Genomic DNA, 72,089 nt, shown 5'->3' on the forward strand with positions numbered 1-72,089 from the left:
ATATCATACATAGTGTCTGGTCAGTTGGGAGTATCATTGTTTTTGTGTTTTGTTTTGTTTTATTTTACTGATTAAAAAGAAGCCTTTGTATTGGGCTCATTACAAACATTCATTTTTCATTTGAACTTACAATAATAAATTAAGTATGCAAACATTACCTATTCATTTCTCATCGTCTACTATTGAAGAAGAGAATAATTTACTTGATTTTTAACAGCACATATTACACATATAGTCACATTAGATTTCCTTATATTTTCTTTGTATTATTCAACAATTTCAAAACAATAGTATTTTGTAATAAATGTAATTTTGCAGTTAAGGTTAATTACATAGTGATATTGAACAACATGAAATACTCTCATGATCTGACAATCCAGTCCTTCTGATATTGATGAATGTTTTATAGCAAATAGGCACCAGGACTGTGACAATATTGATCAATGGGTCTGGTGTTTCTATTTTCTTGTATCTGAAAAAATGTTCTACTATGTACATTTCTTTTTTTTTTATTAACTTGAGTATTTCTTATATACATTTCAAGTGTTATTCCCTTTCCCGGTTTCCGGGCAAACATCCCCCTACCCCCTCCCCTTCCTTATGGGTGTTCCCTTCCCAACCCTCCCCCCATTGCCGCTCTCCCCCCATAGTCTAGTTCACTGGGGGTTCAGTCTTAGCAGGACCCAGGGCTTCCCCTTCCACTGGTGCTCTTACTAGGATATACATTGCTACCTATGAGGTCAGAGTCCAGGGTCAGTCCATGTATAGTCTTTGGGTAGTGGCTTAGTCCCTGGAAGCTCTGGTTGCTTGGCATTGTTGTACTTTTGGGGTCTCGAGCCCCTTCAAGCTCTTCCAGTTCTTTCTCTGATTCCTTCAACGGGGGTCCTATTCTCAGTTCAGTGGTTTGGTGCTGGCATTTGCCTCTGTATTTGCTGTATTCTGGCTGTGTCTCTCAGGAGCGATCTACATCCGGCTCCTGTCGGTCTGCACTTCTTTGCTTCATCCATCTTGTCTAATTGGGTGGCTGTATATGTATGGGCCACATGTGGGGCAGGCTCTGGATGGGTGTTCCTTCAGTCTCTGTTTTAATCTTTGCCTCTCCCTTCCCTGCCAAGGGTATTCTTTTTCCTCATTTAAAGAAGGAGTGAAGCATTCACATTTTGATCATCCGTCTTGAGTTTCGTTTGTTCTAGGGATCTAGGGTAATTCAAGCATTTGGGCTAAAAGCCACTTATCAATGAGTGCATACCATGTATGTCTTTCTGTGATTGGGTTAGCTCACTCAGGATGATATTTTCCAGTTCCAACCATTTGCATACGAATTTCATAAACTCGTTGTTTTTGATAGCTGAGTAATATTCCATTGTGTAGATGTACCACATTTTCTGTATCCATTCCTCTGTTGAAGGGCATCTGGGTTCTTTCCATTTTCTGGCTATTATAAATAAGGCTGCGATGAACATAGTGGAGCACGTGTCTCTTTTATATGTTGAGGCATTTTTTGGGTATATGCCCAAGAGAGGTATAGCTGGATCCTCAGGCAGTTCAATGTCCAATTTTCTGAGGAACCTCCAGACTGATTTCCAGAATGGTTTTACCAGTCTGCAATCCCACCAACAATGGAGGAGTGTTCCTCTTTCTCCACATCCTCGCCAGCATCTGCTGTCACCTGAGTTTTTGATCTTAGCCATTCTCACTGGTGTGAGGTGAAATCTCAGGGATGTTTTGATTTGCATTTCCCTTATGACTAAAGATGTTGAACATTTCTTTAGGTGTTTCTCAGCCATTCAGCATTCCTCAGCTGCGAATTCTTTGTTTAGCTCTGAACCCCATTTTTTAATAGGGTTATTTGTTTCCCTGCGGTCTAACTTCTTGAGTTCTTTGTATATTTTGGATATAAGGCCTCTATCTGTTGTAGGATTGGTAAAGATCTTTTCCCAATCTGTTGGTTGCCGTTTTGTCCTAACCACCGTGTCCTTTGCCTTACAGAAGCTTTGCAGTTTTATGAGATCCCATTTGTCGATTCTTGATCTTAGAGCATAAGCCATTGGTGTTTTGTTCAGGAAATTTTTTCCAGTGCCCATGTGTTCCAGATGCTTCCCTAGTTTTTCTTCTATTAGTTTGAGTGTGTCTGGTTTGATGTGGAGGTCCTTGATCCACTTGGACTTAAGCTTTGTACAGGGTGATAAGGATGGATTGATCTGCATTCTTCTACATGTTGCCCTCCAGTTGAACCAGCACCATTTGCTAAAATGCTATCTTTTTTTCCATTGGATGGTTTTGGCTCCTTTGTCAAAAATCAAGTGACCATAGGTGTGTGGGTTCATTTCTGGGTCTTCAATTCTATTCCATTGGTCTATCTGTCTGTCTCTGTACCAATACCATGCAGTTTTTATCACTATTGCTCTGTAATACTGCTTGAGTTCAGGGATAGTGATTCCCCCTGAAGTCCTTTTATTGTTGAGGATAGCTTTAGCTATCCTGGGTTTTTTGTTATTCCAGATGAATTTGCAAATTGTTCTGTCTAACTCTTTGAAGAATTGGATTGGTATTTTGATGGGGATTGCATTGAATCTGTAGATTGCTTTTGGTAAAATGGCCATTTTTACTATATTAATCCTGCCAATCCATGAGCATGGGAGATCTTTCCATCTTCTGAGGTCTTCTTCAATTTCTTTCCTCAGTGTCTTGAAGTTCTTATTGTACAGATCTTTTACTTGCTTGGTTAAAGTCACACCGAGGTACTTTATATTATTTGGGTCTATTATGAAGGGTGTCCTTTCTCTAATTTCTTTCTCGGCTTGTTTCTCTTTTGTATAGAGGAAGGCAACTGATTTATTTGAGTTAATTTTATACCCAGCCACTTTGCTGAAGTTGTTTATCAGCTTTAGTAGTTCTCTGGTGGAACTTTTGGGATCACTTAAATATACTATCATGTCATCTGCAAATAGTGATATTTTGACTTCTTCATTTCCGATCTGTATCCCCTTGATCTCCTTTTGTTGTCTGATTGCTCTGGCTAGAACTTCAAGAACTATATTGAATAAGTAGGGAGAGAGTGGGCAGCCTTTTCTAGTCCCTGATTTTAGTGGGATTGCTTCAAGTTTCTCTCCATTTAGTTTAATGTTAGCAACTGGTTTGCTGTATATGGCTTTTACTATGTTTAGGTATGGGCCTTGAATTCCTATTCTTTCCAGGACTTTTATCATGAAGGGGTGTTGAATTTTGTCAAATGCTTTCTCAGCATCTAATGAAATGATCATGTGGTTCTGTTCTTTCAGTTTGTTTATATAATGGATCACGTTGATGGTTTTCCTTATATTAAACCATCCCTGCATGCCTGGGATGAAGCCTACTTGATCATGGTGGATGATTGTTTTGATGTGCTCTTGAATTCGGTTTGCCAGAATTTTATTGAGTATTTTTGCGTCCCATATTCATAAGGGAAATTGGTCTGAAGTTCTCTTTCTTTGTTGTGTCTTTGTGTGGTTTAGGTATAAGAGTAATTGTGGCTTCGTAGAAGGAATTCGGTAGTGCTCCATCTGTTTCAATTTTGTGGAATAGTTTGGATAATATTGGTATGAGGTCTTCTATGAAGGTTTGATAGAATTCTGCACTAAACCCGTCTTGACCTGGGCTCTTTTTGGTTGGGAGACCTTTAATGACTGCTTCTATTTCCTTAGGAGTTATGGGGTTGTTTAACTGGTTTATCTGTTCCTGATTTAACTTCGATACCTGGTATCTGTCTAGGAAATTGTCCATTTCCTGAAGATTTTCAAGTTTTGTTGAATATAGGTTTTTATAATAAGATCTGATGATTTTTTGAATTTCCTCTGAATCTGTTGTTATGTCTCCCTTTTCATTTCTGATTTTGTTAATTTGGACGCACTCTCTGTGTCCTCTCATTAGTCTAGCTAAGAGTTTATCTATCTTGTTGATTTTCTCAAAGAACCAACTTTTGGTTCTGTTGATTCTTTCTATGGTCCTTTTTGTTTCTACTTGGTTGATTTCAGCTCTGAGTTTGATTATTTCCAGCCTTCTACTCCTCCTGGGTGTATTTGCTTCTTTTTGGTCTAGAGCTTTTAGGTGTGCTGTCAAGCTGCTGACATATGCTCTTTCCTGATTCTTTCTGCAGGCACTCAGCGCTATGAGTTTTCCTCTTAGCACAGCTTTCATTGTGTCCCATAAGTTTGGGTATGTTGTATCTTCATTTTCATTAAATTCTAAAAAGTTTTTAATTTCTTTCTTTATTTCTTCCTTGACCAGGTTATCATTGAGTAGAGCATTGTTCAATTTCCACGTATATGTGGGCATTCTTCCCTTATTGTTATTGAAGACCAGTTTTAGGCCGTGGTGGTCCTATAGCACGCATGGCATTATTTCTAACTTTCTGTACCTGTTGAGGCCCGTTTTTTGACCAATTATATGGTCAATTTTGGAGAAAGTACCATGAGGAGCTGAGAAGAAGGTATATCCTTTTGCTTTAGGATAGAATGTTCTATAAATATCCGTTAAGTCCATTTGGCTCATGACTTCTCTTAGTCTGTCGACATCACTGTTTAATTTCTGTTTCCATGATCTGTCCATTGATGAGAGTGGGGTGTTGAAATCTCCCACTATTATTGTGTGAGGTGCAATGTGTGTTTTGAGCTTTAGTATGGTTTCTTTTACGTATGTAGGTGCCCTTGTATTTGGGGCATAGATATTTAGCATTGAGAGTTTATCTTGGTGGATTTTTCCTTTGATGAATATGAAGTGTCCTTCCTTATCTTTTTTGATGACTTTTAGTTGGAAATTGATTTTATTTGCTATTAGAATGGCTACTCCAGCTTGCTTCTTCTGACCATTTGCTTGGAAAGTTGTTTTCCAGCCTTTCACTCTGAGGTAGTGTCTGTCTTTGTCTCTGAGGTGTGTTTCCTGTAGGCAGCAGAATGCAGGGTCCTCGTTGTGTATCCAGTTTGTTAATCTATGTCTTTTTATTGGGGAGTTGAGGCCATTGATATTGAGAGATATTAAGGAATAGTGATTATTGCTTCCCGTTATATTCATATTTGGATGTGAGGTTATGTTTGTGTGCTTTCATTCTCTTTGTTTTGTTGCCAAGACGATTAGTTTCTTGCTTCTTCTAGGGTATAGCTTGCCTCCTTATGTTGGGCTTTACCATTTATTATCCTTTGTAGTGCTGGATTTGTAGAAAGATATTGTGTAAATTTGGTTTTGTCATGGAATATCTTGGTTTCTCCATCAATGTTAATTGAGAGTTTTGCTGGATACAGTAACCTGGGCTGGCATTTGTGTTCTCTTAGGTCTGTATGACATCAGTCCAGGATCTTCTGGCCTTCATAGTTTCTGGCGAGAAGTCTGGTGTGATTCTGATAGGTCTCCCTTTATATGTTACTTGACCTTTTTCCCTTACTGCTTTTAATATTCTTTCTTTATTTTGTGCGTTTGGTGTTTTGACAATTATGTGACGGGAGGTGTTTCTTTTCTGGTCCAATCTATTTGGAGTTCTGTAGGCTTCTTGTATGCCTATGGGTATCTCTTTTTTTAGGTTAGGGAAGTTTTCTTCTATGATTTTGTTGAAGATATTTACTGGTCCTTTGAGCTGGGAGTCTTCACTCTCTTCTATACCTATTATCCTTAGGTTTGATCTTCTCATTGAGTCCTGGATTTCCTGTATATTTTGGACCAGTAGCTTTTTCTGCTTTACATTATCTTTGACAGTTGAGTCAATGATTTCTATGGAATCTTCTGCTCCTGAGATTCTCTCTTCCATCTCTTGTATTCTGTTGGTGAAGCTTGTATCTACAGCTCCTTGTCTCTTCTTTTGGTTTTCTATATCCAGGGTTGTTTCCATGTGTTCTTTCTTGATTGCTTCTATTTCCATTTTTAATTCCTTCAACTGTTTGATTGTGTTTTCCTGGAATTCTTTCAGGGATTTTTGTGTCTCCTCTCTATGGGCTTCTACTTGTTTATTTATGTTTTCCTGGAATTCTTTCAGGGATTTTTGTGTCTCCTCTCTATGGGCTTCTACTTGTTTTTTTATGTTTTCCTGGAATTCTTTCAGGGATTTTTGCGATTCTTTCAGGCATTTTTGCGATTCCTCTCTGTAGGCTTCTACTTGTTCTCTAAGGGAGTTCTTCACGTCTTTCTTGAAGTCCTCCAGCGTCATGATCAAAAATGATTTTGGAACTAGATCTTGCTTTTCTGGTGTGCTTGGATATTCCATGTTTGTTTTGATGGGAGAATTGGGCTCCGATGGTGCCATGTAGTCTTGGTTTCTCTTGCTTGGGTTCCTGTGCTTGCCTCTCGCCATCAGATTATCTCTAGTGTTACTTTGTTCTGCTATTTCTGACAGTGGCTAGACTGTCCTATAAGCCTGTGTGTCAGGAGTGCTGTAGACCTGTTTTCCTCTCTTTCAGTCAGTTATGGGGACAGAGTGTTCTGCTTTCGGGCGTGTAGTTTTTCCTCTCTACAGGTCTTCAGCTGTTCCTGTGGGCCTGTGTCTTGAGTTCACCAGGCAGCTTTCTTGCAGCAGAAAAGTTGGTCTTACCTGTGGTCCCGAGGCTCAAGTTCGCTCGTAGGGTGCTGCTCACGGGCTCTCTGCAGTGGCAGCAACCAGGAAGACTTCTGCCGCCGTTTCCGGGAGCTTCAGTGCACCAGGGTTCCAGATGGTCTTTGGCTTTTTCCTCTGGCGTCCGAGATGTGTGTGCAGAGAGCAGTCTCTTCTGGTTTCCCAGGCTTGTCTGCCTCTCTGAAGGTTCAGCTCTCCCTCCCACGGGATTTGGGTGCAGAGAACTGTTTATCCGGTCTGTTTCCTTCAGGTTCTGGTGGTGTCTCAGGTAGGGGTCCTGCCGCTCCTGGGCCCTCCCCCACGGGAGCCCAGAGGCCTTATACAGTTTCCTCTTGGGCCAGGGATGTGGGCAGGGGTGAGCAGTGTTGGTGGTCTCTTCCGCTCTGCAGCCTCAGGAGTGCCCACCTGACCAGGCGGTTGGGTCTCTCTCTCACAGGGTCTGGGGGCAGAGAGCTGCTGCGGGCCGGGATCCGAGGGTGTGGGACTTCCGGTAAACACAGAACGTGCCCGGTCCTAGAGGAATTCTGCTTCCCTGTGTCCCAAGCTCACCAGGCAGCTTTCTTGCAGCAGAAAAGTTGGTCTTACCTGTGGTCCCGGGGCTCAAGTTCGCTCGTGGGGTGCTGCCCACGGGCTCTCTGCAGTGGCAGCAACCAGGAAGACCTGTGCTGCCCCTTCCGGGAGCTTCAGTGCACCAGGGTTCCAGATGGTCTTTGGCTTTTTCCTCTGGCGTCCGAGATGTGTGTGCAGAGAGCAGTCTCTTCTGGTTTCCCAGGCTTGTCTGCCTCTCTGAAGGTTCAGCTCTCCCTCCCACGGGATTTGGGTGCAGAGAACTGTTTATCCGGTCTGTTTCCTTCAGGTTCTGGTGGTGTCTCAGGCTACTATGTACATTTCTATTAGTTGACTTTTTGTCTCCAGAAAAATAATTGTAATAAGTAAAATATAAGAAAAGTATAAATAATTCAATTGTAGTAAATCAGTTGAAAACATAACAGTTTAATTTGGTATTCCGTATGTGGCAATTCTTTGTTTGATTACTCCTCCTCAGGCAGTTAGTTCATGAGGACAATGAGTGTTCTAGTTTTATAATGTTTGGACAGAAATGGATATATTCGTCTGTGTTGTGTTGGAAGCACTGGCTTATGTTTGACTCTCCCAGCAGTCTGCCAAAACAGCTCCATTCTTCACTGCTAGACTGTCAATCTCCTTGATACTACATTCCAGATACACTTAACTAGGGAAGATTCCTTGATCCCTAAGAATCAGGGAAAAAAGATGGAGTGTTTCTTTTCTGATTTTTCTGATATATATATATATGTGTGTGTGTGTGTGTGTGTGTGTGTGTGTGTGTGTGTGTGTGTGTGTGGACATTCCTCACTACTCAAGGGCCATGGAAAGCCAACCTAAGTTGGAATGATAACTTTTCCCTGAGTGTTGAATCACTGAACATGTACACATTTCATGTTTATAGTGTCATTTGGTATTTAGAGAATAGGATGCAAAGTGTTATATTTTTATCAACAAGGGCTTTAGAGATATCAGGCAGATTATAAGGTGAATGTGTATTCTATTATAATATGACACAGGAGTGGGACCAGTACCTCAAATCCTGTACCCATTTGACCTTCAGTTTCTCTGTGTGCCACTACCACATCCTGGATTAAACTTTAGCTAGTCCTTCCCTAACTGATAACATCTTTCTACATCATCACCCTCAATCACTTTCATCACTAAGTGACTGCTTTCATTAAGTAATTGCAACCCCTCACTCCTTACTTCCTAAGTGGCCTCTTTCTACATTTCAGAAACTGTGTCCAGATGGAATTTGGCTACTGGGGATTTTAAAATTATGGAGACTACAATATTTTTAAATCACAAAATTTCATTTTGTAAAAGACGATTTGTTTTATATGCTTCCTAGATTTTTTCTCATTTCAATGTGCACAGTGGCCCAGCATAAAAGAACAGCATGGTGCTAATTAGTCTTAAGGTCATGTGGAGTTCTGTCTTTCCTGTCACACCAATTGCAAACATTTTTATTATTCATGGACTTCACAACAAATGAGGGGGTCTGATGTACTGAGCTTAATTTTTTTTTTTTACAGTCTAAACTTAGAACCCGATGGCTTTTCTCTTTATAAGCTCAGGAGTTTACAGAATTTCTATTTTACTGTTATTATTTTTTGTTCTTGAAAATCTTCTACACCCTTAAATGAACTTGTTCTCTGATAATTTCATACATTTACTAAAATTATGATCCCTTGATCTCTTTAATTTCCCTCCCAGTCCTATTATTTTACAAGTTTCTTCACTATATCCACTTGTATTTACTCATTACATACTTATTATGTTTTTTAAAATATATTTAGATAAACATTTTTGAGATTATAATTACTTATTCAAAAACCTCCCTTACTGTCTTCTAAATTCTTGGCCTCTTTTTTCCCTTAATTGTTATTACATTTGTGTGTGTGTGTTTGTGTGTGTGTGTGTGTGTGTGTGTGTGTGTGCATGCAAACACCTAAATACATAAATACAAACTTCTCAATCTGTATATTTCTTGTATGTTCTATAACATTAACTACATGCTTTCATGGTTGACCATGTAAGAAACTACACTCAAAGTCTTACCAACATAGCTGACTAAACATGGCCTGAACAAGAATAATAATAACTAACGTGGCAGTAAGAAAGCTCATAAGGCCTTAGATCTACACAAATGCTGAGAACAGCAGAAAGTATTTTTTCTGGAGAAGAGGTCTAGAAGAAGGCCTCCAAATTGAGGCCAACCAAGTTTAACCCTGGCCCTATACACGTGACCATAGTTTTCAGTGCATTGATTGAAAGTATTGATTGGCAACTAGTAGATTCTTCAATGGGTACACAAATGAAGACAAATATAAAGAGTCAGAACATAGAGAAAAGGGCTGTGAAATAGTTTTCTACCCAATACAGTTCTGACCTTACAGAAACAGTGCCTACCTACAAGGGACCTATACAAAACTGGGCCTGATAACCTTAGAGTTCCTAACCCTCTCCACAGAACTTTTAGAATCGTAAATTTTAAAATTAATTAATTAATTTATACATTCTAGATATCCTTATTCCCCTCCTGGTCCACCCCTTGAGAGTTCCACATTCCATACCTCATCCTCTCGGCACCGATGCACTCTCCCCAGTCTTCACAAGGCTGTCCCCACCCCACCCACCCCACCAGACCTAATTTTTTTAAGGCAGAGTTTCATTATGTAGATCAGGCATACTAATATCTTATATAATCCACATTCAGTTTTATTTATTTTTTACTCTTTATAAAATTTTATTTTTTTACTTATTCAATTTACATCCTACTTACTCACTACTCCACATTACCCCTCCCAGAATCCTTTCCCTCATCCACCCTCTACTTCTCTTCTGAATGGGTGGGGACCCCCACCCCCATCCCTCGTGTATTCCCCACCATGGCACATAAAGTCTCTGCAAGGATAGAGCCTTCTCTCCCATTAAGGCCAGACAAGGCAGCATAGCTAGAAGAACATACACCACATACAGGCAACAGCCTATGGGATAGCTTCCCCCCAGCCACCCGTTCCAGTTGTTCAGGACCCACATGATGACATAGCTTCAGATCTGCTACATATGTGCAAGGAGGACCCAAGTCCATCCCACGTAGGTTCTTTGGTTGGTGGTTCAGATTCTCAGAGCGTCAAGGATCCAGGTTAGTTGACTGTATTGGTCTTCCTATGGAATTCCTATTCCATTCAGGGTCCCACAATCTCTTCTATTCTTCCCTACAATTCTCCAGGCTCGAGTCACTGTTTGGCAGTGGGTATCTGTTATTTATCTTTGAATCAACTGAACTGGGTCGAACTTCTCAGAGGGCAAGTTGCTCCTGTCTGCAAACATAACAGAGTATCATTAATAGTGTTAGGAATAGGTACTTGCTCATGGGATGGGTCTCAATTTGAGCCGGTTATGTGTTGACTATCCCCTCAGTCTCTTCTCCATGTCCTCTTCCCTATATTTCTTGTAGACAGTATAAATTGGATTGAAAGTTTTGTAGGTTTGTTGGTGTCCCTATAGCTCCACTGGGGTTCCTGCCTAGCTCCAGGAGGTGGCCTCTGTATCAGGTTCCATATCCCCAGTGCTGTGAGTAACAAGTAAGAATACTCCCATTGATTCTTGGGCACCTCCCTTATCCCAGGTCTTGGTCTTGTTTCAGAGATGCCCCAATCCTACCAGTATCAGTTGCAGATTTCCATTCAGTCTCATGATTATCTGACCATCCTTCCTGCCCCTCCCCACACTTGATCCTGAACACCCACCCCCCAATCGCCCTCCCCATCTCCTGTCCCATCCATCCCTCTGGCCCTTGAGACTATTTTATTCCCCTTTCTAAGTTAGCTTCAAGCATCCTTGCTGATGTCTTCCTTCTTACTTAGCTTCCTGGGTCTGTGGTGTGTAGCATGGATGTCCTATATTTTGTGGTTAATACCCACTAATAAGCAAGTAAATACTATGTATGTCCTTTTAGAACTGAGTTACCTCACTCCAGATGATATTCCCAAGATTTATCCATTTGCCTGAAAAATTGATGTTTTTGTTTTTAATAGCCGAATAGTATTCCATTGCATAGATGTGGCTCCTTGTATTATGTTAATTTGGGTCCCCAAAATTGTTTGCATGAGAATCCACACATGTGCAAATAAGACACTAAGGGATCCTACCCTCAGTTGGTTCTGATTGGCAAATAAAATTTCTGGCAGCCAATGGTTAGGTAGGGCAGAGAGAGGTAGGAATTTTAGGATTTTGGGGCCAGAGATTGAGGGATAAGGAGAGGGAGATCTGCCATGCTGGGCCTGAGAAGGTGTGGGATAGAAAGCATAGCCACTATGTAGGGGATTATGGCCCAAGAGGGCTGGAGGTCTGGGTTCAGTGTAACGAAGATGGAATATAGGATTTACTAAGTAATAACTCGAGAATGTCAGAGGGTGGTAGATTAGCCCTGTGGAGGCTAATGTGTGCTGGTGAAGCATCTTTTGGGTCTATGCCCAGGAATGGTATAGATGGGTCTTGAGGTAGAACTATTCCCAGTTTTTTTATGAAAGCATCAAATTAATTTCAAATGTGGTTGTACAAATTTGTAATCCCACCCTTAGTAGAGGAGTGTTCCCCTTGTTCCACATCCTCCCCAGCATGGACTATCACTTGAGTTGAGTATTTAATCTTAGACAATTGGCCCACGTTCAGTTTTGAATGTTACAAATCCACCTGTATCAGAATCGCCAATGCTGTGATAACAGCTATGTGTTCGTTGAAATTCTCCTTGTTAAACAATTTTCTTGGTGGCTGAAGCCAATATAAAATTATTTAAGTCCAGACACTACGGAGAATACTATGTTTCCTTTCTTTCTCTTTCTCTCTCTCTCTCTCTTTCTTTCTTTCTTTCTTTCTTTCTTTCTTTCTTTCTTTCTTTCTTTCTTTCTTTCTCCTTTCCTTCCTTTCTTCCTTTCATTTACTTATTTATTTTTTGGTGGAAGAATCTTTATCTCTTATTTTCTCCCTGTGGAATTCCATTCTACAAATCCTTAGCTACCACATTTATGAAAATTATCTTTTCAATCTTCTTTTAACAGAACTGGCTGAACATGAAAGGATAGAAATCAAGAAACTCTACTTACCATTCCACCCCTCTCCCTCTTCCTTTTCCTGCCTTATTTTCTCCTGTTCTCATTCATGCTTATGTTCTTGTTCTTTTTGTTCTTGTTTTTTTCCTCCTCTTTCTTTCCACCTTCTAGGTCCCCATCTACCGCCCCCTGCTTTTCCCTTCTTCTCCCCCTCTTCGTTCTCCTCCTCTTCCTCCTCTTTTTTCCTTCTCATTCCCCTTATCCTCATTCTTCTTTTTCATCCTCCTTCTCTGCCTTCCTCCTCTCCCCTTCTTCTCCTCCTTCCTCCACCTCAGCTTTCTTCCTGCTTCATTCTTCCCCTCTCCTTCCCTTTCTCCTCCTCCTTATTTTCCTTGGTACATTTCTTTTTTATTTTTTCTAACTACTTGATGTTAAATTCTGCTAAAGCTTTCTATTGTCCGTTTGACTTATGCTACTCAAGAATATTAACTGGAAGTCCTTGAAAGTTTGACTACCTTAAATATAATTTTAACTGTATCAATAATATATACTATTTGACTATATGGGATAATATAGTTTCTTTTTTTGCATTTTTGTGGTAACATGACTCTTTTAACTTTCTTTTTGTACCTACACAATTTTAAAAAAAATTATTATTTTTTATATATTTAAACGTGCTCAGATTTGTTTATATGCACTAATGTGTCAAATTCCTATGGAAGACAGGGAACTGGATCTAATATTACAAACAGTTGTATTCTCCTGTTATAATTTCTAGGAAACTGAACTAAGATCCTATGCCTGAGTAGTAAGAGTTCTTAACTGTTGCACTATGTCTCTAGTTCCTAAAATTATTTATTAATGAAGTCAAATAAAGAAGCAATACTTAGACAATTTTAAAAGAAACCACAGCTGGTGTGTGAACTAAGACGTGTAACCATGGTACTTGGAAGGTGGAAGGAGAATTGCTACATATTCTATACCAATGTGTATACATAATGAGTTCTATGGGGAGCTGAGTTAGTGTGAGGTGCTGTCTCAATAATAAGAAAAATAATTTAAATTATAAAATATCAATTTGTGCCAGCCAATGTAACTACCTCTATTTTTTTTTTTTTTTTGGAGCTGGGGACCGAACCCAGGGCCTTGCGCTTCCTAGGTAAGCGCTCTACCACTGAGCTAAATCCCCAGCCCCGTAACTACCTCTATTATTATTTATGCTAGTACTATTTATGTCTGCAAAAAGTATTGAATTAATTTGTTGTGTTACTTCGTAGCTTGAAGGATTAATATAATGTAGTAATTCTAAAAAATCTAGTTCTCAAAAATGTTAGTCCACATGAAAAAAATAACTTCTTTTGGAAAATGTGGAAAATGACATTAAAAAATTATGTGTAAAACAAAAGACAAATTCGTATTCATCAGACTCACTGTAACTCTGAGGAGCTAACACCATCAAAAGATAATTGTATAGATCAAGTAGAAATAAATGAAATATATACAATCACTTGATTTGCTATTTATAAGCTGAGAAATACACTGATATGATCAATCAATTAGAATCAGCGAAATCATATTTATATATTTCTTAATGGTGAGACATATAAGCATATTGAAAGGATACAAAAATTATTTTAATATGGTCTTCTTACAGAACAATCTTAAAACATATACTCTAATAAGTGGTTATTATATCACTGTAGATAATTTTAAAAAGTTTTAATTCTGGGCATATAGTTAATAAATAAGACCAGCAAAGAAATACAAGTGAGCACCTCAGCTCATTTATGAACAGTTTAGAGTACTGATTTTAAGTGAAAGGTTCCCAAATGTGAAGAAAAATGGGTAGAGTGAGACAAGATCATGGGACAATAAGGATCTTTGTATTACTGAGCTAAAACTAACATTATACATTGAAATGAAAATATTGACAAAGAGCTAATGTCATAAAAGTATTTGAGAAAGTCAATTTTGGCAAAGTAATAAGAATTCCATTTTACACAAACAAATATTATGGAGTACAAATAAAAATTACTACATTGAAAAATTAACATTAAGTTTGAGTGAAAAAACTATTACATAGACAAATGAATACAACAGAATTATATATATATATTTATATATATAATTATATATATATAATTATTTCCCATGACACCTCATTGTGTCACTATCCTTAGCACTAGTGTGTGTGTGTTTGTGTGTGTGTGTGTGTGTGTGTGTTTGTGTGTTGTATTTAAGTGGTGGTATGTGACTGTATACTCTCTTTTGTATAAAAATCAACTAATTTTGGATAAGATTCTTTTACTTCTTTTGAATTTTTTCACTATTAATCTATGGATAACAGTAAAAGTAATATAAATATAGTATACTGTTTAAATTCACATTGAAATTTTTTATGTTTTCTGAATGTACATGGAACAAGCATTCAACTTGGAAAATTTATATTTTATGAAAAGCCAAAGAAAATAATTTACACAAATTATTCAATGTCCTTTTCAGAGCAAATTTTACATCTTTGTTTCTTAAACTGTAGATCAAAGGATTCAACATGGGGATCACCAGGGTATAGAATACGGAAGCCACTTTTTCACTTTCAAAGGAGTGACTAGAATTAGGCTGGACATACATGAATATCAAAGTCCCATAGAAGACAATGACTACTGTCAGGTGGGACCCACAGGTGGAGAAAGCCTTCCGCCTACCCTCAGCAGAGTTCATCCTCAGAATAGCTATAAGGATGAGCAAGTAAGACACAAGGACAACAAGAAGAGAAGAAATCAAATCAAAGGCTGCCAAGATTAGAATTATCAGTTCAACTTCATGTGTATCTGAACACAACAGAGGTAACAAGGGGAGACTGTCACAGTAGAAATGACTGATGACATTGTAGCCACAGAAAGACAAAGTGAAAATCTTAATTGTGACTAGAAGAGAAACAAATGTACAATAGAGATAAGGAATTGCCACTAGTACCCAACATAACCTTTGTGACATGATGACAGTGTAGAGCAAAGGCTTACAGATGGCCACGTATCGGTCATAGGACATTGCAGACAGAATAAAAAGCTCACTAACAATGAACACAAGAAAGAAAGAAAGCTGTGTGGCACAAAGTTTAAATGATATTGTATTTTGGTTCACAACAAAATTTACTAACATTTTGGGTCCCACAGATGTAGAATAACCAAGATCTGTAATAGCCAGATGTTTGAGGAAAAAGTACATAGGAGTTTGCAGCCTGGAGTCCACAGTGGTGAGGATGATCATGCCCAAGTTTCCCATCAGTGAGATCAGATAGATGATGAGGAACAGTCCAAACAATGGGGCTTGAAGCTCAGGTTGGTCAGTGATGCCCATCAGGACAAATTCAGTCACCACTGTAACGTTGTGTTTCCCCATCCTGGTCTATTAAAAAACCTGTTCAAAGTATGGACACCAATATTATCAATAGCTATCTTATATGTTCACCTGGCAGACTTTAGTATACAACATTAGTGTAAGCAATGCATATTCAATCTTAAAAAATTGTTTGCTTATAAATTTATTGTTTTTAAATGACAATGTTTTATAGAGTTAGAGATGCATGAGTATTTTAATAGTGCATGATTTCATTTACCAAACCTTTTGACACCCCATATTCATTTTTATTTGTAATATGAATATTTTACTTTTAATATATAAGCTTCTATTACAACCAATAGATTGAGAACAAGTAAACTTCAATGTATCTCACTGTGGACAATATTTTTTCTCAATAATAGCAGATGATAATATTTTTCATTTTATGAAATACATAGACATTGTGAATAAATGCCAGAAACATATACAAATAGATTACAGTTAGACAGATAGATAAGATAGATAGAGTAATGATAGATGTATGGCAAACATAAGAGCTATGAAAATATAAGGTAAATGTTTGTAAAATTCCTAACAATACTCAGTATTCAACTGGAGGAAGCACATCTGACTATAACTTCAGGACATGGGAAGGTGATTGAAAGTCACTGTAAATCTGAGATCAGTTTGGGGCATATAGTCTAATCCTATCTGAACTAACCCAAAATAAAATGAAACAAGTACAAATGTTTCATATATTACCTCTCTTTTAGTCATGTAAAATTTATTGCTGTATATTTTAAAAATAAACAAAACCAACAATTTCAGCATAATTAAGTGAAAATTCCTATACCTATTGTTTGTTCATGTCAATCAACCCACTGACTGATACTGAATACATGTATAAATAAGCAATAAACAATATCTCACAGCTGATCATTTTTATAAGAATGGGACAGTTTCAGAGGATTTTCTTATGGACATATTATCTGAATTGTTCTCCCTCTTCTCCTTTTATAAGACAGGATATCATTTTGCACCCCAATTGTACTCACACTTTTAACAAACCTCTTACCTCACCCTCCTGAATTCTGTGTTTTCAGTTATATCTTGGCAACATTTGACCTTATGTTGTATTTCAAATGTAATTTTAGGAAAGTGCTTCAAGAACTAATTAAAATATATTATTAGCAATATTTACAATATTCCTGGATAAGATTTAAATTATTTTGTTACTATAGGCAATGAGAATTTCTTCACATTACGATAAGATGTGAGATAGGTTAGAAAAGCCTATAATTGATAAGATAGGGCTTAGATGAATGCATAATGATCAGAAGCTGAACAGATTAGGAAGTAGGAAGCATGTTTATAGATGAGAGTTATTATTAAATTAGTGAAATGATTATTTCTAATGCTCTGAAATGATGAAGGAAAATATGTTTGTGGTGAGAATTATAATAAAATCCAGGCCTGGTGAAACATGAACAAAAATTAAAACATAGAAATTAATATACATTATTTAAAATTTTACTTTCCAGTTTATAAAACCGCTTTCTGTTTTCCTACTTTGTCTTCAGTATCACAAGTCTATTGTGGAAACATATGTGCCAGGAAGCAGTATGAAATGAATATGCTCAAGGATTGTAATAAGAAACAATGTAAGCCTAACTATTTGTAATTATTCAAAGCAAAATATTACATTTGGTATGAAAGTGACTACTTGCACATTTATCTTCATTAACTTTTTAAGTTAGTATATAAGTTAATGCATTACACTATGACATATTTATACATATAAGTCATTATTTTCTGATCTTTTTTGCCATTCTTATTAGCTATCCTTCCGTCATCTCCATATAAAGCTCAGGAGGATCCCATTTTATTCTCCAATGTGTTCCCATTATTATGTGAGAACAGAAGCAGGTGTTGGTTTTCTTGTTAAGTTTGAAAACAGCAATGACCTTTCTTTCACCAGCTTTGGGTGACTATGAGGAGAATTAGATAGCTTTTGAAATTTATAGTATGAATTGGGTTACTGCCATGTTTTAGCTCTGTACTAACACTTTATCCTATGAAGAAATTCTAAGTTTGTTAGATCTCATTTGAAAATCAAGAATTTTTGAATATTCTATGTATCATAGTATTAATCCAATACTAAAATATCTACTTCCCCTTAAATAATCATTGACCATTGATCCTTGGTGTTTTTTTTTTAAACAGCAACATTTTTGGTATTATCAGAGACCACATGCTGCATAATTCGTAGGGAATTAAGAAAATTTTCATCATATCACTTTAGCATTCATGTTTTTATAGTTTACTGCTCTTTTACTCTCAGTTTTTGTCACCTTGAGATAAACATATACATACATAACATATTTATATAAGTAACAAAACAATGACATTTTAAGAATATATTTTAGTTTCTCCTTTAAAATATGTAAATATCAAAAGCCTCTTTAGAATTTATAGGAGAGAAGTTATATTGTAGGTACATTTGATGACATGAAGCACTGAATACTTAACAATAATTGGTGATAATTTTCTATGTCTTTGCTATTAAATTTAAACAATAGATATTTCACTGAAATATTGTGGGTGTGTGTGATACATGATACTCATTTTTTACCTGTAAAGAATCCTCTGTCTTGCGTGTCATGTCTTTCTTACATGGAAAAATTAACACAATTTATATATTCTCTCACCTTTTCATATTCTCCCTTGGGAGATGCCAAGCAATATTTTCAATAATCCCAGAACATTTCAGAGTATAAATAAATGCCTAGAGGATGTTCATTAAATGAGAGGAACTTATATTCATTAGTGTATGAAGATTTATTACAAAAAGTACACACACACACATGCACGCATACACACACACACACACACACACACACACACACACATATATATATATATATATGTCAATTTGAATCTTCTTCACCAGATAGCTGCATGTGAGAGAAGTCAGCCCAGACTAGAAGCCTGACATCATACATGAATTTATATTTTTATAAAATGAACAAAAATTATTAAGCACCTTAAAGTTTATTTTAACAAAACTTAAGAAAGTTACCACACCTTAGCAACAATCTTGAGTGCTTACTAAATAAACGAAAACAAAACCAAACAAAACAAACAAACAAAACAAAAAGAAAATCACCAAAAAACTTGCATAATATTTCAAGAATAGTAAGATTTATGATGATGTTATTTAATCTACTCACATTTAATACTTCTAAGATGCAAGTGTCTAAAATACAAAGGCAATAGCAGTGACAACCTTGTAAACTTTCAGCAGCTAACTGAGACAGAAGGCCAGCAATGACCAGCTTAAAGAAGCCATTTTTTAAAACTTTTTCATCTTTATTTCTTTACTTACATTTCAAAGGTTATTCCCCTTCCCGGTTTCCTGTCCATAAGCCCCCATTCCTTCCCTTTCCCCTTCCCCATATGGGTATTCCCCCAATACATCCTCCTTACTGCCCTCCCCCATATTTCCCTATACTGGGGGTCCAACCTAGGCAAGACCAAGGGCTTCCCTTTCCACTGGTGCCTTAACATGGCTATTCTCTGCTACATATGCAGTTGGAGCCCTGGGTTAGTCCATGTATAGTCCTTTGGTAGTGATTTAGTCCCTGGAAGCTTTGGTTGGTTGGCATTGTTGTTTTTATGGGATTGCAAACTCCTTCAACTCTTTCAATACTTTAATTCTCCTCAAGGGGACCCTATTATCAGTTCGGTCGTTTGCTGCTAACATTGACCTCTATATTGGACATGCTTTTTTATGGTTATTGTATTCACCTGACTTTACTCATTTAATGAAAATAATTTTGTCACTGAGATAAAGAAAAATAAGATAATAAAAATTTTCATTAGGTTGTGTAAACAGATATACACACAGTTATACACACATAAAATGTATGTATAACAATAATATTTAAAAAGAGTCAATGAATTTGAGAGGGTATCAGGTGATGGGAGGACTTGAGAAAGAGAGATAAATAAATAATACAAATTCAATGCACTCATAAAATTCTCAAAACATAAAAATGTATAAAAATGAAAAACATTAACTTTTTAAATTAATAAACTCCCTTTAATGCAAACATCTGGGGAAATAGCTAAGAAGGAAACTTAAGAAAATGTTCAAAGGGGTCTTTAGGAATTTTGTCATATTGATCAAAGATGGTAACTATAGGTATTAAGGAAAGGTTTAGAATATAGTAAGAAATCAAGATGGTCCAGCAAAGTAAAAATAGAAGATTCTCTTTTAAGGTCTATGACCTCACTAGCACAGAGAAGCAGACTATGATTCCAGTATCAGAGATTGCTCCCCTATTGTTGAGTGGACCTTAATTCTATTTAGTCAGCAGTTGGTTGTCATCAATATGTGATTGTCAGGCATGGTTCAATTTTAAAAGAAAGCACATAGCTTGGCCTGCCCTTAGAGGACGTGTTCTACTGTTATAGTGAGCCTGGCTGGAATACCCACAGAGGCATAAAATTAAGGTTTAAACAGAAATGTCAGCACTTAATTTTTCTCAGCTATAAAGAAATACCATCCATAGGTCAACTTATAAGGAATAGAAATAATGTTTCCCATATTTAGGAATTTTTAACCTTGTGACCAAGATGTCTGCTGGTATGATGTCTACTCGACATCCACCTCTCACAGATAAATGGCTAATTGTTTCTCTATTGCCTAAGACCAGAAGAAGAAAGCTATTTCCTCATGCACTATGTTTATCTCTACTGTGTAAGTGCTCTTTCTATCCAACTCAACTGGATCATTAAGTATCCACTTCTATTTTGTCACATTGGCTGTTGTTATCACTTTGGCTGTTGTCTTCATTACTTTACTGCTGAGAAAAAATACCACAACCAAGACTACTTATAAAAAATGTTTATTGGAGATTTACATTTTGTGACATGAAGGTAGGAAGCATGACAGCAGACACACAGACTAGAGCAGTAACACAGAACTCACGTTTTCATCCACGAAAGGCAGAGAGCATAAAGTGGGAGTCATATGAATATTTGAAACCACAAAGCCAGCTCCTAGTCACACACCTCCTTTGGTAAGGCCACACCTACTAATCCATCCAAAATAGTCCTACCAATGAGGACCAGGATTTTGTGAAACATTCTCATTAAAACCACCACAGATATTAATTGGAATACATGAGTTTGGGAATATATCACATATCAATAATGTTGATGCTATGATTTACAAACAGATACAAAAGACTGATTTCATGTTTGAAGAAATTTAGAAAATGTTCTTACCATTGGTTGACTTATGTTCAAACCAATGTACAAATATTCTATAGAGCACACACAAAATATAGAATTTCTGTCACCAAATTCACTAAGCAAATGAACAAAAGTCAATAGAAACAAAAATATAGCACTAACCCTAGTGGTGGTGGTGGTCTCTATGTAGAGAAATTCAACTCTGTGTATGTCAGGGGGAATATATTTGTATTATTTATAAACTGTTACAGTTATTATTCACTTATAAATTCTTCTGATGATCTTGTAAATATTCAGCAAAGACAAACAAAATTCTGAATGTACCATCAGACTTGAGGCGATCTTTTAAAAAATAAGTGGAATTTCATGACATCCAGAAAATAAATAGAAAAATACAGTATGTTTCATTCATCCTCTATAATTACTTTAGAAATAAACCATATTCTAATCAAATATAAAAGGCCTAAAGGACAAAAAAATGAGACAATAAAGCATATACAGCATTCATGACAGTGATTATGCTTGCAGTAGTTTAAGTCCAAAATATAAAGTAGCAATCAAAAAATTCCTGCGAACCAAACAACCACGTTCATGCCACAGACATATAAGTAAACATTTGCTCCCATTTGTATAATATTTATTCAGTGGAACTGCTGGAAATATATTGAATCAATAACAAGAAATGCCTAGTGGGAGGAAGTGACATTTAATGAAGTTCTGTAATTTAAGAACTATAAGGGATGCATTTGAAAGTTCTATATATTATTAAGAGGTTTTCTTTATGTCCATAAAAGAATTATACTAATATAGAAAATTAGTATTGACTTACATTCCTTACATGTTATTAAAAACATTTCACATTAAATATTAAGTACAAAGTTTACATCGCTTAAAAACTCTTAGCATGGCATTTTTCACCTCTTTGTTTCTAAAGCTGTAGATCAAGGGATTAAGCATGGGAATCACTAAAGTATAAAACACAGATGTTAGTTTATCAGTTTCAAAGGAGTGGGTAGATTTGGGCTGTAAATACATGAAAAGTAGAGTCCCATAAAATACTACCACCACTGTCAGATGAGAACCGCAAGTTGACAAAGCCTTTTTCCTTCCTTCTGCAGAATGAATTTTATATATCGCGAGTAGAATAAGAAGGTAAGATACTAAGACTACAAAGAGTGAGGAGATCAAATTAACTGCAGAAAATAATATAATCAACAATTCTATATCCCTTGCATTTGAACACAGTAAAAGTAACATGGGGACATTGTCACAGTAGAAATGGCTAATGATATTAGAGCCACAGAAAGTCAATGTAAATATCTTACTAGTTATCATCACAGCTTGGAAGACACTGTAGAGATAGGGAATGCCCACCAGAACATGACAGCGGCTCTGAGACATGATTGCACTGTAGAGCAGAGGGTTACAGATGGCCACATAGCGATCATAGGCCATTGCAGACAATATAAACAGTTCACTGATGATGAAAACAATGTAGAATGCCATCTGCATGGCACAAGCATAGTAAGAGATGACATTTTGTTCTACCACAAAATTCACCATCATCTTGGGTTAAATGACAGTGCAATTGCCAAGATCAATGAAAGCCAGGTGTCTGATAAAATAATACATAGGTGTGTGAAGGTGAGAGTCCAACTTTGTCAAAATGATCATGCTCATGTTGCCTATCACGGAGACACTGTAGATGAGTAAGAAGACCCCCAAAAGCAGAAGCTGCAGCTCAGGCCTTTGTGTGATTCCAGTCAGAATGAATTCAGCGGGCACTGTTGAGTTTCTGTGGCTCATTTCAACCTTCTGAAAAGACAAAAAATTCTCAACAACTTATGCATAGATTCAATCAAGCAAATTCAAAGACAAGATAAAATGTTACATTTATGGCTCATAGAAAAATTATTTATCAAATAACTGTAACTCAGAGAGCTCCTAGCGACTAAATCTGGCTCCTGCTACATATGTCGCAGAGGACTGCCATACGTGGCATCAATGGGAGAGGAAGAACTCGGTTCTGTTGCCTTGGAGAAGTGGGATGCTAGAGGGGTGAGGATCGAATGATTGGATTGGAGAAAACAATTGTAGAGGCAAAGGAGAGGGGGATAGGATGGTTATTTGCAGAGGAGAGACCAGGAAGGGGGTCAATATTTGAAAAGTAAATAAATAAAATCATTAACAAAAATAGGAACAATGATTTTTAAAGCCTGATTCTAACTGTTAAAAAAGATTGGAAGCTCTACTTTCTAAATACACTCAGTTATTTAAATTTTTACTAGAAATAAAGACTAGATAAATTTGGCATTCTAATGGCTGAGAGAGAAGTGCTTTTAATATTTATTCAGTTTCTGGCAACACAATTGATAGATTCTTGTACAGAAATATTGGATATATATATCTTCACTAGAATGGTAATATTATTTTTATTAAATTTATTAAATTTTGATTTATGTGTTGAAAACAAAAACTAATTTACTTTTGTGTTTGGACATTTAAGGTCCTGTGTAGGGCTTGTAATGATGGACTTAAAAAGTGCAAATACATCAAACTTTCAAAGCAAGCTATATGTTTGTTTAGTGCTGAATGGTTGGCTCTGAAAACATACATACAATAATATTATATGGAATTAACAGTATATATTTAGGAATTATATATATATATGTGATTGTGTAGTTATCATATATATATATATATATATGCAATAACAATTACTAAAAAAGAGGACACGAATTTGAGAGAGAGTAGAGAAGATTATAAGGTAGTTTTCTACACGATAAACAAAAAAAATAAGGTAGTATTCTGTAGTAGGCAACAAACTGATAAATGTTGTAATTTAAAAACAACAAATTACTAAGAAATATCACGAAGCAAAGTTGTATACTTATGCATATATGACTTTAAAATATTTACCTTGCAATAAGTTAATGTGACTTTGAAGTTTTGTTAACCAAATTGCTAGATTGCCTAAGGGTTTATATATCTTGTTGATATTCTCACAGACCAGCTCTTCGTTATGATGATTTTATTAATATTGTTCTCCTTGCTTCTAATTGGTTGATTTCAGATCTGAATTTGCTTGTTTCCTGACATCTAGTCCTCTTGGGTATATTTGCTTCTTTGTGTTCTATAACTTTCAGGTGTGCTGTTAAGTTGTTAGTATAGGATCTCTTCAATTATTTTATGAAGACAGTGCTATGAATTTTCTTCTTAACACAGCTTGCATTGTGTCCCATAAATTTGTGCCTTTATTTTCTTTGAATTCTAGAAAGTCTTTAATTTCTTTATTTCTTCCATGACCAAGTTACCATTGAGTAGAGAGTTGTTCAGTTTCCATGAGATGTTGATTTTCTCTTTTGTTGTTATTGTAGTCCAGTCATAGTCTACGGTGATCTGAGAGAATTCAAGGGATTATTTTAATCTCCATATCTGTTGAGGCTTGTTTTGTGTGCAATTATATGGCCAGTTTTAGAGAAGGTTCTGTGAGGTGCTGAGAAGAAGCTATAAATTCTTTTATTTTGAGGTAGAATGTTCTATAGATTATAACTTGGGATGCAGTATAATGCAGTGGCCATGAAGGGTAATCTGTGGTTGCTGACAACAATCCCAGAAATCAGCTCTCCATTAGTGTTGGGTTTTATTTTCTCACAAGAGCATGAGGCTTAGGGAAGAGGGTGGCTGTACATTGTTGAGTTACCTGTGCACTTTCGTAGCTGAAGTTGTTTTTTGTTTTTCACTTTGTCCTACTCTGATTTAAAGACCCTGGGTTCGGTCCCCAGCTCCGGAAAAAAAGAACCAAAAAAAAAAAAAGATCTATCTTCACTCACAAATGACAAAGAAAACCCTATTTCTAACTGAAATCTTAATTTACAAGGAAACGACTATATTATTGCATCATTATGATATGTATTGAAGTCAGTAAAATAATTAAGAAGCAGAGTAGCAATTTGTTTTTACTTTGATGTTTTTAACTTGTTCCACAAATTCCTCTAGATCATTTTTCAATTCTGTCTTCACTTTCAGTGTCAGTGATTATGTCCTAATGAAAATTTCTAGGTATGTTAGCTTTTTAGTCTTCTTACTTTAAAATGAAGATCTCAGGTTTTTTTTCTATATTTCATGTTACTGAGTATCAATGATACACAAGCAAAATAGTCTCACGAAAGATTAACCTTAAAACTCATAGAGGCCAAAAGTTATGAAGAGGTAGTATAAAATTTTTAAACCATATGAATGATGAAAATATTTAAGAATTAATTAGTGTTCAGAATTTTCTCCACAGCTTCCTATCTCTTTAACATTGTTATATATTTTCATTTGCTTAATATTTACAGTGTTTAATATTAGAAATTGGTCAGAAGTTAAGCAGTATTTGAACACTACATCAAAGGATTAACACCTGTGAACATTTGTCCAGGTGATGTTCATCAATAAATTAATTTTTACTTTATGCAATTGCAATGAAATACCATAGAATACTCCATTTTAAATTGGTGGTCTATATATTCATACTGAAATGATTTGTTAATTATAAAAATTGTAAAACATATGCTAATTTTATTTTTCACATTTACCTGAAAATCAAATGAAGCTCCATGTCTCATATTTTCACCTGGAAATCTGATATTAATTATTTTAACTGATCAGATCAATGATAGAATTTCTTGTGTTCTTTTAATTTTCTCTTCTAATTTCAATATCCAAATTTCACACTGAACTGTTAAGTTCATAGAATTTTATTTTTTTCTCCAAAGAAAATTTTCATGTAGGTAATAACTGTTGTGAAATCAGATATTTGACTTCTGCAATATACTTGAGAGCTAAAGCTCTTGTGTAAAAGAATCATCGAAACAAAGAATCCAAGAATTGGTAAAAGAATGAATCTTAGAATCTAAGTTAAGAAAGATTATAAGGCTCAAGTTGCCATAGAGCTATAGCAATCTGTACTCACCATTCACAACGATTATGAATTCCTTCTCCAAAATTATTCTCTCTTTTGCTCCAGAGAGAAGGGATTTATAGTTTTCTCATAAGTGATGATGTTCCCAGAGGTGATAGGATATAATTTGTTTTGTTTATTATCTGTAAATTATCTGAAAGATTTTAAACAAAATTGCCTTGATGTCATACAACCTTTTCCCCAGTGAGAAAACAAAACTAGCACATAAAAAAATAAAAGCAACGAAAATAATCGGAGGATTTTCATGGGTACCGAAAGGGTTTATGGTCGTTGATTGACTAAGTTACATAGTCAAGGATTGGGCCACTAATGGAGAACCCTGTGGTACCAGTTTATTTCTATAAAATAAAGAAGTATCCTACTGGTCATCACCTTTTCAATGGGGTTCTTAATACACAGACAATTTTGAATACATTTTATTTGTAATAAAATATTTACTATGCTGTCTGTGTTGTTGGCTTGGGGGAAGATAAGTGTCCCATCACAGTATGATGGAAATGCACTATATGTGTGTACTTTATCTTCAACTTCTTTTTAGTTTTAGGCATTTTCCTTTTATCAACAACTGAACAAAAATGCTAATTAAAAGAAAACCATCTCATTTTGTCTGCATTGCATGACTTTGGGTTTTTTAGTTGTGCATCGTATAAGAATAAGATTGTTGGTGTTAGTGATGGCCTATTTTGTTGACTGTTAATTTTTAATTTAATAATGTGATGATTAGAAACTATATAGTGCTGATCATTGCATTGTGTATAGATGAGATTATCAACTTACTAATACATAAACTAATTTCAAGGAGATGTTGGGGACAATTTTATATGAATATATTCATAACCCATGATTTCATATCATCAAGTGTTTCACAAGCAGGAAGTACAAACTATTACTCTGTATATCAGCCTAATGTGTAAATGCTGACGTAACCTCAAAGTATGCTCAGATGTCAGGCAGGACCAGTTGTTGCAAATTTAATGCAATGTTTGACACCTACTCCAGATTTCTTAACACAGCTCTCTGTGACTTGCACTGTTCTTTACTCTCACTCAGCATATTCACTTTCCATACTCTTTTATTATTCACCAATACAAACAGAATTCTTAGAAAAACTGAATCATGTCACTTTTTTCAAATAAAATATTGATCTCTCTGAAGGAAGGCAGATAGTTAATTCATTCATTCATGTAAATTGACAAGTGCTATTTATAGAACTTTAGGCAAATATATGTGTAACACATTCATGCTTACTACATGTTCAAGAAATATTCAGGACTGATGCTAACAATCACATTAAAAATAACTATCAAATTATTTTATATAATAATATTTAACATTTTAAGGACATGTGTCATCATTGTCTATAATAAATCATAAGTATTAATGTGAATATATCAATATAAAACAGAAGCCAATTTTTCAGTGTTAATGAACTGACTAGATTTCATTGGAAATATATCAATAGCAACTCATCTGGCAGTGTAGAATAAAAGCAGGAGCAGAGTTCAGTTTGATAAACAATGACACTTTCTGACATAAAGAATCACAGAGTTATATCAGAATCTGTTTCAGTGAATGATGTTGTCTTAGATAAAATATGAATGGGTGTTCACTTTGGAGAACATGATAAATCATATTAAATCTCCTTAGGATAGAATCTGCAAATGTGATGAGAGAACAGAGCCAACAAATGCAATTTATGAAAATGCTAATTAGAATAAGGCAGTCCGTTCCTTGGTGCATAGCTCTGCCTGCCTCCCAAGAAGCCTGCTGCTATCATGGAGAACTAGGTAAGACACCCAAGCCCAATTCCCTGACTGCTGGGACCCCTGCAACCCTAGTAAACCAAGAGTCTGCCTTGTCCTTTCTCTGTTCCATCTTCTAGTCCACGCCTATACTGGTCATTGTGGATTGGCACTTCACTCCACAGGGCACATTTCTTTCTTCCACCTATGTGGTAAACTTTAGGGATAACAAGTTTCAGAGATCTGCTACTACAGGAGACTATCAGGTTGTACAACACCAGAGACAATGAGATGGTTAAAGGCAGGATAAGAATACAATAAACAAAAGTCAGTGCAATATGACACCATCAGAGTCCAGCTCTCCTATAACAGCCAGCCTTGGATATCCTAAGACACCAGAAGAGCAAGACAATGACCTCCAATCTCATATTAAGAAGATGATGGAAGCTTTTAAAGAGGAAATAAATAAACCTACTAAAAATACAGGAAAATAAAATGAAACAGGTAGACACCTTTAAAGAGGAAGCAAATAAATATATGGAAATATAGGAAAATACAATAAAAACAAGTGAAGAAAATGAATAAAACCATTCGATGCCTAAAAATAGAAATAGAAGCAATAACGAAAACACGAATAAAGGCAACCCTGGAGATGGAAAACCTAGGAAAGAGAACAGGAACTACAGATACAAACATCACCCACAAAGAGAACACAAGAGACTGAAGAGAGAATCTCAAAGATAGAAGATACAATAAAAGAAATTGATACATCAGTCAAAAAATGCCACAAGGAAAAAATCCCTAAGTTCAAACATCCAGAAATTTTTTGTGACACTATAAAAAAAACCAAATCTAAGAATAATAAGAATACAAGAGGTTGAAGATTTTCAGTTCACAGGTCCAGAAAACTTTATTCTACAAAATGTAAAAGAAAACTTCCCTATCATAAGGGGAAATATGGCTATAAACATTCAAGAAACTTACAGAACACCAAATAAATTGTACTGGAAAAGAAAATCCTCTGGCTACATAATAAACAAATCACTAAATGTACAAAACAACAAAAGGATATTAAAAGATGCAAGGGAAAAAGGCCAAGTAATATTTAAAGGCAGACCTATCATTATTACACCTGAATTATCAACAGAGACACTAAAAGTCAGAAGATCCTTGACAAATATCATCCAGACCCTAAGAAACCACAGATGCCAGTCCAGACTACCATATCCACCATATCTTTCAATCATGTAGATTGGGAAACCAAGATAGTCCATGACAAAACCAAATTAAACAATACCGTTCAACTAATATTGTCCTATGTAGGACTCTATTACAAGAAGGAAAATTACAATACAAAGAGTGTAACTATAACCTAGAAAACAAAATAAATTCATTATCTCACAGCAAAACCAGAAAAGAAAAACACACATACACCCACTAATACCACCAACATCAAAATAACAAGTATTAACAATCATTAGTCATTAATATCTCTCACTATTAATAGATTCTATTCACCAATAAAAAAACACATTCTCACAGTGGATGCATAGACAGGATTCATAATTCTGCTGCATAAAAGAAACACACCTCAGCAACAAAAATAGCCACTACCTTAGAATAAAGGTCTGGTAATTGGTTTTCAAAGAAATGGACCCAAGAAAGAAGCAAGAGTATCTATTCTAATATCTAATAATATAGGCTTTCAACCAAAAGTTATCAAAAGAGCTGGGGAAGGACTCTTCATACTCATCAAAGGAAAGATTCCACCAAGATGAGATCTCAGTTGTGAACATTTATGCCCCAAATGCAAGGGCACCCACATTCATAAAAGAAATATTACTAAGCTTAAATCACATATCAGTTACAACATATTAATAGTGGGGGACTTTAACACTGCACTTTCAACAAAGTGACAGGTTGCCAAGGAAGAAACTGAACAGAGAAATACAACTACTCTGCAAATCAATTGGATGGTTTCTCAAAAAACTGGAAATAATTCTAACTAAAGACTGAGTTATACAGATCCTGGTCATATACCCAAATGATACTCCACCATAGATAGGTCAAGGACATGTGATCTACTATGTTCATAGCAGCCAGAAATTGGAGATAAACTAAATGTTCCTCAACTGAAGAATGGATACAGAAAGTATGCTTCATTTACACAATGGAACACTATTCAGCTATTAAAAACTTGGATATCATGAATTGTGCAGGCAAATGGATTCCAATTGAGGTCACCCAGTACCAAATGCATGTCATGTACTCACTTATTAGTGGGTGTTAGCTATACAGTACAGGATACACATGATACACGCCATAGATCCAAAGAAGCTAAACAAGAAGCCAGCTCCAAATGAAGATGCTTTATTCTCACTTAGAAAAGGGAATAAAATACTCATAGAAGACAGATGGTGGGAGGGAACTGGGTAGGTGAGGGAATGAGGAGGGAAATGGGGTGGTTAAGTATCAGATGTGAGTAGAGACAGGACAGAGGTCTTGGAAGCCAGGAAAATTAACAGAGATCTGCAGTTGCTGCAGGTTGTGGAATAGTCTCATCTCTAGGACAAGTCAGAGACCTGGAATGGGCAAGCTTTCCAGGGGTTTATGGGGGTGACCTTAGCTGAGACTCATACAAAAACGGACATGGAAAGTAAAGGGACTACCTCTTGTAGCCAGGCGGAACTCCATAGTAGAAGAGTAACAGCCAGCCACACAAAAATTTTGACCCACATTTGTCCTGTCTATAAGAAATGTAGGGTGATGAAAAAGAGACTGGTAGAAGGGATAACCAATAACTTGGCCAACTTGAGACCCATCCCATGAGCAAGCACTAATCCCTGGCACTAGTAATGATACTCTGTTATGCCTTCAGATAGGAGCCTACCAAAACTGTCCTCTGAGAGGTTCTACCCAGCAGCTAACTGAAATAGATGCACAGAGCCAGAGCCAAACACTGGATGGAGCTCAGGGACTCTACTGGAAGAGTTGGGGTAAGGATTAAGGACACCTAAGGAGATAGGAGCTATACAGGAAGACCAACAGAGTCAACTAACCTGACATTTGGGGGCTCTCAGAGACTGAACCACCGACTAAAGAGCATATATGTGCTGGACCAAGGTCCCTGTGCATATGGAGAGCAGATGTGTAACTATTTCTTCATGTGGGTCCCCAACAAATGAAGTGGTAGCTGTCACTAAAACTGTTGTCTTTGAGTAGAATTTATTTCCTACATTGGGCTTCCCTGTCTGGCCTCAGCAGTAGAAGATGCACCTAGTCCTGCAGAGACTTGATATATCAGGGTAGAGGATATCCATGGTGAGCCTCCACCCTCTCAGAGGAAAAAGTAAGTTAAGGATGGGCATAGGTCTGTGTGTGTGTGGGGGAGTACAGGGGGGAAAGAGGGAGATAACAATCTGGATGTAAAGAGAATAAAATATACTCTTAATGGAAGAAAAATAAAAGATTATAAACTACGGTATGGAAGAAAATATTTGAAAACCATATATCATTTTTAAATTTTTTATTGGTTATTTATTTATTGGTTAATTATTTTCAAATGTTATCCCCCTTCCTGGTTTCTCCTCCACAACCCCCCTATCCCACTCCCCTCCCCCTGTTTTGATGAAGTGTTCCCCCACCCACACACCCACTTCTGCCTTACCACCATAGCATTACTCTGTTCTGTGGCATCAAGTCTTCACAGGGCCTCCCATCTAATTGATGCCAAATAAGGCTATCCTCTGCTACATGTGCTGCTGGAGCCACGGGTCCCTCCATGTGTATTCTTTGGTTGGTGGTGTGTGTGGGGAGTCTGAGTAGTTGATATTATTGTTTTTCCTATGGGGTTGCAAACTTCTTCATCTCCTTCAGTCCTTCCCCTAACTCCTGCATTAGGGTCCCATTGTTCAGTCTGATAGTTGTCTGCAAGCATCTGCATTTGAATTGGTTAGGCTCTTGCAGAGCCTCTCAGAGAACAGCTATATCAGGCTCCAGTCAGCAAGCACTTCTTGGCATCCACAACAGTGACTGAGTTTGGTAGCTGCATATGGGATTACCCCAGGTGGGTCAGCTTCTGGATGGACTTTCCTTCAGTTTCTGCTCTACTCTTTGTCCCTGTATTTCCTTTAGACAGGAGAAATTCTGTATAAAAATTTTTAAGAAGGGTGCGTGGCCCTATCCCTCAACCGGGGCCATGCCTACCTTTTGGATATGATCTCTACAGGTTCTCACTCCCGTTTGTTTGGGATTGCAGCTAAGGACATCCCTGTTGGTTCCTGGGAGCCTCTTGCTTTCCTGGCACTCTGGACCGTCTGTTTGCTACTCCCATTCCCTGTCCCGCATTGCTACACACCTCTGTTCAATTTCCTGACCCTCTGTACATCGTCCCTGTCTCCTTCCAGACCTGATCCTGTCCCTATTTTCTCTCTCCTTCCTCTGCTTCTTCCAAATCCCTCTCACCATTTGTCTCCTGTGATTATTTTGTTCCCCCCTGTTAGTAGGACGGAAGCATCTACACTTTGGTCTTCCTTCTTCTTAAGCTTCATATGAAAACGACATATCTTGAAAAGGGTTAATAACTAACATATATCATAAATCAAAACCTCTGAAAACAAGCATCCTGAGTGAAAAAATAGACTAAAATCTTCACTAAATATTTTTTAAAACTAGACAAAACATTGAAAATGGTAAAAAAAAAAGATTACACAAAACAAACAAAATTTTTTTAGTACCACATTGAAATGTCATCTGCACCTGTTGTAATTATTGTTGAAAATGTATGGAACATAGAAAAACTAACAGAGTTTCTATAGAAAATTGAATAGGGGGTTATTGAATAAAACTAAAATAAAAAGGAGTACATGAAATTTAGAGGACATGTTAATGGGGCCCCCTTGGAAAGTTTGTGGAAATTTGGTCATATTTCATTGTATACATGTAAAAAATTTTAAAGAAAAACTAAAAATAAGTAAGTTATTAATGTAAATATACAAAATTATATTTTCAAATATTTTGAGAAACCAGATTCCTTGAATGTAACTGGTACATGAGGATAGCTGTAAAGCCACATTCTACTATTTCCAACATTCAGAAGATAACTATCAAAAATAATCAATAATGCTGAAATTATCATTGTAGAATACTCTTAAATACATAGAAACAAAATAAAAAATTATTATAATAATATTGGATTGTAAATGTAAGTATAAAACTTTAATAAACAAGCTATTTTATATTTAAAATATATTATATATTAAACTCTACAATATCATCTTTTTTTTCTGTTTGTTTTTGTGCAATGGCCTTGAAGAATATCACAGTAATGCATTCACAATTCAGGGTCAGTAAAGCACTGTTGTTAAATAAAAAACAGGGAGATATGCTGTCACACATAAAGTCATATGTGCAAATCTTCAGAGATGGTTCTGTTTGAAGAGGTTTGCTGTTTCAGCACCTATATTGACTTGATCAGACTGGCTTTAACTGCAGTAATTATGACATCCAAAATGTCTGGTCTCCACTGGGGTGGGGGGGCGGGAGTCTACACTAATGTATACATACACAAAAACACAAAATAAATCACAAAAAACATAATTTAATAGGAATACATATGCATCTTTTAAAAAATAACAGCAGAATACAAATTAATGGATATTTTGAAATAATTCATGAAAAGATATTAATAGTAAATATTGTCACAGCTAGTCTTAAACATTTATTAGTTTATATCTGTATAAAAATGGTTTCTAAAAGAGAATGGGAGACACTCACTTTATCATATTGTTTTATTTATCAGTAGTACAAAAACAGGTGCTTCCCACAAATGACTAGTGGGAACAACATGGTTTATTGATATAGAATTTATCATTTATTCATCTTTAATAAAATATCAGCTTGAATATCACTAAATTAAACATTTATTCTGAAGCAGGAAATGAGAGTAAGGATGCAAGATTAAATTGTTCTTTCTATTATAAGGGAAAATTAAGTAAAATTGTGAAACAATATCTCTCAATTTAAGCTATCATAAATTTTTGAGGACTTAAATGAAGCTACTTTGGAAATATTATCATGTGACAGTTACATTTGTCACAGATTATTATAAGATTACTTAACACTGAATAATAAAGTCTTCATATGTTCTTACATATTCTGTGAAAAGCATTTTTTACTTCTTTGTTCCTTAAACTATAAATCAAGGGGTTAAGCATGGGGATCACTAATGTATAAAACACAGATGCCATTTTGTCATACTCAAATGAGTGAGCAGATTTAGGCTGAACATACATGAAGAGTAGAGAACCATAGAACACAACCACCACTGTCAGATGGGAACCGCAAGTGGAGAGAGCCTTTTTCCTACCTTCTGCAGAACGCATTCGACATATGGTTAACAAAATCAGCATGTAGGACAAAAGAATGACAAGAAGAGAAGAGATTAAATTAAAGGCTGAAAACAATATAGTCAACAATTCTGTCTCTTCTACATGTGAACAGATCAAAGGTAGTAAGGGGACAACATCACAATAGAAATGGCTTATGACATTAGCACCACAGAAGCTTGATGTGAAATACTTAATGGGGAATAGCAGAGCCTGGAAGGTGCTGTAGAGGTATGGAATGCCAACGAGCACTTGACAACGTCTCTGAGACATTATTGCACTGTAGAGCAGAGGGTTGCAGATGGCCACATAGCGGTCATAGGCCATGGAGGACAAGACTGTCAATTCACTAACAATGAACATAATGAAGCATGCCATCTGTGTGGCACAGGCGTAATAGGTGATGGTGTTTTGATCCACAACAAAATTCACCAGCATCTTGGGGCAGATGGTAGTGGAATTTCCAAGATCAATAAAAGCAAGGTGTCTGATGAAAAAGTACATAGGGGTGTGTAGGCGAGAGTCCAGCTTGGTCAAAATGATCATGCCCAGGTTGCCTACCACAGTGATTGCATAGACAGCAAGGAAGACTGCGAACAGAGGGAGTTTCAGCACAGCAGTCTGTGTGACTCCCATCAGGATGAACTCAGTTGGCATTGTTACATTTGGTTGGGCCATTGGATGATCCAAAATTAACTCTTCATGAAGAAACAATAAGAATTTATTAGATTTCTTTAATTGCCACATAAGCTTTGTACTAGTCATAGTTAGAACAGCTAGATATTTTATTAAAAACCAGACAGCATCAGGAATTTTTATATATTTAAAAAAATAAAATTTGCTTTTCTGAAATAGGAAATACGTATGAAGTACATAAAGGAATAGAAAATGATTAAACTTAAGACTCAGCAGAGTTCATGTAAGTACACAGAAAATAAAGTCATGTAAGTGTGCAAATTTATTTTTGTAAAAGTCACACAGTCTATTATATAGATTTCCATTCCTTTTGAAAATTCAGGTGTAATATTTATTTTTTCCAGGTCATAGATTGTCAAATGTAATCTCAGTATTATGTAATTTATTAAATATTGTATAGTAATGAGGTAGCTATGATAAATAAGTGTGGTTTGTTTTGTTACAATAACTTAGGGAAGCATTAGCTCAGAAAACTAAAGTGAAACTGATTATTGTATATTTGATATTTAGTGATTTATATTAAGGTGACTAAAGTCACTGACTCTTATTAATTAGCAAGACCTCCAATCACCATGTAGTAATGGCTTCAAAGAACATTCTTATTACCAATATCTGAAATGGGTCTGCTATTTTGTTGATAAAATTATATTTCTATATTAAATTATATTTTGGCTATAGCTTATTTACAATAGACCAAATATTAGATTATGGAAATATTTACATTTATGTCTTATCTTACTCATCAGTTCATTTTTTATAAAGAAAACCCAAATTATCATAAGACTTATTTGATAAGAATCTATTCCTGAAAATACGTATGATTTAAATCAACATCTAAAAAGGCCACAGGCTTAATTCAATATTATTTCTTTCCTCACTATTAAAATAAATTGTATAAAGCAAAATTAATTAAATATTTAAAATTTTATTATTTAATTTGTTAATGATATATGATGTATAATTTTAAAAATGTTTAAATATTGCAGTGATAAAAATTTTATTTTTGTAATAAATGTAAATAATTAGAAAATATGTAATAATAAATTCAATTTAACCCTAATAAATTTGGGTTCCCCTCTTATTGTATTCTGTTTGACTGTAGCAAAAATGTGTGACTTCAAAAGCATGACTTTAATAAGAACAATAACTGAGTATAACAATGTATTCTATGATGATGTGTGATATAATGGAAAGTGATAACTGGAAAAACTAGGATTTTACTATAGGATACAATTCTTTAGTTTGAGGCAGGGGCCATATTTAGCTAGCTTATTGAAGTTAGAAGCAACTAAAAATCTGCATTTAATATTCCTTTACTGTTCTGATTTTTGAGATAGGATCTGAGGAAAAGGTAGTATTCAGAACTGCTGGGGGCATTTTTACACATTTTTCTTGAGTTTTCCAATTATACTTGTTTATTTGTGTGTGGAAGTCATAAAATTACCACAGAGTAAGTAAGTAGGTTGCAGGCAACTTGCAGGATTCTGTTTTTCTTTCTACTATACACGTTAAGGAGAAAACTCAGGCTGTCACTCTGGGTGTCTACTGTCCTTACCTGCTGAGACTTCTTTTTTTTTATTATTAACTTGAGTATTTCTTATATACATTTTGAGTGTTATTCCCTTTCCCAGTTTCCGGGCAAACATCCCCCTCCCCCCTCCCCTTCCCCTCCCCAGCCTCCCCCCATTGCCGCCCTCCCACCAACAATGCTGAGACTTCTTATTAGCCCTATTTCCTCTTCGGAATGGAAGTTTTCTGCTATTTCTCTTTTTATTTCAGGTATTGTTTCAGAACCTGTTTTACACACAAACAAAAATAATAAACTGCCATCTTTAAAAACTATGTTGGGAAGTATTGTTATAGTATTTTATAGTAGAAGAAGCAAAGTACCTGGTGAAGGGACTTACCTATGTCCTAAATTTCATGCTTTGGACCACAACTTCTCTAGCTTGTTTGCCATCTCACCAGTATTCATCTTAGGAGCTATTTCCCTTGAACATAAATTAATTTTCTAGTTCTCACCATGTATCTTTTGTGGAAATTAATATTTCAAATTTTTAAAATTGATGTAGAAGGTTTTATAAGAGGTGATTGTAAGTAGATTTGTAGAAATCTATTCAGATTCTACAACTCTTAACATGCTTCTATACTCTTAATTATGTAATGACTTCAACATAAAATAACCCATTAATGAGTAACCTGCTAAGAAATTAACCAGTCAATAAAAAAATCTTAAAAATGCATTTAATAGCATTATACAAAAATCACTGAATGTTTTAAAATATTGTGTGAGAAATATTTAAAGTATTTATTCTTAAAACATTGCTTGGAAAGCATTTATTATAAAAATAATATTAGAGTTTGCATAGCATGTATGTTACAATTTTTAGACCTTGAAATCTTACATGACCGAGGACCCCATATTTTATCTGGAAATCTAATTCATGTTCATTTTTTTAAAGGTAAGATTTTGGTAAAACAGTCACCTATTCCTAAATTCCTCTGTCATTTGAAATTCTAAATATCACCATGATTTCTCACCAATAAAATAGAGTAACATATGTGGCTATTTTATGATTTTTAACTCTTAAAATATACTGTTTAGTAGAACCTTAATTTACAACAGGGCAGCCTTGTGTGGTCCATTTGAGGAATTCATCTCTTACTTTCCTTGTAGTGTTTATGGTCAGATATAATGGAAATTCCTATGTATCTAGTAATAGAAATCCAGGACAGTATATGTCCACTTACCTTTAACAAAAAATGTGATTTTCCATTCTAATAATATTAATATGATTTCCTTGTGAGGGGAGCATTTATAGCTTTCTTCCCTATTGGTAAAGCTCCCCAAGGAAATTTAATCTATTTAAGTCACATCATTACAACTAAACCTTCTGAGAAACTTAAAAATAAGACCTTGATATTTGGTGCTAATTGCCTTGAACAGCCTACAAGTTCTCCTGTGAGAAAATATATGATACAATTCAAAAAGAGAAATAAAATGTTATAAAAGATTGTTGAAGTCTTGGAGACATCTACAATGTTTAGGTATTCTCATATTCATTTCTATGAAAAATATGAATAAAGTACAACTATATACTTTGGGAACTGTTACAGCTAGAGAGATATTTTAATATGTTATTAGTAGACCCACTGTAAGAATATGACTATATTTTCTTATACTATGGATGTAATTTAGTATTACTTATCAGAAATAAAATCTACTCTTTGGTAAAATAACTTAAATCTCAAAACACTGCATGCATATTTTCTTTATGACTTAAAAATTAGAAAAAATGAGGAATAAAATCAACAGATTGAAACATAGATATAATCTAAAATTAGGTGTTTAATTTTGATCTATGTACCCGTCTTTAAATTTAGTCAATGAATATGTTAAATCTAAAAAAATAATAATCTGCAACCATGCTTTAAACTATCCTATAAAATGTCCATTGGGATTAGGAAGTTTGCTTGTGGAACTGATCATAGTACTACCTTATGATTATGCTCCAAACCATAGGGACTTAGGAAGAGGATCAGGAGTTGGAAGACATTCTAATCTACCCAGTGAATTTTCCATCATCTTGAGATATATAAGACTCTAAATAAAAAAAGATAGCAAAAGAAAAATACATAAGGGAAGATTGTATAAACTATCATCTCCTAATTACAAATATGTTATCTATCTCTTTTCTACCTGCTACTGAATTTTACATATATAGAAACACCCAAAACATATTGCTAATTTTCTATCAATCTTCAGCTTGCTTGCAAAAAATCATACATGCCTTCCTTGCTTTTTTTTCTAAAGCTTTCTTGTCTATATAAATCTTCTACTGTTGAAGATTTTAGTCCTAGGTGCTCACAGAAATCCAACATAAATATTCCTGTAGGTTTGTTGATTCTGATTCAAGCTTTATTAACTTAAAACATCAGAGTGTAATCCCTGGATTTTGGGATTTTCCATGTTAAATTTTTTACACTTCTAGCAATCTCTATTACTGAGTTAATGTATGATGTATGGAAATCTCATTTCCCTATTATTATTAGTGCTAAATATACATATGGTTTAATTTATGATTTTTAACACAGAAAATAGAAACACAAATTATATTTTATCAGTTTCTCAAGGTTTACTTATCATGTATAATTGCAAACATTTTATCATTTAAGTCAATTATGTTCATAAATTATCTAAACTGTTCCCATATTGATGAAAATTTATTTTATTTTAATTTTAAAATTTTCTCCTATAACATGCTATGATTATGTTTTCCCCTCCCTATATTCCTACCAGTTCCTCCTCATTTTCTCTTCCATCTAGATATACCTCCTTTTTTCCTCTCATTTGATGAAATTAGTCCTCTAAGAGATAATAATGAAATAAAAACTAAGACATTGAGTTTGACAAGACAGAAGAGAAAGAGCCTAACAGAAGGCATAAGAATCACAGATCTACTCACTTTGCACACTGAATAATTGAATAAAAACAGTAAACATACATATATATATATATATATATATATACACACACACACACACAGACACACACACAGACACACACACAGACACACACACAACACACACACAGACACACACACAACACACACACAGACACACACACAGACACACACACAGAAACACACAGACACACACACACAGACAGACACACACAGACACACACAGACACACACACAGAGACACAGACACAGAAACATACACACACACAGACACAGACACAGACACAGACATAGACACAGACACAGACACAGGCACAGACACAGACACAGACACAGACACATACACACATGCAGAGGAGCTGGTGCAGACCCATGCCGGTCATTTGCATGCGGGTGATGCCTCAGTCTTTGTGAGTTCATATAAACTTCACTTATGTTGACTTAGAAGACCTTGTTTTCTTGGTATCTTTCATCCTTTCTTGCTCTTACACAATTTCTGTCTCTGCTTCAGCAGACTTACCTAAGGTCTGAGGCAAGGGATTTTATGGAGGCATCCTGTTAGTGATAAGCAACCCATTGTTTCTTACTGTCCACACAGTGTCTGACTGTGGGTCTCTGTGTTTGTTTTTATCTATTGTAGGAGGATGTTTCCCCGATGATAGCTGATCAAGACAAAGATATATAAATAATAACAGAATGTTCTTAGGAGACATTTTACTGGAAAATTACCTTAGGAGTATAATATTATTTTGTTTCTTCCCACGTCCATTGGATATCTAGTCTTAGGTTTTTGGTCACCTAAGCAGCATCAGGTATGGGTTCCTTGTGGAGTGGAGCCAAAGTCAATAAGTTATTGATTGGTTACTCCCACAAATTTTGTGTCACCATTTTACTAACATTTCTTACAGTTGGAAATCTCAACCTGAGGGAAAAATAAAAATGAAAAATGTAGAAACTCAATCAGAAACCTCAGAATCAAGTCTTACCAACATAAAAAGGAAAAGAGTATCTCAGAATTTGAGAAATTTATACCTTGGTCAAAGGACCATTGTTAAATCTAAATGTATAATGTATCAGGCAAAATGCATCCAGGAAATCTACTGAACTAGGAAAAAATATAAGAAGAATGGGGTTATAGGAAGAAGAAACATAGGTCACAAGTCCAGAAAATATTTTCAATAAAATCATAGAAAGTCAAGTGGTATCCAAGACATCAAGTAGATTTGAGAGAAAAGAGAGTCTTCTTAGCACATAATAGTATAATAATCAAACACTAAACATATAGAACAAAGACTATTAAAAGTTACAAAGGAAAAGGAATATATAAACATTGAAAGGTAGACTAATACAAATTACATCTGAAGTCTCAATGGAGACTCAATATTCGAGAAGCATCTGGAGCAATGTGTTGCGGACCCTAGAAAATTAAGGATGTGAGAGACCACACCGCCTGGTCAGGTGGGCACTCCTGAGGCTGCAGAGCGGAAGAGACCACCAACACTGCCCACCCCTGCCAACATCCCTGGCCCAAGAGGAAACTGTATAAGGCCTCTGGGCTCCCGTGGGGGAGGGCCCAGGAGCGGCAGGACCCCTGCCTGAGACACCACCGGAACCTGAAGGAAACAGACCGGATAAACAGTTCTCTGCACCCAAATCCCGTGGGAGGGAGAGCTAAACCTTCACAGAGGCAGACAAGCCTGGGAAACCAGAAGAGACTGCTCTCTGCACACACATCTCAGACGCCAGAGGAAAACACCAAAGGCCATCTGGAACCCTGGTGCACTGAAGCTCCCAGAAGGGGCGGCACAGGTCTTCCTGGTTGCTGCCGCCACAGAGAGCCCTTGGGCAGCACCCAGCGAGCAAACTTGAGCCTCGGGACCACAGGTAAGATCAACTTGTATGCTGCAAGTGACCTGCCTGGTGAACTCAAGACATAGGCCCACAGGAAAAGCTGAAGACCTATACAGAGGAAATACTACACGCACGAAAGCAGAACACTCTGTCCCCATAACTGGCTGAAAGAAAACAGTAAAACAGGTCTACAGCACTCCTGACACACAGGCTTATAGGACAGTATAGCCACTGTCAGAAATAGCAGAACAAAGTAACACTAGAGATAATCTGATGGCGAGAGGCAAGCGCAGGAACCCAAGCAACAGAAACCAAGACTACATGGCATCATCGGAGCCCAATTCTCCCACCAAAACAAACATGGAATGTCCAAACACACCAGAAAAGCAAGATCAAGTTTCAAAATCATATTTGATCATGATGCTGGAGGACTTCAAGAAAGACGTGAAGAACTCCCTTAGAGAAACACATGAAAACATTAATAATCAAGTAGAAGCCTACAGAGAGGAATCACAAAAATGCCTGAAAGAATTCCAGGAAAACATAAATAAACAAGTAGAAGCCCATAGAGAGAAGACACAAAAATCCCTGAAAGAATATCAGGAAATCATAAATAAACAAGTAGAAACCCATAGAGAGGAGTCACAAAAATCCCTGAAAGAATTCCAGGAAAACACAATCAAACAGTTGAAGGAATTAAAAATGGAAATAGAAGCAATCAAGAAAGAACACATGGAAACAACCCTGGATATAGAAAACCAAAGGAAGAGACAAGGAGCTGTAGATATAAGCTTCACCAACAGAATACAAGAGATGGAAGAGAGAATCTCAGAAGCAGAAGATTCCATAGAAATCATTGACTCAACTGTCAAAGATAATGTAAAGCGGAAAAAGCTACTGGTCCAAAACATACAGGAAATCCAGGACTCAGTGAGAAGATCAAACCTAAGGATAATAGGTATAGAAGAGAGTGAAGACTCCCAGCTCAAAGGACCAGTAAATATCTTCAACAAAATCATAGAAGAAAACTTCCCTAACCTAAAAAAAGAGATACCCATAGGCATACAAGAAGCCTACAGAACTCCAAATAGATTGGACCAGAAAAGAAACACCTCCCGTCACATAATTGTCAAAACACCAAACGCACAAAATAAAGAAAGAATATTAAAAGCAGTAAGGGAAAAAGGTCAAGTAACATATAAAGGCAGACCTATCAGAATCACACCAGACTTCTCGCCAGAAACTATGAAGGCCAGGAGATCCTGGACTGATGTCATACAGACCTAAGAGAACACAAATGCCAGCCCAGGTTACTGTATCCTGCAAAACTCTCAATTAACAGAGATGGAGAAACAAAGATATTCCATGACAAAACCAAATTTACACAATATCTTTCTACAAATCCAGCACTACAAAGGATAATAAATGCTAAAGCCCAACATAAGGAGGCAAGCTATACCCTAGAAGAAGCAAGAAACTAATCGTCTTGGCAACAAAACAAAGAGAATGAAAGCACACAAACATAACCTCACATCCAAATATGAATATAACGGGAAGCAATAATCACTATTCCTTAATATCTCTCAACATCAATGGCCTCAACTCCCCAATAAAAAGACGTAGATTAACAAACTGGATATGCAACGAGGACCCTGCATTCTGCTGCCTACAGGAAACACACCTCAGAGACAAAGACAGACATTACCTCAGAGTGAAAGGCTGGAAAACAATTTCCAAGCAAATGGTCAGAAAAAGCAAGCTGGAGTAGCCATTCTAATATCAAATAAAATCAATTTTCAACTAAAAGTCATCAAAAAGGATAAGGAAGGACACTTCATATTCATCAAAGGAAAAATCCACCAAGATGAACTTTCAATCCTAAATATCTATGCCCCAAATACAAGGGCACCTACATATGTAAAAGAAACCTTACTAAAGCTCAAAACACACATTGCACCTCACACAATAATAGTGCTAGATTTCAACACCCCACTCTCATCAATGGACAGATCATGGAAACAGAAATTAAACAGAGATGTAGACAGACTAAGAGAAGTCATGAGCCAAATGGACTTAACGGATATTTATAGAACATTCTATCTTAAAGCAAAAGGATATACCTTCTTCTCAGCTCCTCATGGTACTTTCTCCAAAATTGACCATATAATTGGTCAAAAAACGGGCCTCAACAGGTACAGAAAGATAGAAATAATCCCATGCGTGCTATTGGACCACCACGGCCTAAAACTGGTCTTCAATAACAATCAAGGAAGAATGCCCACATATACTTGGAAATTGAACAATGCTCTACTCAATGATAACCAGGTCAAGGAAGAAATAAAGAAAGAAATTAAAAACTTTTTAGAATTTAATGAAAATGAAGGTACAACATACCCAAACTTATGGGACACAATGAAAGCTGTGCTAAGAGGAAAACTCATAGCGTTGAGTGCCTGCAGAAAGAAACAGGAAAGAGCATATGTCAGCAGCTTGACAGCACACCTAAAAGCTCTAGAACAAAAAGAAGCAAATACACCCAGGAGGAGTAGAAGGCAGGAAATAATCAAACTCAGAGCGGAAATCAAGTAGAAACAAAAAGGACCATAGAAAGAATCAACAGAACCAAAAGTTGGTTCTTTGAGAAAATCAACAAGATAGATAAACCCTTAGCCAGACTAAGGAGAGGACACAGAGAGTGCGTCCAAATTAACAAAATCAGAAATGAAAAGGGAGACACAACAACAGATTCAGAGGAAATTCAAAAAATCATCAGATCTTACTATAAAAACCTATATTCAACAAAGCTTGAAAAATCTTCAGGAAATGGACAATTTCCTAGACAGATACCAGGTACCGAAGTTAAATCAGGAACAGATAAACCAGTTAAACAATCCCATAACTCCTAAGGAAATAGAAGCAGTCATTAAAGGTCTCCCAACCTAAAAGAGCCCAGGTCCAGACGGGTTTAGTGCAGAATTCTATCAAACCTTCGTAGAAGACCTCATACCAATATTATCCAAACTATTCCACAAAATTGAAACAGATGGATCACTACTGAATACCTTCTACGAAGCCACAATTACTCTTATACCTAAACCACACAAAGACACAACAAAGAAAGAGAACTTCAGACCAATTTCCCTTATGAATATCAACGCAAAAATACTCAACAAAATTCTGGCAAACCGAATCCAAGAGCACATCAAAACAATCATCCACCATGACCAGGTAGGCTTCATCCCAGGCATGCAGGGATGGTTTAATATACGGAAAACCATTAACGTGATCCATTATATAAACAAACTGAAAGAACAAAACCACATGATCATTTCATTAGATGCTGAGAAAGCATTTGACAAAATTCAACACCCCTTCATGATAAAAGTCCTGGAAAGAATAGGAATTCAAGGCCCATACCTGAACATAGTAAAAGCCATATACAGCAAACCAGTTGCTAACATTAAACTAAATGGAGAGAAACTTGAAGCAATCCCACTAAAATCAGGGACTAGACAAGGCTGCCCACTCTCTCCCTACTTATTCAATGTAGTTCTTGAAGTTCTAGCCAGAGCATTCAGACAACAAAAGGAGGTCAAGGGGATACAGATCGGAAAAGAGGAAGTCAAAATATCACTATTTGCAGATGATATGATAGTATATTTAAGTGATCCCAAAAGTTCCACCAGAGAACTACTAAAGCTAATAAACAACTTCAGCAAAGTGGCTGGGTATAAAATTAACTCAAATAAATCAGTTGCCTTCCTCTATACAAAAGAGAAACAAGCCGAGAAAGAAATTAGGGAAACGACACCCTTCATAATAGACCCAAATAATATAAAGTACCTCGGTGTGACTTTAACAAAGCAAGTAAAAGATCTGTACAATAAGAACTTCAAGACACTGAAGAAGGAAATTGAAGAAGACCTCAGAAGATGGAAAGATCTCCCATGCTCATGGATTGGCAGGATTAATATAGTAAAAATGGCCATTCTACCAAAAGCGATCTACAGATTCAATGCAATCCCCATCAAAATACCAATCCAATTCTTCAAAGAGTTAGACAGAAAAATTTGCAAATTCATCTGGAATAACAAAAAACCCAGGATAGCTAAAGCTATCCTCAACAATAAAAGGACTTCAGGGGGAATCACTATCCCTGAACTCAAGAAGTATTACAGAACAATAGTGATAAAAACTGCATGGTATTGGTACAGAGACAGACAGATAGACCAATGGAAGAGAATTGAAGACCCAGAAGTGAACCCACACAGCTATGGTCACTTGATTTTTGACAAGGGAGCCAAAACCATCCAATGGAAAAAAGATAGCATTTTCAGCAAATGGTGCTGGTTCAACTGGAGGTCAATACGTAGAAGAATGCAGATCGATCCATGCTTATCACCCTGTACAAAGCTTAAGTCCAAGTGGATCAAGGACCTCCACATCAAACCAGACACACTCAAACTAATAGAAGAAAAACTAAGGAAGGATCTGGAACACATGGGCACTGGAAAAAATTTCCTAAACAAAACTTCAATGGCTAACGCTCTAAGATCAAGAATGGACAAATGGGATCTCATAAAACTGCAAAGCTTCTGTAAGGCAAAGGACAGTGTGGTTAGGACAAAACGGCAACCAACAGATTGGGAAAAGATCTTTACCAATCCTACAACAGATAGAGGTTTTATATCCAAAATATACAAAGAACTCAAGAAGTTAGACCGCAGGGAAACAAATAACCCTATTAAAAAATGGGGTTCAGGGCTAAACAAAGAATTCACAGCTGAGGAATGCCGAATGGCTGAGAAACACCTAAAGAAATGTTCAACATCTTTAGTCATAAGGGAAATGCAAATCAAAACAACCCTGAGATTTCACCTCACACCAGTGAGAATGGCTAAGATTAAAAACTCAGGGGACAACAGATGCTGGCGAGGATGTGGAGAAAGAGGAACACTCCTCCATTGTTGGTGGGATTGCATAGTGGTACAACCATTCTGGAAATCAGTCTGGAGGATCCTCAGAAAATTGGACATTTAACTGCCTGAGGATCCAGCTATACCTCTCTTGGGCCTATACCCAAAAGATGCCCCAACATATAAAAAAGACACGTGCTCCACTATGTTCATTGCAGCCTTATTTATAATAGCCAGGAGCTGGAAAGAACCCAGATGCCCTTCAACAGAGGAATGGATACAGAAAATGTGGTACATCTACACAATGGAATATTACTCAGCTATCAAAAACAACGACTTTATTAAATTTGTAGGCAAATGGTTGGAACTGGAAAATAACATCCTGAGTGAGCTAAGCCAATCACAGAAAGACATACATGGTATGTATTCATTGATAAGTGGCTATTAGCCCAAATGCTTGAATTACCCTAGATGCCTAGAACAAATGAAACTGAAGACGGATGATCAAAATGTGAATGCTTCACTCCTTCTTTAAAAGGGGAACAAGAACACCCTTGGCAGGGAAGAGAGAGGCAAAGATTAAAACAGACACAGAAGGAACACCCATTCAGAGCCTGCCCCACATGTGGTCCATACATATACAGCCACCCAATTAGAGAAGATGGATGAAGCAAAGAAGTGCAGAGCGACAGGAGCCGGATGTAGATCGCTCCTGAGAGACACAGCCAGAATACAGCAAATACAGAGTCGAATGCCAGCAGCAAACCACTGACCTGAGAATAGGACCCCCGTTGAAGGAATCAGAGAAAGAACTGGAAGAGCTTGAAGGGGCTCGAGACCCCATATGTACAACAATGCCAAGCAACCAGAGCTTCTAGGGACTAAGCCACTACCTAAAGACTATACATGGACTGACCCTGGACTCTGACCTCATAGGTAGCAATGAATATCCTAGTAAGAGCACCAGTGGAAGGGGAAGCCCTGGGTCCTGCTAAGACTCAACCCCCAGTGAACTAGACTGGTGGGGGGAGGGCGGCAATGGGGGGAGGGTTGGGAGGGGAGCACCCATAAGAAAGGGGAGGGGGGAGGGGGATGTTTGCCCGGATACCGGGAAAGGGAATAACACTCGAAATGTATATAAGAAATACTCAAGTTAATAAAAAAAAAAAACAAAATGAAAAAAAAAACTATTATGTAAGACAGACGAAAATAGTGATCTGTTAATGTTTTATTTTCCACACTAAAAGATGAACGTATAATGCTCCATGGAATCCCACTCATGTCATGGAGTTTATATTCATGGGCGTGTCTGACCGTCCAGATCTGTAGGTACCACTTTTCTTTCTCTTCTTGGTCATTTACCCTCTGAGAGCAGCGGTTTATCTGGGCATCATCACTGTCACCACCATAGACTCATGACTGCAAACTCCCATGTACTTCTTCCTCAGACACCTGGCGGTCATGAACTTTAACAACTCAACTGTCATTGCTCCTGAAATGCTTGTCAACTTCTTATTCACATGAAAACCACCTTATACTATGAATGTGCCACGCAGCTAGGAGGATTCCTCATTTTCATTGTAGCAGAGATCTTCATGCTGCTATGAAGGCCTATGATCACTATGTGGCCACCTGCAACCCCCTGCTCTATGTGGTATCTCGACGGGTTTGCCTGCTGCTGGTGTTTTTCACATACCTCTTTAGCTTTGTCACAGGCATTTTTTGTGGTACTTTGTGTGTTCTCTGTTTCTTATTGCTGTAATCAACCACTTTTACTGTGACAATGTCCCACTATTAGCTCTGTCCTGCTCTGACACTCACCTTCCAGGAACTGTTGTATTTTCTCAGCAACAAACTTGTTTTTCTCGATGATCATTGTACTTGTATCCATCCTATTTCAACATAATACTTGCAATTTTGAGGATTTGTTCATCTGAAGCAAGGAAGAAAAGAAAGCCTTCTCTACTTGTGCTTCCCACATGATGGCTGTGGCTGTGTTCTACGGCACATTTCTCTTCATGTATCTGCAACCAGGGACTAATTATTCCTTAGACACTGACAAGATGGGTTCTTGCTCTACACATTAGTGATACCAATGTTGAACCCTATCATCTATAGCTTTAGGAACAAGGGTGTAAAGTGTTCATTGAAAGAATTCCTAAGTAATGCATGCAAATGATTCAATCTTATATGCATTTTTAGCGATAATTTTTTAACTTAAAATGTCTTCCCTCTTTAAAAAACAATCACTGTTCTTCAAAGATGTTCGTGGTAAATGTCAGAACCTAAAACTTCAGATTTATGATTTTTAAATTGTTTTATCCCATCTTTATTTACTTAAATGAGAAAATAATAAGTAATTTACGAGTTAAAAATTGTATTTCAAAGATAGAATACAATATATTGCAAAGGTAAGCAGAGAGCTTAATATATGGCTTATGGTAGAGTTATTTCATCACAAGGACAGAATGCTGAGTTCAGTTCTTAGTATGAAAATATTGTAATTGATAAACAAGAAAGAGTTTTAGCATAGACTGGAGGTTTTCGAGAATAATTTCTTAGGGATATCAATATCTACCAACAGACAACTTCTGAGCAACTTTGTAGATAGTTAAGTCCTTCATTGTTTTTTGCAAATTGTTATTCATTCATCTAACTTTAATAATTGAGTATGCATTTATTTTATTCTTAATAATAAAGTATGTAACAAAAAGGATTATTTTCCAGAAAAAGATACATATTGAAGTAAGTGTTCAGTACAACCAGGTATTGGATATGTGAAAAACCAAATGAAATTGATATCACAAAAGAATCACTTATGTTCCTTTTGGTTTTTTGTTTCTTTTTTTTATTGGCTATTTTATTTATGTATATTACAAATGTTGTCCCCCTTCCCTGTTTCCCCTCCACAAACTCTTCATACAATTCTTTCTCCCTCCTCCCTTTATAACAGTGCTTCCCCCTTTCCACATCAGCGCTATAGAATGTCCCTAACATTGAGCAAGTTGCAGAACCAAGGACCTCCCCTCCCATTGATGCAATTCCAATTCTCTGCTACGTTCGCAGATGCAGCCATGGGTTCTTCCATGTATATACTCTTTGGATAGTGGTTTAGTCCCTGGGAGTTCTGGGTGGATCAGTTAGTTGACATTGTTCTTCCTATGGGGTAACAATCCATTTCTGCTCCTAAGCCCTTCCCCTAACTCTTCCATTGGAGTTAACATATTCAGTTCAGTGACTGGTTGCAAGCATCTGTATCTGTATTGATCAGGTGCTGGCAAAGCCTCTCAGGGACAGACGGTAGTGTCTGGGTTTGTTGTTTGCAGATGGGATGAACCCTTAGTTTGAGCAGTTTCTGGATGGTCGTTCCTTGAGTCTCTGTTCTACTCTTGTCCCTATATTTCCTCTGTTTTATTGTATTGTATTTTATTTTATTTTATTTTATTTTATTTTTAATCTTTAGTCCAAACTTCCCCTACTGATTTGCCCCTTAACTGCTCCACATCCTATACCACCTCCCTCCATTCTCCTAGAGGATGTCCCCACACCCAACCACGCACTCTGGGACCCCAAGTCTTTCAAGGATTAGGTGTATGTTCTCTGCCGGAGTCCAAACCTGGCAGTCTTCTGCTGTATATGCATTGGGGCCTCATATCAGTTGGTGTATGCCTGGTTGTTGGCTCAATTTCTGAAAGGCCCATGGGACCAAGTTAATTGAGCCTGCTATTCCTCCTGTAGGGTTGCCCTCCTCCTCAGCTTCTTCTAGCTTTAAACCAAATCAGTCACGGGGGTCACCAGCTTCTATCTACTGGTTGAGTGTACATATCTGTATCTGACTCTTTCAGCTGCTTGTTGGGCCTTTCAGAGGGCAATCACGATAGTTTGTAAGCACACTACAGCATCAATAAATAGTGTCAGGTCTTGGGAACTCCCCTTGAGCTGAATCTCAATTTGGGCCTGTCTTTGGACCTCCTTTTCATCAGGCTCTTCTCAATTTTTGTTCCTGTAGTTCTTTCAGACAGGAACAATACTGAGTCAGAGTTTTTGACCGTGGGAGGGTAAACCCATACCTCCACTTGATGCCCTCTAGTTTTACTGGGTGTAGACTCTACAAGTTCCCACTCAATACTATAGGGCATTTCATCTAAGGTTCCTCCTTTTTGATTGTTGAGAGTCTCTCACTTCCTGGGTCTCTGGTTCATTCTAGATGATCCCGCTACCTCTTACTTCCCAATGTTGATTGTCTCGATTCTCTCTGCTGACCCTCAAGGCTTCATTCCCTTCCAAAATACCTGATCATGCCCCCCTTTTCCTTTCCCTGTCATTTTCCCTCCCAGTCCCTCCTTCCCTCCCCCTCCTTTGATCTCTTTCTTCTTCCTCCCAAGTGGGATTGAGGTCTCCTCACTTGGGATCTTCGGCTTGTTAACTTTCTTGAACCAGAGGGCCATGCCTATCCCCTGGATATGGTCTCTACAGGTTCTATCTCCTCTTTGTTGGATATTTCAGCTAATGTCATCCCCATTGGGTCCTGAGAACATTTTGTTTCCCTGGAATCTGGGATTTTCTAGTGGATTTCTCTTTCCCTTGACACATACATCCCAAACTGTTTATATTTTTCTCCAAAAACCAATGCAAAATATTTTTTGCTCAAAACTGTGTCTTAACATAAATCATATTTGTATGTATTTTGAAATAATGAATTGTAGTAAAATTTCCCTTAAGAAAAAGCCATCTGACTATATTCAGAAGATGTCATGTATTCACAAAGGTCCTTATGACAAAAAGTTTTTGGAAAATTTATAGCTAATCTCATACATGTGCATGTACATTGTATAGGCATAGAGTCAAGTTTTATTGAAAATGAAGTAAGAACTTTGGTTCAGGGATGACTCATAAGAGAAACATGTTTTCAGAGGAGGATGAGAAATGAAAATACTCCAGACCTTATATATCAGTGTGTGATCACATTAATGGCCCTGCAGTTAAGTAAGGTTAAGTAGTGTCCACATAACTGAGGATTTTTAGATCAGAGGGATGTTACCTTAGTCTTGTAGGCTAAGCCATTCTAGGTATTGTCTTTACTTACATACTTTGGTATGTAAACTCTGTGTTTCTTTTGGAAACTCAGCAGTATTGTCTATTTCCTTGCATTTCTTAATCCTTGGAGCCTGTTTATACTTGGTACTATTCACTTATAGATTTTAAAAGATGATTGTTAGTTTTATATTTACTGTAACATATCTTGGTTCATACATGTTTTCATTCTTTTTCTTTTGTGATATTAATGATCAAAACAAAATCATCCAAAAGAGCTTCCTCATCTCAAAATACTTATGATCAATCAGCATACTTTATTTCCCACTCAAAATAACATTGCAATGAACACTTTTCAATCAAATTAATATTTAGAAAAGTGATCTTAATTGAGAACTTGAGTAAATTAAGAGGTTCCTGGGTCATTAGGAAAACAAAGTTATAGGTGTTTCTGAAGACTTAATTAGATATGACTAACACGTAGAAGAGCAACTGAGGGAAAAACCTCTGGCCTGAAAGTAAGCAGAACCTTCTGATAGCAGGTACGAGTAGAATAAAATTGAAAAAAGAAGAAAACACCAGTAGCATGGGTCATTCAATTTACTGTGCCAAATCAACTGCTGCTATGTCTGGTCATAAGAACCCAGCTTCTTCAGCCTTTCAATACAAGCTTTTCTCTGTTGCTTTACTGCTAACTTCCAGACTTTTATTCTATTGTTGTCATCTAGTATTTTGTTCTGTCTACTCCATTTTCTTGTATTTAATACCTATTATTCCATTTCACTTGGAAGCATGAAAGTAAAAAATCTTGAATTACACAGCTTCCACTCATCATAGACAATTTCATCTATTGCATTATAGTGTGTGAATATATGTATTGAATTCTATACCTTACATGCCTATAGAGTCTCTCTCTCTCTCTCTCTCTCTCTCTCTCTCTCTCTCTCTCGTGTGTTCTGAATGTCATGAGATATACATAACATTATAGATCTTATTTTTCCAATAATTTATTCTTTAATTGACTTTACATTTACATTGCAACCCCAGTCTCTCCTTCCAGTCTTACCCTTACCAATTTCTTCACCAGTATCACCTAACCTCAGAAAGTGGGGAACATTCCTTGATAACACTCCACACTAGGATATCTAGTCCCATCAGAAACACACACACACACACACACACACACACACACACACACACACACACACTCCACTGAGGTCCAACTAGATTGTCCAGGAAGGGTATGGGAAGATTTATTATCATGAAACCTTCAGCCTACCCATGAATTTTTGACATTGTTAATCAAAAAATAGGACCAAAAATAGGACAAACAGGTAAAAAATGTTAAAATTTATGTGGATATACGAAATTAAAGATAATGAAAGCAATCTTGAACTGAAAAAATACCATATGCCATTCTCGATTTTATTGACACAACTACACATCTATAATATTTCAGTCAGAGAATTATATTGATGAAACTGAATAGAACTTTTGCTATTGAGGCATTATCTCCACTTCTTTTTTTTTTTTTTTTTTATTAACTTGAGTATTTCTTATATACATTTCGAGTGTTATTCCCTTTCCCGGTTTCCGGGCAAACATCCCCCTCCCCCCTCCCCTTCCTTATGGGTGTTCCCCTCCCAACCCTCCCCCCATTGCCGCCCTCCCCCCATAGACTAGTTCACTGTGGGTTCAGTCTTAGCAGGACCCAGGGCTTCCCCTTCCACTGGTGCTCTTACTAGGATATTCATTGCTACCTATGGGGTCAGAGTCCAGGGTCAGTCCATGTATAGTCTTTAGGTAGTGGCTTAGTCCCTGGAAGCTCTGGTTGCTTGGCATTGTTGTACTTTTGGGGTCTCGAGCCCCTTCAAGCTCTTCCAGTTCTTTCTCTGATTCCTTCAATAGGGGACCTATTCTCAGTTCAGTGGTTTGCTGCTGGCATTCGCCTCTATATTTGCTGTATTCTGGCTGTGTCTCTCAGGAGCGATCTACATCCGGCTCCTGTCGGTCTGCACTTCTTTGCTTCATCCATCTTGTCTAATTGGGTGGCTGTATATGTATGGGCCACATGTGGGGCAGGCTCTGAATGGGTGTTCCTTCAGTCTCTGTTTTAATCTTTGCCTCTCCCTTCCCTGCCAAGGGTATTCTTTTTCCTCATTTAAAGAAGGAGTGAAGCATTCACATTTTGATCATCCGTCTTGAGTTTCCTTTGTTCTAGGGATCTAGGGTAATTCAAGCATTTGGGCTAATAGCCACTTATCAATGAGTGCATACCATGTATGTCTTCCTGTGATTGGGTTAGCTCACTCAGGATGATATTTTCCAGTTCCAACCATTTGCCTACGAATTTCATAAACTCGTTGTTTTTGATAGCTGAGTAATATTCCATTGTGTAGATGTACCACATTTTCTGTATCCATTCCTCTGTTGAAGGGCATCTGGGTTCTTTCCAGCTTCTGGCTATTATAAATAAGGCTGCGATGAACATAGTGGAGCACGTGTCTCTTTTATATGTTGAGGCGTCTTTTGGGTATATGCCCAAGAGAGGTATAGCTGGATCATCAGGCAGTTCAATGTCCAATTTTCTGAGGAACCTCCAGACTGATTTCCAGAATGGTTTTACCAGTCTGCAATCCCACCAACAATGGAGGAGTGTTCCTCTTTCTCCACATTCTCGCCAGCATCTGCTGTCACCTGAGTTTTTGATCTTAGCCAATCGCACTGGTGTGAGGTGAAATCTCAGGGTTGTTTTGATTTGCATTTCCCTTATGACTAAAGATGTTGAACATTTCTTTAGGTGTTTCTCAGCCATTCGGCATTCCTCAGCTGTGAATTCTTTGTTTAGCTCTGAACCCCATTTTTTTATAGGGTTATTTGTTTCCCTGCGGTCTAACTTCTTGAGTTCTTTGTATATTTTGGATATAAGGCCTCTATCTGTTGTAGGATTGGTAAAGATCTTTTCCCAATCTGTTGGTTGCCGTTTTGTCCTAACCACAGTGTCCTTTGCCTTACAGAAGCTTTGCAGTTTTATGAGATCCAATTTGTCGATTCTTGATCTTAGAGCATAAGCCATTGTTGTTTTGTTCAGGAAATTTTTTCCAGTGCCCATGTGTTCCAGATGCTTCCCTAGTTTTTCTTCTATTAGTTTGAGTGTGTCTGGTTTGATGTGGAGGTCCTTGATCCACTTGGACTTAAGCTTTGTACAGGGTGATAAGCATGGATCGATCTGCATTCTTCTACATGTTGCCCTCAGGTTGAACCAGCACCATTTGCTGAAAATGCTATCTTTTTTCCATTGGATGGTTTTGGCTCCTTTGTCAAAAATCAAGTGACCATAGGTGTGTGGGTTCATTTCTGGGTCTTCAATTCTATTCCATTGGTCTATCTGTCTGTCTCTGTACCAATACCATGCAGTTTTTATCACTATTGCTCTGTAATACTGCTTGAGTTCAGGGATAGTGATTCCCCCTGAAGTCCTTTTATTGTTGAGGATAGCTTTAGCTATCCTGGGTTTTTTGTTATTCCAGATGAATTTGCAAATTGTTCTGTCTAACTCTTTGAAGAATTGGATTGGTATTTTGATGGGGATTGCATTGAATCTGTAGATTGCTTTTGGTAAAATGGCCATTTTTACCATATTAATCCTGCCAATCCATGAGCATGGGAGATCTTTCCATCTTCTGAGGTCTTCTTCAATTTCTTTCCTCAGTGTCTTGAAGTTCTTATTGTACAGATCTTTTACTTGCTTGGTTAAAGTCACACCGAGGTACTTTATATTATTTGGGTCTATTATGAAGGGTGTCGTTTCCCTAATTTCTTTCTCGGCTTGTTTCTCTTTTGTATAGAGGAAGGCAACTGATTTATTTGAGTTAATTTTATACCCAGCCACTTTGCTGAAGTTGTTTATCAGCTTTAGTAGTTCTCTGGTGGAACTTTTGGGATCACTTAAATATACTATCATGTCATCTGCAAATAGTGATATTTTGACCTCTTCTTTTCCGATCTGTATCCCTTTGATCTCCTTTTGTTGTCTGATTGCTCTGGCTAGAACTTCAAGAACTATATTGAATAAGTAGGGAGAGAGTGGGCAGCCTTGTCTAGTCCCTGATTTTAGTGGGATTGCTTCAAGTTTCTCTCCATTTAGTTTAATGTTAGCAACTGGTTTGCTGTATATGGCTTTTACTATGTTTAGGTATGGGCCTTGAATTCCTATTCTTTCCAGGACTTTTATCATGAAGGGGTGTTGAATTTTGTCAAATGCTTTCTCAGCATCTAATGAAATGATCATGTGGTTCTGTTCTTTCAGTTTGTTTATATAATGGATCACGTTGATGGTTTTCCGTATATTAAACCATCCCTGCATGCCTGGGATGAAGCCTACTTGATCACGGTGGATGATTGTTTTGATGTGCTCTTGAATTCGGTTTGCCAGAATTTTATTGAGTATTTTTGCGTCGATATTCATAAGGGAAATTGGTCTGAAGTTCTCTTTCTTTGTTGTGTCTTTGTGTGGTTTAGGTATAAGAGTAATTGTGGCTTCATAGAAGGAATTCGGTAGGGCTCCATCTGTTTCAATTTTGTGGAATAGTTTGGATAATATTGGTATGAGGTCTTCTATGAAGGTTTGATAGAATTCTGCACTAAACCCGTCTGGACCTGGGCTCTTTTTGGTTGGGAGACCTTTAATGACTGCTTCTATTTCCTTAGGAGTTATGGGGTTGTTTAACTGGTTTATCTGTTCCTGATTTAACTTCGATACCTGGTATCTGTCTAGGAAATTGTCCATTTCCTGAAGATTTTCAAATTTTGTTGAATATAGGTTTTTATAGTAAGATCTGATGATTTTTTGAATTTCCTCCGAATCTGTAGTTATGTCTCCCTTTTCATTTCTGATTTTGTTAATTTGGACACACTCTCTGTGTCCTCTCGTTAGTCTGGCTAAGGGTTTATCTATCTTGTTGATTTTCTCAAAGAACCAACTTTTGGTTCTGTTGATTCTTTCTATGGTCCTTTTTGTTTCTACTTGGTTGATTTCAGCTCTGAGTTTGATTATTTCCTGCCTTCTACTCCTCCTGGGTGTATTTGCTTCTTTTTGTTCTAGAGCTTTTAGGTGTGCTGTCAAGCTGCTGACATATGCTCTTTCCTGTTTCTTTCTGCAGGCACTCAGCGCTATGAGTTTTCCTCTTAGCACAGCTTTCATTGTGTCCCATAAGTTTGAGTATGTTGTATCTTCATTTTCATTAAATTCTAAAAAGTTTTTAATTTCTTTCTTTATTTCTTCCTTGACCAGGTTATCATTGAGTAGAGCATTGTTCAATTTCCACGTATATGTGGGCATTCTTCCCTTATTGTTATTGAAGACCAGTTTTAGGCCGTGGTGGTCCGATAGCACGCATGGGATTATTTCTATCTTTCTGTACCTGTTGAGGCCCGTTTTTTGACCAATTATATGGTCAATTTTGGAGAAAGTACCATGAGGAGCTGAGAAGAAGGTATATCCTTTTGCTTTAGGATAGAATGTTCTATAAATATCCGTTAAGTCCATTTGGCTCATGACTTCTCTTAGTCTGTCTACATCACTGTTTAATTTCTGTTTCCATGATCTGTCCATTGATGAGAGTGGGGTGTTGAAATCTCCCACTATTATTGTGTGAGGTGCAATGTGTGTTTTGAGCTTTAGTAAGGTTTCTTTTACATATGTAGGTGCCCTTGTATTTGGGGCATAGATATTTAGGATTGAGAGTTCATCTTGGTTGATTTTTCCTTTGATGAATATGAAGTGTCCTTCCTTATCTTTTTTGATGACTTTTAGTTGGAAATTGATTTTATTTGATATTAGAATGGCTACTCCAGCTTGCTTCTTCTGACCATTTGCTTGGAAAGTTGTTTTCCAGCCTTTCACTCTGAGGTAGTGTCTGTCTTTGTCTCTGAGGTGTGTTTCCTGTAGGCAGCAGAATGCAGGGTACTCGTTGCGTATCCAGTTTGTTAATCTATGTCTTTTTATTGGGGAGTTGAGGCCATTGATATTGAGAGATATTAAGGAATAGTGATTATTGCTTCCCGTTATATTCATATTTGGATGTGAGGTTATGTTTGTGTGCTTTCATTCTCTTTGTTTTGTTGCCAAGACGATTAGTTTCTTGCTTCTTCTAGGGTATAGCTTGCCTCCTTATGTTGGGCTTTAGCATTTATTATCCTTTGTAGTGCTGGATTTGTAGAAAGATATTGTGTAAATTTGGTTTTGTCATGGAATATCTTGGTTTCTCCATCAATGTTAATTGAGAGTTTTGCTGGATACAGTAATCTGGGCTGGCATTTGTGTTCTCTTAGGGTCTGTATAACATCAGTCCAGGATCTTCTGGCCTTCATAGTTTCTGGCGAGAAGTCTGGTGTGATTCTGATAGGTCTCCCTTTATATGTTACTTGACCTTTTTCCCTTACTGCTTTTAATATTCTTTCTTTATTTTGTGCGTTTGGTGTTTTGACAATTATGTGACGGGAGGTGTTTCTTTTCTGGTCCAATCTATTTGGAGTTCTGTAGGCTTCCTGTATGTCTATGGGTATCTCTTTTTTTAGGTTAGGGAAGTTTTCTTCTATGATTTTGTTGAAGATATTTACTGGTCCTTTGAGCTGGGAGTCTTCACTCTCTTCTATACCTATTATCCTTAGGTTTGATCTTCTCATTGAGTCCTGGATTTCCTGTATGTTTTGGACCAGTAGCTTTTTCCGCTTTACATTATCTTTGACAGTTGAGTCAATGATTTCTATGGAATCTTCTGCTCCTGAGATTCTCTCTTCCATCTCTTGTATTCTGTTGGTGAAGCTTGTATCTACAGCTCCTTGTCTCTTCTTTTGGTTTTCTATATCCAGGGTTGTTTCCATGTGTTCTTTCTTGATTGCTTCTATTTCCATTTTTAATTCCTTCAACTGTTTGATTGTGTTTTCCTGGAATTCTTTCAGGGATTTTTGCGATTCCTCTCTGTAGGCTTTTACTTGTTTATTAATGTTTTCCTGTGCTTCCCTAAGTGTGTTCAGGTCTTTCCTGAAGTCCTCCAGCATCATGATCAAATATGATTTTGAAACTAGATCTTGCTTTTCTGGTGTGTTTGGATATTCCATGTTTGTTTTGGTGGGAGAATTGGGCTCCGATGATGGCATGTAGTCTTGGTTTCTGTTGCTTGGGTTCCTGCGCTTGCCTCTCGCCATCAGATTATCTCTAGTGTTACTTTGTTCTGCTATTTCTGACAGTGGCTAGACTGTCCTATAAGCCTGTGTGTCAGGAGTGCTGTAGACCTGTTTTCCTCTCTTTCAGTCAGTTATGGGGACAGAGTGTTCTGCTTTCGGGCGTGTAGTTTTTCCTCTCTACAGGTCTTCAGCTGTTCCTGTGGGCCTGTGTCTTGAGTTCACCAGGCAGCTTTCTTGCAGCAGAAAATTTGGTCTTACCTGTGGTCCCGAGGCTCAGGTTTGCTCGTGTGGTGCTGTCCAGGGGCTCTCTGCAGCGGCAGCAACCAGGAAGACCTGTGCCGCCCCTTCCGGGAGCTTCAGTGCACCAGGGTTCCAGATGGTCTTTGGCTTTTTCCTCTGGCGTCCGAGATGTGTGTGCAGGGAGCAGTCTCTTCTGGTTTCCCAGGCCTGTCTGCCTCTCTGAAGGTTTAGCTCTCCCTCCCACGGGATTTGGGTGCAGACAACTGTTTATCCGGTCTGTTTCCTTCAGGGTCCAGCGGTGTCTGTGGCAGGGGTCCTGCCGCTCCTGGGCCCTCCCCCACGGGAGCCCAGAGGCCTTATACAGTTTCCTCTTGGGCCAGGGATGTGGGCAGGGGTGAGCAGTGTTGGTGGTCTCTTCCGCTCTGCAGCCTCAGGAGTGCCCACCTGACCAGGCGGTTGGGTCTCTCTCTCACCGGGTCTATTTTCTCCACTTCTTACATAACCTGGGCATTGACCCCTTTGCTGTTCATACATGTAGAATTGTTTGTGGATGTTAGAAGAGAGTCTTAGGTCTCATGGAAAAGGAAACACAGATAATTGTGAGCAGATTATAGGGGTTCTGGGAACATGAATTCAGATCTTCTAGAATAAAATGATTTTCTTCAGTGCTTTGCCACCTAGCTAATGACAGCTCTTTCTTTTAAAAAATGCCATTGAATATTTTTGATTGGCAGTGTTTTTGCCTGATCAGAACAGTTTTTTAATAGACATGCATTGAAATGGTAAAGATTATATTTATATTTTTATATCTCAAATAATCTTAGAAATTGTAATGAAATTTTCTCAAATTTAGTTGACACATATATGTTACTTGACCTTTTCCCCTTAATGCTTTTAATATTCTTTCTTTTTTGTGTGAGTTTGGTGTTTTGACTATCATGTGACTGGAGGAATTTATTTTCTGGTCCAATGTATTTGGAATTCTGTAGGCTTCCTGTTTGTGCATATGCATTTCTTTAATTAGGTTGGGGAAGGTTTCTTCTATAATTCTGTTGGAGATACTTATTGGCCCTTTAAGATGGGAATCTTCATTCTCTTCTATATCTATTTTCCTTAGGTTTGATCATCTCATTGTGTCCTGGATTTCTTAGATGTTTTGGGGTAGGAGCTTTTCATATTTTATATCATCTTTGATGGTTGTATTGATGTATCTACGGTATCTTCTGCCCCTGAGATTCTCTCTTCTATCTCTTGTATTTGGTTGTTGGTCCTTGCATCTATGTCTCCTGATCTCTTTCCTAGATTTTCTATCTCCAGGGATGTCTCCTTTGTGCTTTCTTTATTGTTTCTTTTCCCGTTTTTAAATCCTGGATGGTTTTGTCGAATTCCTTTACCTGTATGGGCGTGTTTTCCTGTACTTCTTTAAGGGAATTTTGTGTTTCCTCTCTGAGGGCTTCTACTTTTTTTTTTTATTTTTTTTACCTGTATTCTCCCGTATTTCTTTAAGGGAGCTATTTATGTCCTTCTTATAATTCTCTGTCATCATCATAAGATGTGATTTTAAATCCAAATCTTGCTTTTCCTGTGTTTTGTGATGTCCAGTATTTGCTTTGCTGATGATGCCAAGTAGTCTTGTTCTTTTTTAAACTTAAGTTACTTTACTTGCCTCTTGCCATACGGTTGTCTCTGGTGTTAGATTGTCTTTGTCTCTGACAGTGGCTTGACCTTCTCTAAGCCTGTGTGTCAGCGCTCCTATAGACCTGTTTTCTTTAATCCGTATCTGGGAACACTGAGGTGCTCCTGGGTCACTTGAAGCAGAAGAGTTGGGTGCTACCTCTGCTTTCTAGTTTTTCAGAGCTCCAAGCCACTGACTTTCAGCTCTGGGCTCATGCAGAAATCGAAATGGTCTTGCCCTTACCTGCTCCTAGGTTCCCAGCATCCAGAGGGCACTAGACAGGTCCCTCTTGGGCCAGGAATGTGAGCAGAAGTGGCAATCTCCCCTAACCCCTCAGAATTGTCTGCTGAAATGCAATTTTTAAATTGTGGATATTAGCACCTGTGTTATTAGTGTTTTGTTCAGAAAGTCATCTCCTGTGTCAACATTTTCAAGGGTATTTCCCACTTTCTCCTTTGTCATGATCAGTTTGTTTGTTTTAATGTTTTGAACTTTGACCCAGTAGTACTTGAGTCTTGTAGAGGGTGACAAATATGAATCTATTTGCATTCATCTACATGCAAACATGCAGTTACATCAGTACCATTTGTCAAAGATGTTGTATGCTTTCCAATGTGTATTTCTGGTTTTTATATTCTGTAGGTTTTTGTCTATGTTTTCAATCTGATTCCACTGATATTCATGTCTTTTTTAATTTTTAGATTTTTTAAATTCATTCACACTCATATATTACATTCTCACTATAGTTTCTTCTCCTTTCTAGCCCTCCAGCCTGCCACCTCCCATCTTTCTCAATTATACTTCTTCTTAGTTAACCTTTACAAAAGGGCAGATTTCCCAGTGTTATCAACTACATACGATATGTGATGTGGCAATAAGACTCAGCATATCAACTCTTAAGGCTTGATGAGGCAACCCATTAGAAGGGAAAGTGTTCCCAATAGCAATAAAAAATATTAGAGACTTGTTCCCACTGTTAGAAATCCCACAAGAACACGAAAGTAGGAAACCATAACATATATGAAGAGAACAGAGATCAGACTCCCTAAATACAATTAGTATTTACGAGCCCCTATGAGCCCTGGTTAGTTGATTCTGTGGGCTGTTTTCATTTTTCTTTTTTAATATTAGATATTTTATGTAATTACATTTCAAATGTTTTCCTCTTTGCTGGTTCCTCCCTGTCCCATAGTCCCTCTCCCTTCTTCTATGAGGATGCTCTCCTTCCCATTCACCCACTCACAACTCAACAACCTGGCCTTTCCCTGCACTGGGGAAATAAACTTTCACAAGACCAAAGGCATCTTCTATTGATGCCAGAAAATGCCATCTTCTGCTACATAGTGGCTGAAACCATGGATCCCTCTATGTATACTCTTTGGTTGGTGACAGTCCTATTAAAAAAAATGAGTACGGAGCTAAAAATAGAATGAATTCTCAACTGAGAAATATCAAATGGCCAAGAAGCACCTAAAGAAATGTTCAACATCCTTTGTCATCAGGAAAATGTGTATCAAAACAACCCTGAGATTCTACCTCATGCCAGTCAGAATGGCTAAGATAAAAAAATCTCAGATGGCAGAAGGTGTTGGTGAGGATGTGAAAAAGAGGAACACTCCTCCATTGGTGGGATTGCAAGCTGGTACAACCACTCAAGAAATCAGTCTGGAGGTTCCTCAGAAAATTGCACATAGTGCTACCTGAGGATCTAGCTATACCACTCCTAGACATATACCCAAAAGATGTTCCAAAATATAACAAGGACACATGCTCCACTATGTTGACAGCAGCCTTATTTATAATAGCCAGAAGCTGGAAAGAATCCAGATGTCCTTCAACAGGAATGGATACAGAAAATATACAGAAATACTCTACACAATGGAGTACTACTCAGCTATTAAAAATATGACTTTATGAAATTCTTAGGTAAATGAATGAAACTAGAAAATATTCTGAGTGAGGTAACACAGGCACAGAAGAACACACATGTTATGCACTCAAAGATAAAGTGGTTATTAATCCAAAAGCTTGTAATACACAAGATAAAATTCACAAACCATTTGAGGCTCAAGAAGGAGGAAGACCAAAATGTGGATATTTCAGTCCTTCTTAGAATGGAGAACAAAATACTCATGGTAGGAAATACAGGGACAGAGGGTGGAACAGAGACTGAAGGAATGGCTATCCAGAGACTGCTCTACCTCAGGATCCTTCCCATATTTAGCCACCAAACCCAGTCACTATTGCTGATGACAAGAAGTGCTTTCTGACAGGAGCCTAATATGAATGTCTCTTGAAGGCTCTGGCAGAGACTGGTACAGATGAGGATGCTCGCAGCTAAACCATCACACTGAGCAGGAGGACACCAATAGAAAAGTTAGAGAAAGGACTGTGGGCTGTTTTTCGGATATCTTTGACCCTTCTGAGTTCCTCTCTTCTGCAGAGTTCCCCAGCTCTACATAATGCTGGCTGTGAGTCTCAGCCTCTGTTTCCATCACTTACTGGATGAAGCCTCTGTGATGAGGATTATATTACATTCTGGTCTTCAAGTGTAGCAGAATATTATAAAGAGGCATTTTGTTGAGCTTTTTTATTTATGTCATGTTTGGTCCTATTCTAGGTTTCTAGGCTATCTACCCTTTCCTTCCTGGCCCATCAGGAAGTGACAAATCTGTGTTACTTTTCATGGGATGGCGTTCTTCCATGTGTCTGTATTTATGCCACTACCATGATTTTTTTAATTATTACTCATTTTATCCTTTAAATTTCCACTGATATCCCCCCTTTCCATTTACCCCTCCATAACTCCTGCATCCCATCCCCACTCTCCTCCTCCCCTCTGATGCTGAGGATGTTCCTCCATCCACTCACCAACTCTAGCATCACACTATTCTGGGGCATCAAATCTCTATAGGACCAAGGGCTTCTGCTACATATGTATCTGGAGCCATGGATCCCTCCACATATACTCTTTGGTTGGTGTTTTAGTCTTTGGAAGGTCTGTGGGTTCTCATTAGTTGATATTGTTCTTCCCATGGGGTTGCAATACCCTTCAAATCCATCAATCCTTCCTCTAGCTCTTACATTGGGGTCGCAGGCTCAGTCCAAAGGTTGGCTGTGATTATCCACCATCTGTATTGGTAAGATGCTGGTAGAATCTATAAGGGTACAGCCATACCAGCTTCCTGTCAGCAAGTGATTCTTGGCATCAGCACTACTCTTGGGATTTGGTGTCTGCAAAAGGGAAGAATCCCAAGGTAGGGCACTCTCTGGATGGCCTTTCCTTCATTTTATGTTCCATTTTTTTGCCCCTGTCCTTCCTTTGGACAGGAACATTTCTGGGTTAAAAAATTTTGAGCTGGATGGGTGGCCCCAACACTCAGTTGAGGCTGTGCCTATCTACTGGAAGTGGTCTCTACAAGTTCTATATCCCCTTTTTTGCATATTTAGCTAAAGTCATATCCATAATGTTTTGGGATCCTCTTGCTTTCCTGGCATCTGGGACTTCCTTGTGGCTGCCACCATTTACCCGTACCTCACTGCTACATACTTTTATTTGATTTCCTGACTCAGTACTTCTTTCTTGTCCCTTCCAATACATGATCCTGTCCCCCTTTTCTCCCTATCCCCTCTTCTTCCCAGGTCACCTCCTCACTCTTCCTCCTGTGATTATTTTATTTCCCCTTCTATGAAGGATTGAGGCATCCACACTTTGGTCTTCCATTTTTATTCATCTAATGATCTATCCTCCAACTGTTCTACATCCTACATCTCTCCCCGCCCTGCCCCTGTCTCCATATGGATGCCCCCACAGCCCACCCCACCAGACCTTTAAACTCTCTTGGGATTTCAGTCTTTTAAAGGGTAGGTGCATCTTTGGTGACTGAAACCAGCCTCTGCAATCCTCTGCTGTACATGTGTTGGGGACCTCATATCAAAGGGAGTACACTGCCTGGTTGGTGGTCCAGTGTCTGAGAGATCTCAGGAGTTCCGGTTAATTGAGACTGCTGGTCCTCCTACAGGGTAGTCCTCCTCCTTATCTTCTTCTAGCTTTTTCCTAATTCAAACACAGGGGTCAGCAGCTTCTTTCCATTGGTTGGGTGTACATATCTGCATCTGACTCTTTCAGCTGCTTGTTGGTTCTTTCGGAGGGAAGTCATGATAAGGTCTTGTCTATGAGCATTCCATAGCCCCAGGAATAGTCTCAGGCCTGGGGTCCTGCACTCGAGCTAGATTCCAGTTTGGGCCTGTCACTGGATCTACTTTTCCTCAGGTTCCTCTCCATTTCCATCCATGCAGTTCTTTTAGACAGGAAGAATTATGGGTCAGAGTTTTGATTGTGGAATGGCAAACCCATTCCTCATTTGGTGCCCTGTTTTTCTGATGGAGGTGGGCTCTATAAATTCTCTCTCCTCACTGTAGGGATTTTCATCTAAGGTTCCTCTCTTTGAGTTCTGAGAGTCTCTCAAAGCCCAGGTCTCTGGTACATTCTAGACTGTCCCACCACCTCCTATTTCCCAAAGTTACCTGATTCGATTATTTTTCTGTTCACCCTCAGGGCTTCCGTCCTGTTCCCCTACCCAATACCAGGTCATGTTCTCTTTCCCCCCAGCCCCTCCATACCCCCATCTATTTTCATTTTTCTACATACAGAACCTAGTTAGACCAGAAGCATTATTGAAGATGCTTTCTTTTTTTCCATTTTATGTTTTTGGCTTCTTTCTTAAAGATCAAGTGTTACAGAAGTGTGGGGTTTTATTTCTGGGTCTTCAATTCTATTTCATTGATCAAAGTGTCTGTCTATGTACCAACAACATGCAGTTTTTATCACTATTGCTCTGCAATAGAGCTTGAGGTCAGGGGTGGTGATTCCCCTAGCTGTTCTCTGATAGTTAAGATTTGTTTTCCCTATTTTGTGTTTTTGCCTTTCCTGATGAATTTGAGAATTACTCTTTCCATGTTTTGAAGAATTTTATTGGGGATTGCATTGAACCTGTAGATTTACTGTGGTAGAATGGCAATTTTGTTTTGTGTCAATTCTGCCAATCTATGAGTATGGTAGGTCTTTAAATTTTCAGAGATCTTCTTTGATTCCTTTCTTGAGAGACTTGAAGTTATTGTCATACAGATATTTCACTTGTTTGGTTAGAGTTACCCCAAAATATTTAGTATTATTTATGGTTATTCTGAAGGGAGTTGTTTTCCTAATTTCTTCCTCAGCCTGTTTATCATTAATACAAAGGATTCATTTAAATTAATTTTATATCTGACCACTTTACTGAAGTTGTTTATCAGATGTAGAGTTCTGTGGTGGATGACCCGGAACTGAAGGTAACCGGTTAACAGTGCTCTGCACCCAAATCCCGTGGGACGGAGAGCTAAACCTTCATGCCTGGGAAGCCAGAAGAGACTACACTCTGTCCACATTTCTGACTCCAGAGGAAAACATCCAACGCCATCTGGGACCACTGTGCATGGGGGCTCCAGGAAAAGGTGGTGCAGGCCCTCCTGGTTGCCGCCCTCACCAAGAGCTCAAAAGCAACCCCCCATGAGCAACTTGAGCCGTTGAGCCATGAGACCACAAGTAAGACCAACTTTTCAGCTCCAGGCGACTTGCCTGGTGGACTCAGGACACAGGAACAGCTGAAGACCAGTAGACAGTAAAGACTACACGCCCGAAAACAAAACACTCTGTTCCCATAAATGGCTGAAAGAAAACAGGAAAACAGGTCTACAGCACTCATGACACACAGGCCAATAGGATGGTCCAGCCACTGTCAGAAATAGGAGAACAAGGTAACACCAGAGACAACCTGATGGCAAGAGGCAAGCACAGGAACCCAAGCAACAGAAACCAAGAGTACATGGCATCATCGGAACCCAATTCTCCCACCAAAGCAAACATTGAATATCCAAGCACACCATAAAAGCAAGATCTATATTTAAAATCATATGTGATAATGATGCTGGAGGAGTTCAAGAAAGACATGAAGAACTCCCTTAGAGAAACACAGGAAAACATAAATAAACAAATAGAAGCCTCTATAGAGAGGAATCACATAAGTCCCTGAAAGAATTCCAGGAAAACACAATCAAACAGGTGAAGGAATTAAAAATGGAAATAGAAGCAATAAAGAAAGCACAAAGGGAAATAACCCTGGATATAGAAAACCAAAGGAATAGACAAGGAGCCGTAGATACAAGCATCACCAACAGAATGCAAGAGATAGAAGAGGGAATCTCAGGAGCAGAAATCATAGACATCATTGAAATCATAGACACCATAGAAATCATTGACAAAACTGTCAAAGATAATGTAAAATGGAAAAAGCATACAGAAAAAAAGCATAAAGAAGAAAAAGCATACAGGAAAAAGCATAAAATGGTCCAAAATATGCAGGAAATCTGGGACTCAGTGAGAAAATCAAACCTAAGGATGATAGGTATAGAAGAGAGTGAAGAATCCCAACTCAAAGGACCAGTAAATATCTTCAACAAACTCACAGAAGTAAACTTCCCTAACCTAAAGAAAGAGATGCCCATAAACATACAAGAAGCCTACAGAACTCCAAATCCATTGGACCAGAAAAGAAAATCCTCCTGTCACATATTAGTCAAAACATCAAATGCACAAAACAAAGAAAGAATATTAAAAGCAGTAAGGGAAAAAGGTCAAGTAACATATAAAGGCAGACCTATCAGAATCACACCAGAATTCTCGCCAGAGTCTATGCAAGCCAGAAGATCCTGGACAGATGTCATACAGACCCTAAGAGAACACAAATGCTATCCTAGGTTTCTGTATCCTGCAAAACTCTCAATTAACATAGATGGAGAAACCAAGATATTCATGACAAAACCAAATTTACACAATATCTTTCTACAAATCCAGCTCAACAAAGGATAATAAATGGTGAAACTCAACATAATCAGGCAAGAGAAACTAATTGTCTTGGCAAGAAAACAAAGAGAAGAAAAGCACACAAACATTATCTCACATCCAAATATTCATATATTCATAATAGGAAGCAGCAATCACTATTCCTTAATAACTCTCAACATCAATGGACTCAATTCCCTTATAAAAAGACATAGATTAAAAAACGGGATATGCAATGGGGACCCTGCATTCTGCTGCCTACAGGAATCACACCTCAGAGACAAAGATCAACACTACCTCAGAATGAAAGTCTCTAAAACAAATTTCTAAGCAAATGGTTTGAAGAAGCAAGCTGGAGTAGCCATTCTAATATCAGATAAAATCAATTTTCAACTAAAAGTCATCAAAACAGATAAGGAAGGACACTTCATATTCATCAAAGGAAAATCTACTAAGATGAATTCTCAATCCTAAATATCTATGCTCCAAATACAAGGGCACCTACATTCATAAAAGAAACCTTACTAAAGCTCAAAGCACACATTGCACCTCACACAATAATAGTAGGAGATTTCAACACCCTACTTTCATCAATGGACAGATCATGGAAACAGAAATTAAACAGAGACATATACAGACTAAGAGAAGTCATGAACCAAATGGACTTAACATATTTATAGAACATTCTATCATAAAACAAAAGGATATACCTGCATCTCGCCATCTCATGATAATTTCTCCAAAATTGACCATATAATTGGTCATAAAACAGGCCTCAACAGATACAGAAAGATAAAAATAATCCCATGTGTCCTATCAGACCACCACGGGTGAAAGCTGGTCTGCAATAACAATAAGGGAAAAACACCCACATATACATGGAAGTTGAACAATGTTCTACTCAACAATAACCTGGTCAAGGAAGAAATAAAGAAAGAAATTAAGGACTTCTTAGAATTTGATGAAAATGAAGGTACAACATACTCATACTTATGGGACACAATGAAAGCTGTGCTAAGAGGAAAACTCATAGCTCTTAGTGCCTGCAGAAAGAAACAGGAGAGAGCATGTATCAGCATCTTGACAGCACACCTAAAAGCTCTAGAACAAAAAGAAGCAAATACATCCAGGAGGTGTAGAAGGCAGGACATAATCAAACTCAAAGCTGAAAACAACCAAGTAGAAACAAAAAGGACCACACAAAGACTCAACAGAACCAAAAGTTGGTTCTTTGAGAAAGTCAACAAAGATAGATAAACTCTTAGCCAGACTAAGGAGAGGAAACAGAGACTGTCCAAATTAACAAAATCAGAAATGAAAAGGGAGACATAACAACAGAATCAGAGGAAATTCAAAAAATCATCAGATCCTACTACAAAAGCCTATATTCAACAAAACTTGAACATCTGGAGGAAATGGACCATTTCCTAGACAGATACCAGGTACCGAAGTTAAATCAGAAACAGATAAACCATTTAAACAACTCCATAACTCCTAAAGAATAGAAGCAGTCATTAAAGGTCCCCCAAACAAAGAGAGTGCAGGTCCAGATGTGTTCAGTGCAGAATTCTATCAGACCTTCATGAAAGACCTCATATCAATACTATCCAAACAATTCCACAAAATTGAAACAGATGGAGCAATACCAAATTCCTTCTATGAAGCCACAATTACTCTTATACCTAAAACACAAAGACACAACAAAGGACGAGAATTTCAGACCAAGTTCCCTTATGAATATCGAAGCAAAAATGCTCAATAAAATTCTGGCAAACCGAATCCAAACACACACCAAAACAATCATCCACCATGATAAAGTAGGCTTCATCCCAGGCATGCAGGGATGGATTAATATACGAAAAACCATTAATGTAATCCATTATATAAACATACTGAAAGAACAAACCACATGATCATTTCATTAGATGCTAAGAAATCATTGGACAAAATTCAACACCCCTTCATGATAAAAGTCCTGGAAAGAATAGGAATTCAAGGCCCATACATAAACAAAGTAAAAGCCATATACAGCAAACCAGTGGCTAACATTAAACTAAATGGAGAGAAACTTGAAGCAATCCCACTAAAATCAGGCACTAGAAAAGGCTGCCCACTTTCTCTCTACTTATTCAACATAGTTCTTAAAGTTCTAGCCAGAGTAATCAGATAATAAAAGGAGATTAAGGGGATACAGATTGGAAAAAAAGAAGTCAAGATATCACTATTTGCAGATGATATGATAGTATATTTAAGCGATCCCAAAAATTCCACCAGAGAACTAATAAACCTGATAAACACCTTCAGCAAAGTGGCTGGGTATAAAATTAACTCAAATCAGTAGCCTTCCTCTACACAAAAGAGAAAGAAGCCGAGAAAGAAATTGGGAAAACAACACCCTTCATAATAGTCCCAAATAATATAAAATACCTTGGTGTGACTTTAACCAAGCAAGTAAAAGATCTGTATGATAAGAACTTCAAGCCTCTGAAGGAAGAAATTGAAGAAGACCTCAGAAGATGGAAAGATCTCCCATGCTCACGGATTTGCAGGATTAACATAGTAAAAATGGCTATTTTACCAAAAGCAATCTACAGATTCAATGCGATCCCCATCAAAATACCAATCCAATTCTTCAGAGAATTAGACAGAACAATTTGCAAATTCATCTGGAATAACAAAAATCCAGGATAGCTAAAACTATCCTCAACAATAAAAGGACTTCTGGGGGAACCACAATCCCTGAACTCAAGCAGTATTCCAGAGCAATAGTGATAAAAAAACTGCATGGTATTGGTACAGAGACAGACAGAGAGCAGTGGAATAGAATCGAAGATCCAGAAATGAACCCCCACAACTATGGGCACTTGATTTTTGACAAAGGAGCCAAAACCATCCAATGGAAAAAAGATAGCATTTTCAGCAAATGGTGCTGGTTCAACCGGAGGTCAGCATGTAGACGAATGCAGATCAATCCATGCTTATCACCCTGTACAAAGATTAAGTCCAAGTGGATCAAGGACCTCCACATCAAACCAGATACACTCAAACTAATAGAAGAAAAAGTGGGGAAGCATCTTGAACACAAGGGCACTGGAGAAAATTTCCAGAACAAAACACCAATGGCTTATGCTCTAAGATCAAGAATCGACAAATGGATCTCATAAAACTGCAAAGCTTCTGTAAGGCAAAGGACACTGTGGTTAGGACAAAACGGCAACCAACAGATTGGGAAAAGATCTTTACCAATCCTACAACAGATAGAGGCCTTATATCCAAAATATACAAAGAACTCAAGAAGTTAGTCCGAAGGGAGACAAATAACCCTATTAAAAAATGGGGTTCAGAGCTAAACAAAGAATTCACAGTTGAGGAATGCCAAATGGCTGAGAAACACCTAAAGAAATGTTCAACATCTTTAGTCATAAGGGAAATGCAAATCAAAAGAACCCTGAGATTTTACCTCACACCAGTGAGAATGGCTAAGATCAAAAACTCAGGTGACAGCAAATGCTGGTGAAGATGTGGAGAAAGAGGAACACTCCTTCATTGTTGGTTAGGTTGCAGACTGGTACAACCATTCTGGAAATCAGTTGGGAGGTTCTTCAGAAAATTGGACATTGTACTACCTGAGGACCCAGCTGTATCTCTCTTGGGCATATACCCAAAAGATGCCCCAACATATAACAAAGACACGTGCTCCACTATGTTCATAGCAGCCTTATTTATAATAGTCAAAAGCTGGAAAGAATCCAGATGCCCTTCAACAGAGGAATGGATACAGAAAATGTGGTAATCCACTATCGAAAACAATGACTTTATGAAATTCATAGGCAAATGGATGGAACTGGAAAATATCATCCTGAGTGAAGTAACCCAATCACAGAAAAACACACATGGTATGCACTCATTGATAATTGGCTATTACTCCAAATGCTCGAATTACCCTACATGCACAGAACACATGAAACTCAAGACGGATGATCAAAATGTGAATGCTTCACCCCTTCTTTAAAAGGGGAACAAGAATACCCTTGGCAGGGAGTAGGGAGGCTACGTTTAAAACAGAGACAGAAGGAACACCCATTCAGAGCCTGCCGCACACGTGGCCCATACATATACAGCCACCAAGCTAGATAAGATGGATGAAGTGCAGGCTGACAGGAACTGGATGTAGACCTCTCCTGAGAGACACACCCAGAATATAGCAAATTCATAGGCGAATTCCAGCAGCAAACCACTGAACTGAGAACGGGACCCCCGTTGAAGGAATCAGAGAAAGGACTGGAAGAGTTTGAAGGGGCTCGATATCCCATATGAATAACAATGCCAACCAACCAGAGCTTCCAGGGACTAAGCCACTACCCAAAGACTATACATGGACTGACCCTGGGCTCCAACCTCATAGGTAGCAATGAATAGCCTAGTAATGGCACCAGTGGAAGGGGAAGCCCTTGGTCCTGCCAAGACTGAACCCCTAGTGAATGTGATTGTTGGGGGGAGTGTGGCAATGTGGGGAGGATTGGGAGGGGAAACTGGTATAGAAAGGGAGGGGAAGGGGTTAGGGGAATGTTGGCTTTGAAACCGGGAAGGGGAATAGCAATTGAAATGTAAATAAGAAATACTCAACTTAATAAAGATAAAAAAAAAAAAGGAGAGCATACACTATTGATGGCAGCCCCATAAGGTGGCACTGAATCTTACTGAGGATGAGATTATCTACAGATCAACGATGGATAAAAACAGGAATCGATGGAGAAAAGACTCCTGTGCCTCTCCAAACTGGAACAGGGGGAGATATGAGGAACATGTAAAGAGAGCTATCAGAATAAAAAATGTTTATGGTAAATGTCCCAGAAAAAAAAAGAAGTTCTCTGATGGAATTTTTTTTGGGTCACTTATTTATACTATCATATCATCTGCAAATAGTGATACCTTTATTTCTTCTTTGCCAATTTGTATCCCTTTGATCTCTTTTTGTTGTCTTATTGTTCTAGTTTGCAATTCTAATACTATATTGAATAGATAAGAGGAGAGTGGGTATCCTTGTCTTGTACCCAATTTTAGTGGGATTGCTTCAAGTATTTCCCCATTTAGTTTGATGTTGGCTGTGGGATTGCTATATATTGCTTTTACTATGTTTAGGTAGGGGCCTTGAACTCCTGATCTTTCCAAGACTTTTACCATGAAGGCATGTTGTATTTTTTTCAAATGCTTTTTCTGCATCTAAGGAGATGACCATGCAATTTTTTCTTT

The 72,089-nt window shown here is 37.5% G+C and overlaps 3 protein-coding genes and 2 pseudogenes across 4 annotated transcripts in view; 1 reads left to right on the forward strand and 4 right to left on the reverse strand.

The window, feature by feature from the left end:
• The window catches only part of Or8k1 (olfactory receptor family 8 subfamily K member 16), a 6,661-nt gene extending 6,541 nt beyond the window's left edge, over window positions 1-120 (reverse strand). The window contains exon 1 of the mRNA XM_063283286.1: window positions 104-120. Coding sequence (XP_063139356.1) covers window positions 104-120 — 17 coding nt within the window. The remainder of the gene's footprint in view (window positions 1-103) is intronic.
• Window positions 121-13,754: 13,634 nt separating this feature from the next.
• On the reverse strand, window positions 13,755-18,209 carry Or8k3 (olfactory receptor family 8 subfamily K member 3). Of its 2 annotated transcripts, XM_063284302.1 has the most exons (2): window positions 18,173-18,209; window positions 13,755-15,618 (listed from the first exon to the last, which is right to left on the reverse strand). In XM_063284302.1, the coding sequence occupies exon 2, from the start codon at window positions 15,598-15,600 to the stop codon at window positions 14,641-14,643; it is 960 nt and encodes a 319-aa protein (XP_063140372.1). In that variant the 5' UTR covers window positions 15,601-15,618; window positions 18,173-18,209; the 3' UTR covers window positions 13,755-14,640. The 2 variants fall into 2 exon arrangements, with proteins under 2 accessions (XP_063140372.1, NP_001000682.1); NM_001000682.1 differs by lacking the exon at window positions 18,173-18,209 and having other exon boundaries at window positions 14,641-15,600.
• Window positions 21,667-22,605, reverse strand: Or8k17-ps1 (olfactory receptor family 8 subfamily K member 17, pseudogene 1; annotated as a pseudogene).
• Window positions 33,645-34,571, reverse strand: Or8k20 (olfactory receptor family 8 subfamily K member 20). Its single transcript, NM_001000308.1, has one exon. It carries the CDS (start codon window positions 34,569-34,571, stop codon window positions 33,645-33,647), a length of 927 nt encoding a protein of 308 aa, NP_001000308.1.
• Or8j10-ps1 (olfactory receptor family 8 subfamily J member 10, pseudogene 1) lies at window positions 47,104-47,998 on the forward strand (annotated as a pseudogene).

This window comes from Rattus norvegicus, chromosome 3 (genome assembly GCF_036323735.1).
Source record: "Rattus norvegicus strain BN/NHsdMcwi chromosome 3, GRCr8, whole genome shotgun sequence".
Classification (NCBI taxonomy): domain Eukaryota; kingdom Metazoa; phylum Chordata; class Mammalia; order Rodentia; family Muridae; genus Rattus; species Rattus norvegicus.

Excerpts from the sequence above, each read along its gene's own strand:
- Or8k20 (NM_001000308.1), bottom strand. The coding sequence starts at position 34,571 with ATGGCCCAACCAAATGTAACAATGCCAACTGAGTTCATCCTGATGGGA.
- Or8k3 (XM_063284302.1), bottom strand. The coding sequence starts at position 15,600 with ATGGGGAAACACAACGTTACAGTGGTGACTGAATTTGTCCTGATGGGC.